Source organism: Phodopus roborovskii, unplaced genomic scaffold (assembly GCF_943737965.1).
Source record: "Phodopus roborovskii unplaced genomic scaffold, PHOROB, whole genome shotgun sequence".
NCBI classification, from domain to species: Eukaryota; Metazoa; Chordata; class Mammalia; order Rodentia; family Cricetidae; genus Phodopus; species Phodopus roborovskii.
This window is the reverse complement of record NW_026125391.1, coordinates 23,858,881-23,930,969: the sequence shown is the minus strand read 5'-3', so window position 1 is coordinate 23,930,969 and position 72,089 is coordinate 23,858,881. Positions and strand designations below refer to the sequence as shown.

At 42.4% G+C, this 72,089-nt stretch overlaps 2 pseudogenes; one reads left to right on the top strand and one right to left on the bottom strand.

The window, feature by feature from the left end:
- Positions 1-14,104: 14,104 nt before the first annotated feature.
- Positions 14,105-14,204, bottom strand: LOC127214980 (uncharacterized; annotated as a pseudogene).
- A 45,440-nt stretch (positions 14,205-59,644) lies between these two features.
- LOC127214934 (sodium/calcium exchanger 1-like) lies at positions 59,645-70,952 on the top strand (annotated as a pseudogene).
- Positions 70,953-72,089: the final 1,137 nt, after the last annotated feature.

Sequence of the window (72,089 nt, the reverse complement as noted above, 5' to 3'; positions counted from 1 at the left end):
CTATAACTTCATTGAGGGCATGATGAGTTACAGGGTGCTATCTTTAGGCCACCAAGTCCCTTCATGAGATAGAAGGAGTCATCCAGTCTCCTGCTTTTAACCCATGGCCTCTGCTCCATGAGCATCTCCTAGAGGTTAGTCCAATACTAAGGTTTCTTCCCTGAGTTTCAGCACAGCCCTTAGAGATTCTGGGAAAGAAAAACTTGCACCTCTTTGATGAAGTCACCGTGGAAATGTTCCCTCTTCTCCATTCCCACTGGAAAGCTTGAGGTTGCTTGCTTTTCACCAGTGGTCTGTCCCAACACCCACTCTGGGATTCTATTCTAGTTCTCAATTCTTCTGAGGCTGTGCTCCTCCAGTTATCTTTTTTTCCTTACGCTCTCTGTACAGTGCAGAAGTAATCCCAAATTTGTTCTCTTTGTCTTATATTGGGCTTCACCTCATGTGACTAGCCTGTATTTTTCTCCTGTCTGCTATAATGACTTCAGGGTCAACTTGGCTAGGTAAAACACTGGCTCAAAAAAAATGATAACATTTTTAGAAAACAGCCCAAACCTACCATGATATGTTGAAGTCTAACTGCCCCCAAATTGAGTTCCATGACAGTAGTCCCTTCTGCTCATGAATCTTCAAGTTGGCCACAGTTGGGATAGGTGAGAGTTAAGGCTCCTGGGTTGAAGGGACCAGCAGAGGGATATAACTAGTATGTGACCACCACAATAAAAGCCCTGCCTTGTTATTCAAGATCCCGACATAGGTCAATAACTGTGCACCAAACACTTGGATGAATAAGTAAAGCCAAATGAGACAGTTTCCTTTTAAATAGCATCTCACTACGTACAACTGGCTATGTAGACCAGGCTGGCTTCAAACTGACAGAGGTCTACCTGCTTCTGGTTCCCAAGTGCTGGAAGTAAATGCTTGCATCGCTATGCCCAGCCTTAGGACAAGTTCTTGTGGACACCAAAAGTTTGGTGCATCTTCAGCCTTCCTGGCATGCTATTTGATTTTTACATCAGAAAGTACCTATTTCAGAACCTAACCCTGAGCCCACCCTGACCAAAAAAGCCCTGTGTTCTGTTGTTCACACATTAATAAAGATTAATAAAGGTAGTAATTTGTTAGTCTTTCCAATTTTATCACCTGTGTTTTACATAGCACAACAGAAATTAATTTCTCTGTAAAAAGAATTTAAATCATCATGGAAAAGACAGGGAACTTTTCTTTGTTTGTTTGTTTGTTTGTTTTTTGAGACAGGGTTTCTCTGTGTGGCCCTGGCTGTTTCTGAAACTCAATCTGTAGGCCAGGCTGGCCTCGAACTCACAGATATCTGCCTGTCTCTGCCATCCTCAGTGCTGGGATTAAAGGCTTCCGCCAGGTGACAGGAAGGTTTTTAAAACTAAGTAAAAACTTGTGTTGTCCTACAGCAGAGGTTCACAGCCTTCCTAAAGCTGTAACCCTTTAATACAGTTCTTCACATTGTGGCAGCCCCTAACCATAAAATTATTTTTGTTGCTACTTCATAACTGTAATTTTGCTACTGTTATGAATCGTAATGTAAATATCTGATATGAAGGATAGCCTTAGGTGACCCCTATGAAAGAGTTGTTTAACCCCCAGAGGGATTGAGACCCACAGGCTGAGAACCACTGTCCTACAAGTAGGTTTCATTCAAGAGCCAGATTCCATTCCTATTGGTTTAGAACACAGACATCAGATCAGAGGCTGATAGTCATGCTGCAAAATGTTTCACTCAGTTAGATACTGTATCTTAAAACCTCCGAGATGGATGGAAGCTTTCTCTGAATACACTGTGGATAGAGACAGCTGCCAGCCAACCATCTTCCCTTCCCACACCGGCATTTCCGTCCGCCACCCTCATCGTTGATCCTTCGGCCTGTGAATGAACACAAGGCTTCGTCCATTCGGATTCCAGAATACCCCTAGAAATAGGTCGTCTGAAATAAACATCAACTTTGCTTCAAAAGATTCTATGCCTATGTGGTCATGATCCAAAAAAAGAGGCCCTTGGGGAAACGGAACATGTAAACAGCAGAGTCCAAGCCTCCCTCTCAGCCTGCTCCTCCCTCCCCATGGCTGCGACATCCCTGACCTCTGTTAAGTCAGCAGCTCTCTGTTTTCTAAACTTGCCCAACCCCTCTCTCCCTTGACTTCTGGTATCTTCCACCTCTAACATATTTATTTGAGACAACATTACTTAAATCGTATATACATACAGCAGTCTTGTTCCATCTTCTGGCAAAACAGCACATTTAACTAGGTTGTGTCTCTCAGGCTGGTTACCAAAGGTGGGGAATGTGAGGGTGCAGAGGAAACTAATATTTATTGAGCAACTTCCACGCACTGTTGTCCTATTGTTTTACGTGCAGGATGTAGTTTAGTCCTCATAACAATTATCTGAGAGATCTGTTATTATCTCTCTTTGCAAATAGGAAAGCCAAGGCTCAGACAGTGTCATTTGTTGGCTCTGGGTTCTGGGCTGGCAGTCAGTCATTAGAGACAGAATTAGAACCTAAGCCAACCCAGTCTTCGAAACCCATGTCCCCAGCACCTGGCACATGTCTCCATGACTGAGGCTGTTTAAGGAGAGAATGAAAGCAATGTTTACTGAATTGTAAGGCGATCAAGGAAATATTTTCGTGAAATCAATCAATAGTCTCCTAAGAGCTAACACCCAGGAGGAACTATGGGGACATACAGAAGTAAACAATGGCTTCAACCACCCCTAAAGGATTTCAACTTGGGAGAGAAGTAAAGCTTCTTGTGTACTGAGACTTGTCCCCAACTGAACAAAAACTCCATAGCAGGTGCTGGAGAGATGACTTGGAGGTTTAGCTCGCTTGCTGCTCTTCTAAAGGATCCAAGTTCAGTTCCCAGCATCCACACCAGGTAGCTCACACCCTCCTATAATTCTAACTCCAGGAGGTCTGGTGTTCTCTTCTGGACACCATGAGCATGTGTGCTTACACACACACACACACACACACACACACACACACACACACTTACTTAAATTGGTCATGGTAGCACACACATTTAATCCCAGCATTGCACAAGGGAGACAAAGGCAGGCAGACCTCTGTGAGTTTCAGGTCAACCTACTCTACGTAGCAAATTTTAGGCACACCAGGGATACACAGCGAGACCATGTCTCAAAAATAAATCAATAAATAAAATCTTTTAAAAAATCAACTTCAGTTGCATTTCTGAGATTTTTGTTCCACTATGGACTGAACAAAAAGAAACTAAATTAAAGAAGGCTACCTTTATATTAAAAGAAACTAGTGGCAAAATCACAGCGGACTGTCTGTCGCTTTCTATCCACTAAGAACAAGTGTTGACAAGGTTGTAGAGAAAGTGGGACCATCACACATTACAGTACTCATGACCTGGAACTTTCATTACTTGACATATGTTTAGGAGAAATGAAGACATACTATCACCACCAAAACTTTAACATGGCATTGTCCACAGAGTCGTTGTTCATTAACAAGTCAGAAAATAGAAACAATCCAAATGTCATCAACTGATAAATGGATGAAGAAAAATGTCATTTTTCATACAATGGAGTACTAGCCATCCAACAAACACGCTAATTATATGTGTCACAGTATGGATGAACCACGAAACCATGCTTGGTGAACAAGCCAGATACAAAAATCCATGTAATGTGATTCCATTTAGCAGACAAATCTAGAGAGCAGATTAATGGTCATCTAGAGCTTGGAGTGGGGAGAGGGGAAGTAGTGAATATGGGGCTAATAGTGAATATGGGGCTTCTTTTTAAGCACAAAACTAGCCTCAAATTAGACTGTAGGGCAGCGCTGGAGAGATGCCTTGGTGCTTGAGAATACTGCTCTTGCAGATGCCTGGAGCTCTGTTCCCAGCACCCATATTGGGCAGCTCAAAACTGCCTGTAACTCTAGCTCCAGGCAATTCAAATGCCTCCTCCTGGCCACCTTGGACACCTGCACACAAATGGCATACACTTACACAGACAAACAGACATACATTCACACAAATAAAAAAATTTTAATAAAATAAATCTTTTTTTGAGACAATAAAAAATAAAATAAGATTATGGTGTTGAAAATTACCAAGAGCAGACTGTCTGGCAGGCCTTTTTACTATGCCTGGCAGCCTTAAGCAGGGAAACAAGGGCCAAGCAGACCCTCTGCTGTCAACCAGCTAGAATGCCTTGGCAGCAGCCTGGCTGTTTTAAATACTTTACAGTCACTCTGAGGATACTACAGCAATGCAGAGGACCACAACAGCTATGACTGAAGACATGCCCTAGTCGTGACCACTCTAGGCAGCCTTGGAAGTAGCACTCTATAGTAACTAAGTCTTGGTCAATGTAATCCCACTTACCTGCAGCTATTCTCAAGCACTCCAAACGGGGAGCACTTCCCGTGATCCTGCAGAAGGCTTGTGGTAGGTGCAAGCAGTCCTTCCTTCACTCACATGAGGGCTATACCTGTCAGCTGCAAACAGCTTTACCACCACTCCCTGCTGGCTATGGAAGAAGGCTTTTCAGAATCAGCCAGAAAACACCCTCCTGAGTGCACCTGATATTGCAATTTAGGCTCGTGAAAATGTTGTCTAGAATGGTCTTTTCTCATCTACTGTTTGTTTGTTTGTTTGTTTTTCTTTGAGACATTGCTTTTCTGTGTAGCTTTGGCTGTCCTGGAACTCACTCTGTAACCAGGCTGGCATCGAACTCACAGAGACCTTCCTCTGCCTCCTGAGTCCTGGATTAAAAGCATGCACCGCAACCACCCAGCTTGATCCACCTGGCCTTGATCTTTATAATTTTTTTTATTTGATGTGTACTGGTGTTTTTGCCTGCATGTATGATTGTATGAGGGTGTCGGATGAGCTGTCGTGTGGGTGCTGGGGGCTGAACCTGTATCCTCTGGAAGAACAGCCAGTGCTCCAACCACTCAGCCATCTCTCCGGCCCCTGATCTTTATTATTAATTGAGCTAGTTACATAAGGAAAAGATGGCAGAAGTAGCTATGCAGTGGTAGGAGTGAGAGGGAAGCAGAATTAATGGCAGGGGAAGCAGCAAGGAAACAGTTGGAGAATTCTAGAGCACAAGATGCTGTAGAGAGGAGGGCAGGGTCAGCGAAGGCTTTGAAGAGCTGCAGATGAGGAACTATGGACCCAAGTTCCTACAAGAACTCAAGAGAGTTGCCAAACATTAAGCAGCAGTGGTTCTCAACCTTCTTAATGCTGTGACCCTTTAATACAGTTCCTCATGCTGTGGTGAGCCCCAACCATAAAATTGTTTCCTCCATAGTTCACAGCTGTAACTTCACTACCATTATGAATTGTCATGTAAATATCTGATGTGCAGGGTATCTGATGTGACCCTGATGTGCTCCAACAGGGTCTTGACCCACAGGTTGAGAACTGCTGCTTTAAAGACTGAGGATCCAGACACCTTAAGGTCAAGGATTGCAGCAGTCACCACTATCAAGGGCCAAGGACCCTGACACGCTGAGCCAGAACTCTCCCTTTAGGAACAATGCTAGCAAGCATTGCCCTCTGTTGTTGTTGTTGCTGCTGCTGCTGGAAGCTGAAAGTTCTAATAGTTCCATGGTCATCAGTAGCTGAAGTTGAGAACAACAAAGCTCCAACTAGAACCCCAAGTCTCTAACTTCTAAGCCTAGGACAATAAGCTCCCAGCTGTCAAGGCTTTGGCTGTAGCCCAGTCCAGCTTCTAGGTTTTGAACATTGAAAGGCTCAGGATTGCCAGCAGTAAAGGGCTTTCTCTTATCTACTAGTACTTGCTACCTGGGCAGAGCAAAAGGCCCCCAGCTAGCTGATTGGGAACATAGCCTGCTGCACAATGCTAAGGAGGAGGTACACATTTGCATTTATTGCTCCCCTGTTTTGTCTCTTGGACACATAAGCAGGAGGCAGAGTGGAGGATGCTAAGGCTGGTTTTCAGGTGCATCTGCATTGGGGTCACGGGGACAGTTTGGGAGCGGGATGAGCTATTTTGCTTTAGCCAGGCTATTGCCAGATGATTTCTTTGTCTTCCTGTGTCTAAGAACACAGGACAAATTAATTGATCCTTTTCTCAGACAGCCCCACATCCTCTCTTTCTGTTCTGGAGTTCCGTTTGAACTCTAAATCTTTGTTCCATCTGGGTAGCAGGGATGATGTATGTAGAACAGGCTCAGAGAGGGTCTGGCCCTTTTGCCATAGCTCATTTTGTTTCATGTTCCCTTTCTTAATAGCTCTGAGATGAATTTCCCTTCAGCCTTGCTCTGGCCTTGTGAAAGCAAAGAGTTGAGTTATTAGTCACAAATATGAGCATTTATTTATCTGGCTTTATCAAGATAACAAATATATATAAAATGGCGGCACATCAAAAACATCCCAAATTATAAATGTGTGTATGTATGTATGTATGTATGTATATGTATATGCATTTTTAAAAGATTTACTTATTTATATATTTTATGTATATGAGTGCTCTATCTTCATATACCATGATTCCTTTATCATAAAAATATTGAGATGGTAAATTAATTTGCTAAATAACATCTTCAGCTGGAGTCATTTAGAGGACTTGGGGGCACTGATGGAAGCCATGGATTTTAAGAAAATCTCACCATGATACTAGGGGAAAAAAAAAACCAACCCACTACATTAGCAACATCATCAGTAAAAAGCAAGGGTGATGAATTCACCATCGGTAAATTTAATAGCGGCCACAGCACCATTTGCTAGAAATTCACTTGCAATCTGAATTATTTTAAATAAGGCATCACATGTAGGGTGAGAAAGAAAAAGTCCCCTGCTCAGTTCCCATTAATTTCCCAGCCAGTAACTTTGAAATATCGTAAAATGCTCAGGTCAGCACCGCAAACCCACTTAACCAGGGATAAAATGGGCCATTCCTCTTTGGTGTCCAGCTGAAGCCCCCACTTAGGAGCTATCTCCCTGTTCTTTAAGAGTCTTTTAACTGTGGCATTTCTTGATTTTAACTGGGCTGAAGCAGCTCCCCAGGACCCAGGGAAAAGTGAGTGGATTGGGTTTTCTCTGCATTAGGAGGGAATTATCTAGGCCCCCAAGTGGCAACCTGCCCAGATTAGAGTTAAAGCTGGTGTGACACCAGCTGAGATGAAGACAGAGGCATATATGCTGGCTTTTGTATCACTGGAAACTTAGAAATGCTGAGGAGGTAAAGGAAAGAAATGTGTCTGTAGTTTTTGTAGCCCATTAAAGGGCTTCAGCTTTTCTATCTTGTCCTGCTCCCCCACACACGAGTAACGGCCAAGGATTCCAGAGGCCATTTGGCTGCTTCTTAACATCCAGGAAGGGCTTCCGCTCCAGCTCTTGGCATTTGATGTCAGCATCAAAGACAGCCATCCATCCAGTTACTGAAACATATACCAGCTGAAAGAGGGTGACATTTATAGTAAAATCCCCCTCCACCTGGTGTGATTGCCTGTGGCCCTGGACACTCATACACACCACGTATCATTATTATCGCATGAATGACGCAAATGCATTACAGCAGCCAATGTAAATAAGATTTAAAAGTCACCACACAGCCAGGTAATGTGACACAACATATCTGTAATCCCAACAGTTGGGCGGTTAAGGCAGGATGGTGAGTTAGAAGCTAGCTGGGCCACATGGGGCGCTTCAAGCTAGTGTGAACTATATAGTGAGAACTTGTCACAAAGAAAATAAAATTGAAGGACTAGGGTGGAGCTATGTGTCAGACCATTTGCCTAGCATGCACCAGCCTGGAACTTGATCCCTGGAATAAGAAGGAATGAGAAGGGGGTGCGGGGTAAAGGAAGAAGGTTTTTTGAAAAACAGTTCTGAAATATTTCTTTTACTTTATATAGTAAGAGCCCCAAAATAAATAAATAAAGGGTTCCCTCTACTTCTCCAAGACCTGTCTGACCGGATGGTTGAATTGCTAATAAAGAGAGGTTACATTTTTAACTCCACTTAATTCACTTCAATTATTGGTCCTATGCTGTTTAAATGGCAGAGTTGTGTTTGCTGCTGTCGTTTTGTTTTTGAATCTGTAAACTGGTCCTAGTGGCACAGGCCTGGAATCCTGGCACTTGGGAGACTATGTCTCAAAACCAATAAGCAAATGAAATGAGTAAGTAAGTAAGAGTAGGAGTTCCTAACCAGTAAGTCCACTAGCACAGCCCCCTGTGCTAGACATGCCGTGTGTGTGTGTGTGTGTGTGTGTGTGTGTGTGTGTGTGTGTGGAGAGAGAGAGAGAGAGAGAGAGAGAGAGAGAGAGAGAGAGAGAGAAGAGGGGGGTTGATATGTTCTTTTTGATTCACAACAGCCTGAAGTGAGGATTATTATCCAGATCTTCCTCTACCTCGAGAACTAGCATCAGCCTAAAAAGCGTTCAGCTGATAGAATGTTTGACATTTGAACCCCAACCTGTTCATCTCTGAAGCCATGCTCTTAGCCAAAGCATAGAATCACTAATTCTATGGAATCCAACTGATTCTATTGGAAAGCTAAAAGACAACTTTAGAAACCTTTCCCCATCAGGACCAGACCAAAAGGTCTGTCTGAAAGAGCAAACTCTGCTCTCTGGGCTTCCGGTTCCAGCTCCAACTGACCGGTTTCTCAGTCAGCACAGTCTTCTTCAGAAAGATAACAAACCATAACACAGATGACAGGCTTGCCTTTCAACAAGCTAACTCCCAAAGTTCTCCTTTGGGTGGACATAGTCCGTTGGGAAGGTTCTGACACTCCCAGCAGCCTGGACATCACTGCTCTGTTCACACTTGACTTGCAGAAGGCACCCTTGTGTTTATTGTTTTGCCCATTACTTAACACGCTTACTTTTGTTGTGTCATTTCAGGAATGAACCAACAGTTTCTTTCTTTTCTTTTCTTTTTGAAACAGGGTGTCACTGTACATCCCTGGCTGACCTGGAACTTACTATATAGACCAGACCAACCTCAAACTCAACAGAAATTGGCCTGCCTCTGCCTCCCAAGTGCTAGGATTAAAGGAATACACTATCATGCCCAGTCCAAGAAATTTTGTCTAGGTATGGACACGCTGTCTAGACAAGAAACAAACCCCTCTACAGTGCATAACTTGTTCTCTGTAAAAGTCATTTAAGTAAATACCATGGGTGCATGAGGATATTGCAAATGTACAAAGACTACATGATGAGATCTAAGCCTTTCCCACCCGGCTCGCCCTGCTCTGTCCCTCCCCTCACCTCTGCAGAGGCAGCTACTGTCTTAACTCTGGAGCTAATCCATGAAAAGCGTTGAGTTTATCCATTTAACAGCACCATCCCAGGCATTCTTTTTCAAAAGAACAACAACAAAAACCACTTCATTATTTTATTTTATGCATATGGATGTTTTGCCTGGATGCATTTCTGAATATCACTTGCATGTCTGATGCCTTCAGAGGTCAGGAGAGGGTGATGGGTCTTGTTTTGAACAGTTTTATGTCAACTTGTCACAACCGAAAGTCATCAGAAAGGAAAGAATCTCAATTGAGAAAATGCTTCCATAAGATTAAGGTGTAGGCAAGCCTGTAAGGCATTCTTTTAAGTGGGAGAGGACCCAGCCCGTTATGGGTGGGGCCATCCTTGGGCAGGGGATCCTGGGTTCTATAAGAAAGCAGGCTGAGCAAGCCATGAGAAGCAAGCCAGTAAACAGCACCCTGATGGCCTCTGCATCAGCTCCTGCCTCCAGGATACTGCCCTGCTTGAGTTCCTGTCCTGACTTCCTTCAATAATGAACAGTGATGTGGAAGTGTAAGCCAAACGAACCCTCCCCTCCCCAAGTTGCTTTGGTAGTGGTGTTTGCTCACAGCAATAGAAACCCAAACTAAGATAGATCCCCTGAAGCTGGAATTACAGATAGTTGTCATCTGCCTAATATCAGTGTTGGAACAGAATGCACTCCTAACTGCTGAGCCATCTCTCCAGTCCCTAGGTTGTTTCTTATACTTTGCTGTTGTAATAATGCTACAGTGCCTGCCTTTTAACCTGTAACAATTTACAATGCCAGGTCTGTAATCTTAATGTCTACTAGTGAAGTTGCTGTTTCAAATTTAATACGTCCTTCCTAGAAGGTATGTGTGCTTGCTTCCAGTGTCCTCCCTGTACAGTGTGTGCCAGACTTTTGGATCTGTGTCAGTCAGTTTGATTTCTGTAGTAGTACTTTCTCATCAACACCACCAGTCTGTGAATAATGACCTGGAGATTCCTTACTAATTATGGAACCCTGGTCATTAGCTTAGACTTGTCCCATTAGCTCTTATACCTTAATCTGCTTTTTATTAATCTATATTCTGCCATGTGGCTCGGTTACCTCTACTCTGTACAGTACAACCATCCTCTTCAGTGTCTCCCTGGCATCTCCTTGGCATCTAGATTCCTTTTCCTCTGCCTTTCTCTCCCTGGAAGTCCTGCCTATCCTCTCCTGCCTAGCTATTGACCCTTCAGCTCTTTATTAAACCAATCACAGCAACACATCTTCACACAGTGTACAAATATCCCACAACAGATCTCTTTATTATAAAGGTAACTGCTGGGGCTGGAAAGATAGCTCAGCGGTTAAGAGCACTGACTTTTCTTCCAGCACCCACATTATAGCTCACAACTGTCTGAAACTCCAAGATCTGACACCATCACAGAGACATGCATGCAGGCAAAACAACAATGCACATAAAATAAAAATAAATAAATTTAAAAGAGTAAATAAAGGTAACTGCAACTTTTCATGTTTATAAGGCATATTTTCTTTTCTGTAACCTACCTATTTGCTACTTTTTCTTTCTTTTTTTTTTTTTACTACTTTTTCTTTTTAATATATTAACAATGCTTTCTAATGTGGGAGAGATAGACCCTGTAGAATAGGTATTGCTTTTCTCAACTTATTGTTTGTCTTTTAACTTTGTTGTTTCTTAGCAGGAAAAATGTTTTCTTTTTATACATTAAAATGTATTAGTCCTCTCTTTTATGACCTCTTGGGTTAGTATCAACCTTACAAAGCCCTTTCCCACATGGATGTTATATAAAACTCTCCTATGTTTTTGTCTAGCATTTTATGACTTTGTGTTTTGTGTTTAAATCTTTGATCCATCTGGAATACATTATATCCAAGGAGCAAGTTAGCAATTCAGTTTTTAGTTTTCTAGATGGCTGCCAAGTTGACCAAAAACCATTTTGCATTTTATGATTTTAAGATAATTTCTTGGAACACAGTTAGAGAATCTGGACATTGGTATTACGTAGCCTCTAATCCTTTAGAAAACTCCTCCTCATAGTGTATTAAAAACACCATCATTACCAGGTGAGAAGGGACTGGAGAGGTGACTGAGCAGAGAAGAGCACTTACTGCTCATGCAAAGAACCCAGGACTTGGTTCCCAGCACCCACAACTATGACTCCAGTTATGGGGGTTCCGACTCCCATGTTGATGTGCAGAAACAAAGAAGACAAACATGCATACACATGCACACACGTGCACACGTGAACACACATGTGCACAAACACAATGCACACTCACACATGAGCACACATGAACACATGTGCACACACTCACACATGTGTACACACACATGCACACAAACACTGGTTAAATTTTGGTTTTGCTTTGTTCTATGTGTTGCTTTAGAAAAGTTTCCCTCAGCACTACAATATGATCTGAGACTTGACACATAACTTGGTAGAATTTTTGTCACATTTTGAGTAATATTAACAGGTTTCTTTCATACATGAGCTGTAAAAATTTCAGGTCACTTCCTATTTTCTGAGTGATCAATTTTCAGTTCTCTTTAAGTTGATAATGCCTGCTAGCCAGCTGTCACCATTGCTCTCTGTGTAAACGTCACACAAGAACCGAGTAATTATCTCTTGTCTGTGCTTGGCATTTCATCGCTAGGCAATATAATTCACATTACGTTTATGTTCTCTTCTGATCTTCATTGATTTGATTCTCAAACAACCCAAGAGAGTACACATTTCTCCAGCTCAAACTGTGTCTCTTCTTAGTAATTTATTGCTTTGGGGGTGATCTAAACTTTTGGAGGTACAAATATTCTTTTTTATGTCATCGATTATCTACCTTGCTTTTATTTCATGTTTCATAATTTTTTAAATATCTATTTTAATTTTAGTTATGTGTGTGTCTGTCTGTGTGTGTAGGTGCCCACAGGGGTCAGTAGTAGAGGGCACTAGATCCCCTTGAGCTGGAGTTACAGTTGTGAGCTTTCAGATATGGGCAATGAGACCTGAACCCTGATCTCCCGTAAGAGCAGCCAGCTCTCTTAACCAATGAGCCCTCTGTCCAGCCCCAGATTTCATTTTTTTTATAAGAAACTTCTGATCAAAGAAATAACTAATACTGAAATTATAAACTATGTACGCAGTCTTTAAAAGGATTGTAAAAACCAGTGGGCCAGAACTTAAGGTATGGTCTGAGGGAAATTCACATCCCCAGTACCAAAAAGAAGTGAGTTACATTTTGTAGAAAGTAGGAAAAAAATGCAGAGAGGGATCAAATGAAAATAATAAATTAGTAAGTCAGTTGTTGAAATAATTTTTAAGTACACAGAAATATGAATGAAACCTTTAAATATGGTGTTTGGAATGAATCAATAAAAGGAGTAAACCTCCTTCAAATCTAGTTAAGGAAAACAATACAGAAAAGAAAAACAAAGAAGTAGGAATAAAAGATAAAAAGAAAGCAATATGGGTGAATAGTAAGTTAAACTCTGGGCTATTTCAGAATAAAGAGAAAATTAAGGTTTATATATTAAATTTCAGACAAAAAGCTAATACATTTCTAAATGTTATATAAAAACATCAGAGAAAGCTCTGTGGGGCTGCTCTGAACCCTGCTTCCTGCCAGAGGCTCATGAAAACTAACTCCACATCTAAAAGTGAACAATAGGAAACAGCAGAGATCAACAGCCACACAAAGTTATCACACAACAAAAGCTAATAATCTGCAGCTTGGCGATTTCATAAATTCAAGGGTCCAGGGACATTTCTTCTTGGTGTGCTTTATTTGCACTCGGGAAAGATAGTGAAGGAGGGCCTGGAGTGATGGCTCAGTGGTTAAGAGCACTGGCTGCTCTTACAGAGAAGACTGGCCCAATTCTCAGCAGCCACATGGTTCACAACCATCTGTAACCATACTTCCAGGGAACCCCACCCCCTCCTCTAACTTCTGTGGACATCAGGCATGCACATGGTGCATCGACATATGTGCAGGCAAAACACTGATACACATAAAATAAATAACTTCTAAAAATTATTTAGATAGTGAAGTGATCCTTAAGAAAAAAATCTTTTTTGATACAGGGTTTCTCTGTGTAGCCCCAGCTGTCCTGCAACTCACTCTGTAGACCAGGCTGGCCTTGAACTCACAGAGATCCACCTGCCTCTGCCTTTTGAGTGCTGGGATTAACAGAATGGGTCACCACTTTCTGGCCAAAAAACATCCTTTTTATTGTTTCATTTTTGCTTTACACTGCTTTTTGTTTTGAGACAGCGTTTTGCATGGCTTTGAACTAACCATGTAGCTGAAGATGACCTTGAACTCCTGGTCCTCTTGGCTTCACCTCCAGCAAGGGCTGGGATTATTAAGGCCATGTGCTGCCATACTCAGTTTATACAATGCTCTGGCATGAGAGATAGGAACTCTAACAAAAGAACTACAACCCCTGCTGTACCTCAAATTCTTTAAGCAGTCACATTATATCTATTGTACTGTATCCAATCCAAAATTCAAACCAAGTGATATTCAAAAATATTCATTGACTCTAAAAGAATGTGACCATTTCATGTTAACTCGATAGTGTATCTTATGAGAAATATTGGTGTCTTTTAAAACAAAAAGTAACTGAGTGAGAATAATGCTGTTGTCTTATATTTTGGGGTCCCCTTTAGTGCCAAACTTAGAAGAAAAGACCTGGGTGTCCATTTGTGCTACTGCATTCCATTCCTTACATGCTATATTAGTCAAATGATATTAAGAGATCTGGCTTTGCATGGGTGTATAATGGTAATTGGCAAGGAAAATGTGCATTTAAAACTAAGACAAAAAAAATGAAATGCTTCACAAATTTGCATGCCATTTTTGTGCAGAGGCCATGCTGATCTTCTCTGTCATGTTCCAAAGGGAAGAAAGTGCCTTGATACATTTTTCAAATAATCTAGAACACTCTTCAATAGTTCCAAACTTGGACGAGTTATGATAGTGGTTTGAAAGTCAGCTGCCAAGTAGAATATGAAAGCCAGCCAATAAATAAATGCTTCACATTCTTCCATGAGAACGGATTGGTTTCATCTTTGAATGGCTCTTTTACCTGGGCACAACTTTATAGCAATGTGTTGATCGTGTGTGGATAACTTTGGTTCTGAATCATACAGGGCCTCTAAAAAAAAAATCCCATAAATAAATGTCACAACCACTTTTACTAGAAAAATCTTAATGTTTTAGAGGCTGCCAAGCTAGTAAAGGCACAAATAATCTTTCTAAAATTCTAGTATTCATTTGAAAGCTCAAACTTGATTATAGGCAATAAATATTATGGGCTGGGTATATTTGGATCATTGGACAAGTTTTCCTCCACTAACTGGAACAAGGTGGGCATGATACAGTTACTAAAATGTCTTCTCACTGAACATCGCTATTTTACTGAATAGTTGTATATACTATATCTTGGATAAAGCAAATGAATAACCACTTGGCATTCTAATTCCATCATCCCCTATAACCTTGAGAACCAGGACTCTCCATGTAGAAATAATAAGAGACAGCTCCAAAGTGAAAGAGGCTAAGTAAAAAGCTAAGGACTCAGCACTGTAAATTCATGAGGAATTTTACCTTGGTTGCCAGGCAGTGGTGGTGCATTCTTTCATCCCAGCACTCAGGAGGCAGAAGCATGTGGATCTCTGTGAGTTTAAGGCCAGCCTGGTCTTCAGAGTATCGTAGCTAGACCCTTACTAATTTTTTAAATTAAATGTTTTCATTTATTTTACATCCTAACTGAAGCTTCTCCTCCCCCCTAGTGAAAAGATTTTAAAGGCACACAAAACATTTTAAATGGAACAAGATGATATGATTACATCTAGTAAATGGTTACCACCCCCCACCACCACCACCCACCCACCCACCGCTGTGATAACACTATGAAGAAATACCAACAAGTGAGTAAAGTCAGGACTGAATGGTTCTCCAGGGATAGCAGATGGGACAGTGACCCAAGCAAGGGTATTTCTCTTATATTAACTCGTATTACTTCATAAAGTTATTTTATTCCAACTTCTGTGATTATTTCTATTTTACAACAAAAATATTGAGGAGGAAGGAGAGTAGGGGAGTTTGGGAAAGGAAAGAAAGGAAGAGAAGGAGTTGGGAAGAAAGAAATAATGCAATCAGTGGCAAAGCAGTTCAAAACATCCATCCTAGATGGGGGTGGGGGGGTGAGGGGTGAGGAGATGTTGGATTACCTCACTGAGTCCACTCTCATCCTTGCCTGTATCTTGGACCTTCTTCCAAAGACCTGCTCAAATTCATTCTTCCAAAGACAACAGGGTTAAAGGGAGAGGTGATGGCCAAAATTAATGTTTATGTTCCCACCAGTGAGTCCTGGGTGTCTAAAGTGACAGTTGGTTGCAGGTCTGGGTGGTAGCACACTTTCCCAGCACTTGGGAAGCAGAGGTAGGTAGGTCTCTGGGAGTCAGAGGTCTACATAGAGCTTTCAGGACAGCCAGGGATATACAGTGAGACCTTATCTCAAATAAAAGATATATTAATTGCCAAAGTTGATTGAAGAAGCAATACAAAATTAAAATAAACCTATTATAATTTATATGTTTTAAAAATAATTAAAGACCTATATTTTTGATGCCTGTGGGTTTGGTTGTAATTAAGATATGTCTAATCTTTAAATAACAGATGAGGCCAGTGTTTTTTAAATTCTCTCAAGTCATTTCAAATATGCAAAATTCATTATTTTATGAGGCTAACAGAACTTTAGTACTTAGACTATTAGAAACAGAATTCCCAAATGACCATAACAGATGATTACCACTTCTGAGGAAGATATTTTAGAGCTAAATAGGATATGAAAATAAAAAAAAGGATATGAAAATTTTAAGTTCATGGGTTTACTGGACAAATTTAAAGCTGGAGTAAGTATAGAAATCTCTCAAATTACAGATGTTCTTAGTAAGCAAAAGAAAAACATCAGCATCCATTTCTAATACAAACTCAAAGGGAAGTGTCTAAATTTGATAAACTCTATTTATCAAACCCAATAGCAACAATTATTCCAAAAAAAAGATCATTCAAAAGCTGGGCCATGATAGCACACATCTGTAGTCCCAGCACTCAAGAGGATCATGAATTCAAGGCTAGCTTGGGCTACGTAGAGAATCACACACACACTAAAAACATTCATCAAAAAATGAATTTCTGCTGGGCAGTGCTGGAGTACGCCTTCAATCCCAGCACTCGGGAGGCAGAGGCAGGTGGACCTCTGTGAGTCTGAGGCCAGCCAATCTACAGAGCAAGTTTCAGGACAGCCTGTCTCAAAAAAAAAAAAAAAAAAAAAAAAAAAAGATGAATTTCTAATCCACTAATTTATAAGCAAAATCAATAAATGTGCCACTGCAACCTGTGCATAGCCAATATTTTCAAGATCCTAATGAGGAAAAATTAAATAATATGATCAATGCAAATGTTTTCCCTTCTTCTCCCCTCACTATGTAGCTGAGGCTGGCCTAGAACTTGCTCTCTGTCTTGCCTCTACATGTCCAGTGCTGGAATTACAGTAGGCATGCACTACCACAGCTAGCTGAAGATTTTAGAATCAAAAACTCTAAAAATTAGGGGGTAGGAGTGGAGGAGAAAGCTGGCCTCTCCAGCTTGTATATTTTTATTTATGTGTACTGAAAAGTACTTTCAAAACTAAACAAAATTTCCAATTAGAGTATTTCATATAAACACCCAATTTTCTGGTTCATTTTTAAAGACTAGAAAATACAGTTACCTGGAATTACATATGGCATAGGATGGGAGTGACGATCTAAGGAGACGTGTCTCAGAATGTGTCTCCTTTTCAGGAACACACGACTGCAACTGGGCTGTTATTACAACTACCATAAAGTTATGCAAACAAAGGGAATCCTGGAAGTCCAGAAATGGTCAGACACATGCCTGAACAGAACAGAGGACCAGAAATACAAGCCAGAGTATGTGAGAACTTCATGGACCACAAAGGTGGAATTCCAGTTTAGCAGAGAAAGATAATTTATTTACCAAAGTGGCATAGTGAGCCAGCCATCTGGGAGAAATGCACATCACATACCAAAATAAATTCCAGATGGATTCCGCATTATACATAACAAACACAAAATGAAACTCTTAGAAAATTTAAGAGAGTAACCAACCTTGGGGTGAGAGAGGCATTTTTAAATATGACAGAAAACTCAGACATAATAAATGAAAAGGCAGACGTATTTGACAACATACAATTTAATATTTTTATACAGCAGAAACACCAGCATGAATTTGGGGAGAAAAAAAAACAATTTTCATGAAAAAAATATTTGCAGCACACCCACGCAGTTAAGAAATCCTTGTTTTAAAATGCTTTATTCGATAGTTGCCTCTGGATGCAATGCTGAATGAATAGAATAAGGAATATCCTTGCCTTCACAACCTCACATTCCAGTGACAGATAATACATTTGAGTGGTAACATGGAGTTCTTGCAAGTGAGAGAGAGCAAAGAGCAAATGGAAACGTAAGGAAATACAAATGTGGATTGCAGATAATTCTAGCATCAAGGAAGAATGCCTTCAGCATTCTTAGAAAGGAGATGGCGCACGCCTCCTTCCAACTCTACATGCAGTGACTTCATGCTGGTAGCTTGAATTTAGTGACGATGGGAATATTTATACCACGGAAACTAGCAAATGTTACATATCCCATTTTCACTTATTGTATTGTTGGCTGCCTGAACTTAATAAAGAGAAAAAGTGTTAAAAAATATACATTAAACTGAAAGCTGTGGCACGTCTGTAGTCACTGTGAATGGAAAACAAAAAACAAAAACATTAAAATGATACCTACCATTATTTGAAAATTCCCCAATTTGGGAAAGACATTGCTTCCATCACTGATGAGTGAGCTCCATGTCATCAGGTAACTCTAAAGCTGAAGATAGTTGCAGTTAGTGAATATAATTTGTATAAGCACAAGAAAAAGCTTCCTAACACATCAAGTCCCAAGCTTGATAGCATTTATGGGGGTAGAGGGAGTTAGTGAATTGGAATGAAATCCCACTTGCAAAATCACAGTTGAATTATAACCATAGACATATTCTTATAATTTCAGCAAAAATCAAAGCATTTGGTAATAGTCATGGGTTCTGTGAAACTTGAAAGTGTCCTGGATAGGTTCAGAATGATGGCTCAGAGGTTAAAAGTACTGACTACTCTTTCCAGAGGTCCTGGGTTCAATTCCCAGCACCCAAATGAGTAACAATGGATTGTAACTCAAGTTCCAGGAGGCCAAATGCCCTGTTCTGGATCCTGCAGGCACCAGACGTGCACATGCTACAAAGACGTACATGCAGGCAAAACATAGACATAAAATTTTTAAAAATAATTTTTTAAAAATTTTAAATAATTTTTTAAAAGGAAAGAGAAACATTCCTGGATATTTTTATTTGTAAGTTGCAAAACATTACTATCTGCAAATTTTGCAAAAAAATACATTTATTATATTAATATTTACTTCTTTATTAAATATTTATTATTATCTATGTGTGTGAACTTACATATATACAATGAATATGCATTTGAAAACTATCTACACACATGCTGTGTGTGAGTGTGTGTATGTGAGTGTTTATGTATTTGTGAGTGTGTGTGAGTGTGTGTATGTTCGTGTGTATTGTGTGTGAGAATGTGTGTGTGTATGTGTGTGTGAGGGTATGTGTGAGTGTGTGTATGTGAGTGTGTGTGAGAGTGTATGAGTGTGTATGTGTGTGAGTATGTGAGTGTGTGTGTGACAGTGTGTGTATGAGTATGTGCATGTGAGTGTGTGTATGTACGAGTGTGTGTGAGTGTGTGTGTGTGAGTGCAGCCGAACACACCAATAATTCCATTGCTTAGGAAGCAGACACTGTAGGATCACCTACTGTTCAATGCCAGCCTGGACAGAGTACAAAATGGCTCAGACAGTGAAGGCACTGGTAGCACATCCTGGATCCCTCAGTGGAAGGACAGAACCTCCCAAAAGGTGTCTTCTGACCTGCATAGGGGTGCCATGGCATGTGTGCCACCAGACACAGACTCACAAATGCTTGCACACATGTGTAAATGAATGGATAAGTACAGAAGTAGGAAACTGAGTGTGAGAGTTTACATTAACTATTCAGCATTACTAGTCTACATAGACTAAGAGGAGAGCTGAATTTTGGACCCATGTTATCTAGTTTCAAAGACTTTTATTCTCCTCACCCTCCAGTATCTTTAGATATACAATATTCTGAGTTTAAAGTAATGGTGAAATTTATTCAAGTTCCCAGCTGACATGTATTTATTTATAAGATGATTAATGGCCCAAAGAGTTCCTACCACAGAGCAGTCGGCAGCTGGCAAAGACCAGGAAGTCAGTATGAATAATATATTCCCCTACAAAACTCACATCTCAGCAGAGAGGTAAAACTGTGGGTTTTATTCAGAGGGTCAGGGGATTGCTGTGTCGTTTTCCCCAGACACAGCCTCCATGATGTTTTTGTTATCACAGATATAAACGTGCTATAGACATGTCATAGGAAGCAGATGGATATCAAAAAGGGTAAAGGTGCCTGGAAAAACTCCTTACCATGAGAGATAGTAACCTCCTTACCCATATGAAGTTGGCAAGTGTGTGACCCTTGCCCCCCAACTTGTGTCTTGTTACATTTGCTAACATAATGTCTTTTTGTGGGAAGGAGGGAAGAGGGAGGGAGGGTGGGAGGGAGGGAGGGAGGGAAGGAGGGAGAAAGGAAAGGAGGGAGGGAGGGAGGTTGTGTAGCCCTGGCTGTCCTGGAACTCACTATGCAGAGCAGGCTGACCTAGAACTCACAGATCTGCCTGCTTTATCCCCCACCGTCCTCCCCCCCCCCACACACACCAAGTGCTGGGATCAAATGTATATGCCACCAATACCTGGCTCATATTTCCTAACATAATGTCTTTATGTACTGAACAAAGAGCAAATATTAATCAGTTGAATGAAGTGTCATGAATGACCTATGATTTAATACGGTTAGTATTTACTTATATAATGTGTGTGTCTCTCTTTGCATATTTCTGGAAAGGAGGAACCATACTTTTCAACTGGACCCAGGAAACTAACCATTTAACCAATGGATAACTATTAAATCCTTACCATATGTGAAACACTGTAAAGAAAAACATTAGCTATAGCTTCACTTTAGATCATGAACCTGGCAGTGGGGAACAATTCCTTCCTTCCTCTGGAGTTTCCCACCGAGCACTGTTTGGATTCAGAAGGCAAAGTTTGTTACCAAAACACGAATTGGACGGATGCTTACAGCTCGTCGTCATTGAACTCAGAGCTCTAAATGTGTCTCACCGTCCTGTGAGATGGGCACCTTAACGATGCCGGCTTTGTAAACAAGGAAGCCACAGTTTAAGAGGTTAAGTACTGAGACATCACAGAGCTATGAAGTGTCAGGATGCTGGATTCCTAAGTCTTAATCATGGTTTTCCTCTGGCTACTTCCTGTATAGCTCTCTGGGGCAGCCTAATGAAGGATGTGTTACTACAAAACTAACCTCACTCTGGGCAAGGGGTCTTCTCTGGACTGAGAGGTGACCAAAAGGCCATGTTTTTTAGACTGTAACAAAATCAGTGATGAATGGCATTTCTATAAGGGTTTTCAGTTTAGTTTGGCGGATTGGATTATAGGTCCTTTTATCTGTCTCCAGCTGATAGAAAGACTAAGAATTGCCTTGTTTGCTCAAGCTGTAGGTTGTACAATTCTGAAAGGACTTAAACAGTAGAACTTTTACATTTTCCCCGCCTTGTCTGCCGTAAGACAGATGATGGAACTCATGCCTTTACGTTCCCTTCATCCAAATTCCTCCTCGGACGTGACTAAAAACACATGAAAGAGAATTGGAAGAAGAAACCTTTTATGGATCAGAGAATCTGATGACTTTCTGAGAAAAAAAGAGAAAGTTTATTTGTAGGTAAATCATACAGATTAGAGGGACCTGTAGCAAGACAGGTCAGAAAGAAATCAGGAGCCAAAGGAAAGAGGGAACGGAGAGAGAAAACAGAGAGAAAGGGCAGGAAGTAAGAGGGAGAGAGATAGAGAACAGAGAATGAAAGAGAAAAAAGAGGGAGAGAAGGAGAAAAGGAAGGAGGAGGGAGGGAGGGGGAGAGGAGGAAGGAGGGATGGGAGGGAGGGAGTGGGGGAAGGGAAGGAGGAGGGAGGGATGGGAGGGAGGGAGGAGGAGGGAGGGAGTGGGGGGAGAGGAGGAAGGAGGGAAGGCTGGGAGGGAGGGAGGAAGGGGGAGGGAGGGAGTGGGGGAGAGGAGGAAGGAGGGAAGGATGGGAGGGAGGGAGGGAGTGGGGGGAGGGAAGGAGGAGGGAGGGAGGGAGGGGGAGAGGAGGAAGGAGGGATGGGAGGGAGGGAGTGGGGGAAGGGAAGGAGGAGGGAGGGAGGGATGGGAGGGAGGGAGGAGGAGGGAGGGAGTGGGGGAGAGGAGGAAGGAGGGAAGGATGGGAGGGAGGGAGGAAGGGGGAGGGAGGGAGTGGGGGGAGAGGAGGAAGGAGGGAAGGATGGGAGGGAGGGAGGAAGGGGGAGGGAAGGAGGAGGGAGGGAGGGAGGGGGAGGGAAGGAGTGGGGAGAGAGGAGGAAGGAGGGAAGGATGGGAGGGAGGGAGGGAGTGGGGGGAGGGAAGGAGGAGGGAGGAAGAGAAAAGAAATACAAGGGACAGAGGTGAGAAGACTTCATTATGAATTTAGCCTCTGACTCAAACCAAAATGAAACGTGTTTTCTAGAGTGTCATGAGATAGAAAGAAACGCATCTGTTTGACAGTGGAGAAGTTTGGTAACCAAGAAACACAGGGCTGAACACTATGGCACAAACCTGTAATCCCAGCATATAGGAAGCTAAAGCAGGAGGAGCCCGGGGGTCAAGGTCAGCTTGAGCTACATAGAGAACTCTAGCCTGGGCTGCACAAGGTCCTGACTCAAGAGAGGGAGTAAAAACTAGCATATTCCAAGTGATCACAGTGACCAAAGAGAAGAACTGAAAATGTATAAGCTTTTGTAAAAGTCTATTCTAATGAAAGAGTCCACATACATACCAGCAAGTATTGCAGTTCCTTGCTCCATAGCAAAAATGAAGAAAAAAGAAAATATCCAAATATTTGTTGTTAATAAGAAAATAATCATATTTGGTCATTGTATTAGTCAGGGTTCCCTAAAGGTACAGAACTGATGGGACAAATATTCATTATATATACATATATACACATATATATCAAATATATACATATATTACATATACATTTATTAGAATGGCTTACAGGTTGTGGTCAAGCTAGTCCAACAATGGCTGTCTACCAACAGAAGAATCCAATAGTTGTTCAGTCCATGAGGCTGGATGTCTTGGTTGCGTCTTCAGGATATGCTGGAACCCCAAAGAAGTTAACTCTGCTGCCAGTGAAGGAATGGACTTGCCAGTGAGAGCAAAGACAAGCAGGCAGAGAGACAGACAGACATTGTCCTTCTTCCATGTCCTTTATACAGGCTGCTAGCAGCAGGTGTGGTCCAGATTAAAAGTGAATCTTCCCAACTCAAAGATCTGGGTTACAGTATATCTTCTCACCTTAAAAGATCCAGATTTTGGGTCTCCCCACTTCAAATGGTTCAATTAAGAACGTATCCCTCAGCCAGGCAGTGGTGGCACATGCCTTTAATCCCAGCACTTAGGAGACAGAGACAGGTGAATCTCTGAGTTTGAGGCCAGCCTAGTCTACAAAGGGAGTTCCAGGACAGTCGGGGCTACTCAGAAAAAACCCTGCCTGGAAAAACAAAACAAAACAAAACAACAACAAAAACAACAGGGGGGAGGGAGGGAGGGGAGGGAGGGAGAGAATAAGGGAGGGAGCTGATCCCTCACAGGTGTAGCCAGCCACTTGAGTTTTAGTTAATTTCAGATGTAGCCAAGTTGACAACCAAGAAGAGCATCACAGGGGCTAGAGAAGTGGCTCAGAGGTTAAGAGCATTAACTGCTTTTCCAGAAGTCCTGAGTTCAGTTCCCAGCAACTACATGGTAGCTCACAACCATCTATAAATGAGATCTGGTGCCTTCGTCAGGCCTGTAGGTAGAACACTGTATGCATAATAAGTAAATCTTTAAAAAAAAAACAAAAAAAAAAAGAAGAAGAAGAAGCGTGTCACAGTCATATTAGATGGCAGTTTAAAATAGTCAAATGGACTCTACATTCACTGGAATGGAAAATATCTGACACTTTTCCTTAAGTCACAAGGATAATTAATGTGCTGTGCCGTTCAGGCAAAATAAGAAGCACAAAGCGAACCTGTGAGGATCACAAAGCATCAAGTGTTGCTAATGATGATGGTCTCTGAGTGAAGGAGTGCACTGAGATGGTCAGGACGGACTCTAGCTTTCTACATGGTTTGAAGTAGTCACAATAAAATAGGCATGGCTTGTTCAACCTAAAACTGATCATTCCTGTAACACAAAAAATAAAAGACCCAGACACTGATATCAGGGATCAACCACCAAACTGAATACCGCCTTTGTGTGAGCTATTTCTTTTAGGACTGGATCAATTTCAGGTACTCAGTGCAGCCTTGAAATAACAGAGATCCATCTACCTCTTCATCCTGATTCCTGGGATTAAAGGTGTGTAGCACCATTGCTAAGCTTCTATAGCTAATTAGTATGGCTGCCTTTGCTATTTTGATCTTCAATGGTTTTAATAAATCACAAACAATATATCACCACACATTCTTAAATGGCTACCACTGGGGCAAAGCAACTGAGGTATGGGGCTGCAAGGATGGCTTAGCAGTAAAGAGCACATACAGATTTTGCAAAGGACAAGGGTTCTGTTCCAAACACCCACACGGGATGGCTCCCGAGTGCCTGGACTTTCAGCTCCAGGTGAGCCAGCTCCCTCTTCTGGTCTCCCTGGGCAATTGCATGTGTCTCGCTATTCATGCACATGCACACACACACACACACACACACACACACACACACACACACACACACACACCACAATATTTTAAATTTTAATCTTAAAAAAAATAAAGCTAGTAAGAACTACAGCATTTTCATTTAATACCACTCCATAAGCTCTGATGCAGGTTTTTTAAATGATGAATTTTACCTTAAAATAAGCATTTTAAACAACAACAAATATCAATGTAAATACTCCTCTAGTTGCAAAAAAAAAAAAAAAAATCACAAAACAATGTCGCTGCCAGCAGTTCTGAGGCCCAAAGGTCGCCCCCACCCCCAGCCCAGGAAATGATTGTTATTTATGAGTGCGCCCGTGCTCCCTGACTTACATGCGTACAGAGATTTCCCATTTCTGCTGGGGAAATGGATGTTCACATTCATGAGAGACAAATACAAATCAAGATTCGATGAGACAGGCAGTTGTGGGCCTGGGGATTAAAAAAGCAAAAATAAAACAAAACAACAAGCCAGTGACATACTCCAGTAAATCACTTCTTTCCTGTCTTTTTTTTTTTTTTTTTTTAAGAATCCAACAACCTCATCTATGTTGCAGACATTTTTATGGACTCACTACAGAGTTCTAAAAAGCATGAGCAAAATATTTGGCCAAACCGGCCTATGGGCCAGAAGCTACATTGTAATCATGGTGTGTTTCTGTCCAGGGCTCAGAATTACACCTCAACAATAGCTTTCCACCCTTATTTTTCTCTTTCGTTTCTCTCTCTCTTCTCTTTGAACAGTCTCTCAGAAAACTTCAGAAATTTGACAGACACATAGATTATTTTTAAATTTATTTTAAGCCCTTAGAGATGACTCATTGAATTACTGAGCCGGACTACCTGAGTTCAATCCAGATGGTGGAAGGAAAGAACGAACTCCTAAAAGTTGTCCTCTGACTCAAAAAGTGTGCTGTGCTGTGTGTGTCTATGTCTATGTAATTGTGTGTGCCTGTGTCTGTGTGTGCCCAAGTATGCCCGTGTATGCCCCTGTGCAAGTGTGGGTGCCCAGGGAGGCCAGAAAAGGGCGTCACATCTTGGAGCTGGAGTTATGGGTGTTTGTGAGGCAGCTAACATGGAAACTGGGAAGTGAGCTCCAGTCCTCTGCAAGAGCAGCAAGTGCTGTTAACCACTGACCCAAACTTCATTTCTTAGACCAAGTGAGACCCTTCCAAACTTAAGAGAGTGAGAAAATCTTTCTTTAGGGTTTTACACAGATCTGACCTTCTGACCTTAATGCAAGGCGCTGGTCCCATTGTCTGACAGGAGTTCTGTAGGCAGATGCCTTGCCATCTTTTACAGGAGCTTCTCTAAACTGCTTGGTAAACAGTCAGGGACTTTAATGGGGCAGTCCCTCAGTGAATCTCTCTGAAATGGCCAACACTTCTTCAGCATGTCTGCAGGGAATCCATGAGTTCTTCCCTGACCTATCGAAGCAAACCGTGCCACCATCTTTGATGTGAGGCTCTGAACCCCCAACTTCATTTCTACCTAGGGCAGTGTATTGAGGACAACAAAAATAGGTGTGTGTCTTTACCTCTGCTCAAGCTTGTCTTCTACCTAATATGTGTATTGTCAGTTCTGAACCTCTAGATTCTCAGAGAGAACAGTCCAGTATTCCTGCCCAGAACCAAGAGAGCCAAGAAAGACAATAAAGAGGTCTGGGGACGTCGCTCAGCCAGTAGAACGCTTGCCTAGCATGCACAAAACTCACCATGCATCACAGTACACACCAGCAATGCCAGGGACAAGGGGGGCAGAGGCAGGAAGGTCAGAAGCTCAAGCCCATCCTGAGCCACAAAGTGAATTCGAGGTCAGCCCAAGACCAATGGCTCCACAGACACGAGCTGCACAGGATCACTCCCATCAGTCTTTGTATCCATGCCCCTCACACCTGACCAAAACTGTGAAAGGTTTGAAGCTCTTGGCTTAATATGCTACATCAAGCCTCCATTTTCTCCGTTCATTTCCCTTACCTGCCACCTTCCCTGTTGACCAGGTAGCACTGCTCTAACATGGTACAGGGGATTTCTCCAAGCTTCTCTTCCCCTCCCAGGCTGAAGTGGTCCATAATCTCTTGCATTCTGTTTGCTCTAGGAAACCTTGTAATATTTCTTCTCAGAATAGAATCTCCCTCTGCTCCCAAATAACTCACACATAGTTCCTTCAAGGCTGAAAATAACCCAGAGCTAAGAAGGAAAATTATAAATATGTAAAATTTCTCCTACCTGATTTTCGAAAGCTTATCAGGAAACCTACCCCCATCAATCAGTTTTGTGCAGTATTCTCAGTTTTCAAAACTCAGTGATTCCTCATGTCTTCCCACAGAGTGCACTGGCTTTTTCACCAGCTGTCCCATACAGCACGGCACGTGAGCATCTTATATCTAAACCTGCACACACAACAGATGATTTCCAAGTCACAGGAATGCAGTCTGCTCACCAGGGGAGGCTCCTGAAGGCCAGGGATGCAGCTTCATTTCCTGTACATGCCTGGGGCACCCTTCCCTCTGATGCTATCTGCTGTCCCAAGCTTGCAGTCATCACTCTGAAAGCGCTTAGCTGGGGATGGGCTTCAGGGAAGGGTTTGAGAGCTCTCAAACCTTGAAACTTATTTCTTTAAACACACACACACACACACACACACACACTTTTATTACATATACTTCTTCTCAACAAAAAACAATCAAACTATGTATATATATATACCCACACATATGTATATATACATATGTATATGTATATATTTTATTTTATTTTATTTATTATATTTATTATTTATTATATTAAATATAATTTATATATGATTATTGGGTTTAGGGTGTATCTCAGTTGGCAGAGCTCTTGTTTAGCATGAGTTCATCTTGGGTCAATCCCTAGTACCACACTAAGTGGGACTAGTGGTACATACCTATAATCCCAGCACTCAGGAGGTGGAGGCAGGGGAATCAGAATTTCAACATAACTATATGAGATTTTGGTTCAAAAAAGGGGCGGTGGCTAGAGAGACCCCTTAGTGAGCAAAGCACTTGCTTGGAAAGCATACGGACCTGAGTTCTAACGCCAAGAACCTCAGAAAAGATGGGCAGAGTAACCCCAATCTGTCATCGCAGTGCTGCTGTGGCCATGAGGGAGGCAGAGATGGGAGGGTACGCAAGTGCTCTCTGGCCAGCTAGCGTGGCACACACAAGGCAGAAGGCAAGCACCAACACCCAAGGTTGTCCTCTAATCACCGCACTCACCATAGCAACATACTCTTCATGGAAGTGAACACACACAAGTTCAAGTTCATCCTTGGGTCCCTAACTTAGTCAAAAACCAACACTGGTCTACACGAAAGTCTGTCTCAAAGGGAAAAGGAAATCGTTATTGCCCTTTTCCCTCAGCCTTGTATTGTAATAGAGGCATTTTGGTGATGGGAGCGTATTGACAGTAATGACAGTAATACTTAGTGAGTGGGCACGGACTTCAGCACACATATTCATTCCCAGCAGACACAACTGGAAATTAGTCTCCTTGGAGAACATTTGAGGGTGCAGTACTTGACCCTCCTCTCTGCAGTGTGATGCAGCCTTTAGTCCATCTTGTGCTTCCCACTTCCATGAAGAGTAGACTTGTCATGGTTTGGGCGATTCCTAAGGCGGACACCAGGTCTGTAGAGATGACACAGTGGGTAAGGGGTTTGTGGCACAAAAGCCTAATATGTATACCTGTAATCCCAGAGTTCATATGGTGACATTGGAGATGGAGACAGGAGAATTCTTGGGAGCTCACAGGTCAGCTAGCCTGGTGTAGCTATAGTGAATGAGACTGTGGCAAAGGCGGTGAGAGGCCAAGAATGGCACCCGGTGTTGTCTTCTGACCTCCATGCTCACACTTACATCACACACACACACACACACACACAAAAGTTTTCTGACCTTCACACTCACTCACAATACCTTACACACACACACACACACACACACACATGGGGGGGATTTTAAAAATCAGATAATTGAGGACTAAAATAGAACTGAGGCAAAGCTTCCTAAATGTCTTCTTGGATAAGACTGAGTGTTAGTATCCAGGCATCTCTAGGGTCTGTCCTTGGGGTTCTGACAGGATACACCCTCAGCTGCAGTCACTAAGAGCACCACCTGTGCACATTCACTATGTTCCCTTTTAAAAGGACCCTCCCTTCCTCTCCCTTTCCCTCTCCCTCTCCTTCTGTTTCTGTCCCTGTCCCTCCCTCTCTCTGTCCCTCCCTCGCTCCCTCCCCCCTTCTTTCTGCCCCTCTTTCCTCTCTCCTGATGCTCCCATCCCCAGATGTCTCCTCCCTCCCCTTTCCATTTTTATGATCCTTTTCCCCTAATAACAAACCCCTCTGTGGCTGGGCTGTGGTGGTACACACCTTTAATCTAAGCTCTTGGGAGACAAAGGCAGGCAGATTTTTGTGAGTTCAAGGCCAGCCTTGAACTACAAAGCTACACAGAGAAAAATCTGTCTCAAAAATCCAAAACAAACAGAAAAACAAAAAAATAAAAATAAACAACAACAACAACAAAAACTTTGCTTGAACCCTGTCATATGGTGTCTTTCTTTCGAGGGAGTGCTGCTTTTCTTAAATTACAACACTGAGGACTTGGCTTGTAAAATCCTGAGGATAGGGGCTGGTGCACTGCCCATCACCCTGATGTCTCTAGTACTCAGTCACAGAAAAGAAGGAAACATTAATGGAGTTCAGGGAAGGAGCTGGCAGTTGATCAGATATTGATTTAAGGCAGCAGAGGAGGTGTGTACACCCTGTCAGGAGATGGAGGACTGGTTGTGACCAGAACTAGAGATCTTCCAGCCAGGTTCTCAGATGCATGGCCTTCTACTCCTCCGGACCAGGGTCCTCTCTTTATAGCATGGCTGCTTTCATTCAAAGCCCACTGTCAATGAATGAGGCAGGCACAGGCAAGGTGAATGGAAGGCAACCACAGATTTAATGAAAGTCGAAGCTCTGTGTCCTATCTCGTGTGCCCACTGCTGGTCCTGAAGAACTTTCCTACTTTGGAGATACAAGGCTTTTCTGACCTTATCAGCAGTTAATGTGGCACATAAACTCAACTCAGGGAAGTTTTCTCCTTAATGAATCTCTCCTCTCTCTTTCTCTCTCTTTCACCCTCTCCCTCTCTCCCCTTCTCTCTCCCTCCTCTCTGTTTCTCACACACACACATTATTGTTTGTGAAACCACTTTGTTGGTTTTTCTTTTTATTATTTTTGTGTGTGTGTGTGTGTATTTTTCGAGACAAGGTTTCTCTGTATTGCTTTGGAGCCTGTCCTGGAACTCTCTCTGTACACCAGGGCTCCCTCAAACTCTCAGAAATCTGCCTGCCTCTGCCTCTGCCAGTGCGGGGATTAAATGTGTATGTCCCCCACGCCTGGCCACTAAACTGGTCTAACAGCCCATTTTGTTAGTTTTTTAAAACAGACTCTTTCTATGTGTTTTCTATGAACTCACCATCCTCCTGCCTTTGTGTCCTGGTACTGGGATTTCGAGTGCACACCACCATGCCTTCCTCCCTCTTGACTGCAAGGGTTGGGTAAGTTACACCAAGTATTGCAGTTAGAAGTATACTTTGAGAGGAGCCTCACCTCACAGAGCCACAGAGAAGGAGGGGAGAAAGAACTGTAGGAGTAAAAGGGATCAGGGACACCAGAAGACCAGAAGAGCACAGCCCACAGAACCAACTAAGCAGGGCTCATTGGGGCTCACAGAGACTGAAGTGACAGTCACAGAGCCTGAACAAGCCCTCTGCATATATGTTACAGTTGTTGGCTTGGTGTTTTTGTAGGACTCCTAACAGTGGGAGTTGGGATTGTCTCTGACTCTTTCCCCTGCCCTTAGGAGCCTTTTCCTCCTACTGTGTTGCCTCTTTTCAGCCTTGATATGAGGGTTCATGCCTAGTCTTGTAACTTGTTATGTCATGTTTGACTGATGTCCCTGTTGAGGCCCACTCTTTTCTGAAGGAAGATAGAGGAGGCATAAATCTGCTGAAGAGGTAGGGGGAACTGCCTTTGGAATTTATTGTATGAGAGAAGAATTTTAAAGGATCAAAATAAAAATTGAAGGAAGCTAGATCACAAGTCTATACCTGTGGTGATAAATTATTTATGATTTGATGAAGATTGCCTGGAGTGTCAGAAAGCAAAGCTAGCCACACTAGTTAGCTGTAGCTGCCAGGCGGTGGTGGCGCACAGGAGGATGTATCTCTCTTAGTTCAAGGCCACCATGACCTACACAAGAGTGAAAAGTAACAGAGCTCACACCTTTGATCCCAGAACTTGGGATCACACACCTTTAAACCAGGCACTAGGAGGTGGAGACAGGAGTGATATGACTGGATGGAGAAAGGAGGGAAAGGAGGAAAAGACAGGAACTCAAAGTTTTTTGCCTCTGAGGATTTGTGGAGCTAGGATTGCCATTTCAGCTGGGTATTTTATTTTTTGTGTTCATATATCCTTGATGGATATTGAGATCCTAGCTCCCTCCTCTTACTCTGGGCTCTGTCATGAGATGGGTGTTGTGTCCAACTCATGAGGATCCCCAAAGACCACTAGAGAGAGACAGACCCACTGATGCAAATCCAACCATGATAGGGCCCTCATCTAGCTGGCTGATGCAGCAGCAGCCAGAGGAAGCGAGTTCCCTGTCTACTGTCAGTTTTTTAATGGCAAAAATCACAGGTATGGGTTGCTTTCTGGTTGGTTAACATCTGGGAAACAATCAAGGGAATTTCTCAAAGTCATATTTTGGCATGAAATACCTGTGTACCAATTATCCTCATTGGTCAGTGCTGAGAGGGAACATTCTGTGGTTTCTATGGCTTTGTCTTGTTACTTGCAGGTGGCCTGTTGTTCATAGATACCAATAGTTTTTAGAACTGTGTCCTGACGACTACAAGGGATGTTTTGGTCTCCCCTGAAGTCTTCTTTTATGGCCAAACAGTTCCCAGAAACCAAGTATCTAGGAGGCTAGGGCAGGTGTCTGGAGTTTCTTTGTGTTCAGTTTTGGCCCTAGTCTCCCGGAGGCCAGGGGATCTGAAGTTTCTTTATGTCATATGCTGAGTCAGAGGCCTTACGTGTCTTTTCTATAGCTTGTCATGGCTGCTAGAGCAGAAGGGTGAATGAGGGTCTGGTCCCTTTATTAGTTTACCCCTTTCAGTGAGCAGCTTCAATCCACGACCTGTTGCCCATTGTGATGTGCTGACTTCCCTCAGACTCAGACCCAAGGGAGCCAACTAACCAGGAACAAAAGTTAACCTTTCCTCTCTACATGTTGTTAACTCTGGTATTTTGTTACACTATTAGGAACACCGAATAACACATAAGGCTTTACCTCTAGATTGGAAAAATACAACAAATACCTTTCTTGATTCCTAGAATTTACATACCGCACCTTACATACTCTAACATGGAAGAAGGTGAACAGTTCAGTTTTTTGTTTGTTTGTTGGCTTTTTGAGATAGGGATTCTTTGTGGCTTTGGAAGCTGTCCTGGAACTAACTCTTGTAGACCAGTCTGGTCTCAAACTCTCAGAGATCCATCTGCCTCTGCCTCCCAAGTACTGGGATTAAAGATGTGTGCCACCACTGCCTGGCAACAGCTTAGTTTTATAATTATTAAATAGTAAGGAGTTTAATCTGGATTTTTCAATGAAAAAAATTTTTTTTCAATGGAAAAAAATCAACAAGGGGCTAGAGAGATGGCTCAGCTGTGAAGAGCACTAGCTGCTCTTCCAGGGTTCATGAGTTCATTTCCCAGCACCCACGTGGTGGCTCACAACCATCTATAGCGGGATCTGATGCCTTCATCTGGCATAAAGGCATACATGCAGATAGAACACTCACATGCATAAAATAAATATGCCTTTTTAAAGAAGTCAACAAAAGATAAACCCTGAGAGGCAGTACCCTTGTTACGGCCAAGTCCCTTGCATGATACTGAATAGATCTGTTTTCTACAAAAACAAAACAAAAACCTCTGAGATTTTGCTGCCCAGAGGATAAACTCTGCTAACATTCTTTTGTTTAACTTTCCAGAATTCATTTGCACAGTTTCTGTGGTGTCCCTTTGTCTGGATGTACTTGCATATAAATGATGTCACTCTCACTTTAAAGAGCTCCCCACTCTAAGCTGGGCATTGGTGGTGCACCGCCTTTAATCCCTGCACTCTGTGGGTTCGAGAACAGCCTGATCTACAGGGCGAGTTCCAGGACAGGCTCCAAAGCAATACAGGGAAACCCTGTCTCAAAAAACAAACAAACAAACAACAACAAAAAAAAGAGTTCCCCAATCTAAAATACTGGCATAAAGGCATGGTGACACACACATGCAATCCCACTACTTGGAAGATACAGGTGAGTGAATCAAAACTTCAAGGTCATCTTTGGCTATGTGTTAAGTTAAAGGCCAGCCTGGGATACTTAAGACTGTAGATGAAATTTCTCTGTGTCTCAGCAGCTGCTCCCAAATAATCACAAAGAGGCTTAATATTAATTATAAATACTCAGCCAGTAGCTCAGGTTTATTACTAACTAGCTCTTACAACTCAAATCAGCCCATTTCTATTAATCTACATTCTGACACTTAGCGTTCCGTTCCCTCTCTTTCATCTTTCACTTCCTGTTTCCTCTCCATGTCTTGCTGCCACCTCCTCTGACTCCACCTTTTTTCTTCCCAGCATTCTCTCTGCCCTGAAAATCCTGCCTAGCTATTGTACACTGTAAATATGTACAAAGATTGCTCCACAGCATAAGACTCTGTTAGTTTTTATTTGCTTTTAATACTGTGATAACATTCTTGTGTATACACCTTTATTCAGTGGTTCAACAGAATTCAAGTGGAATGTCCAGTCGAAATAAATGCTCACTTGAAGTTTGACAAAACTAGTTTTCTGCCCTCCAAAAAGCCCACTGTCATTCCTACTTACTGTATGACAGGGATGGCAGCACCACACTGCAGTATTAGGATTCCTCTCAGTCTGGGAAAATCTGTCCTTTCTGACATTTACAAGGCCTCCTGCAATGCTGACCTTGCATTTCTGCACCTGACATATGGCTGGTCTCAGTTCACCCTGAGGCCCCCCCCCCCCCCCCCCCCCCCGCCGCTTCCTTCCTTCACCTGCTTCTGAGGGAAGAGGAATCTACCAGTGCAGTGGGGCCTGTATCTCCTGGCTGCAAACCACAGCTGGGAATATGCAGAGAGCCACATTTCTTTCCTCACCCTGCTGCTCTCATGAGCTGGCTTCTCACTGTAACGCCACTCATCTAGGTCTGGGAGGAACTCCTTCAAATTCTCTGCCTGTCACAGACAACTCAAAGCTGGACGCTGTTCATGTTGAGGCTCTGTAAAACAAAGCCATCTTGTGCCCCATTCCTGCAATTAGCGCTGCTTTTATTGTCGTTGTTTGCTTGCTTGTTTGAATAATGTAGGCTGTATTAAGTAGCTCTAGGTGACTGGAGACTCTTCGGACACCTCTCCATTAGGATTTTGAGTAGTCAGAGCAATTAATTACCTCACCATAGGCTACCCTGCTTTTCTTTCCTGAAAATTCCAGTTGGGTTCTTTCCATCCTTGGCTGCTGGAGGATCGTCAACATCATGAGTGACAGTAACTTTCTGAGCCAGGAAGTTCATGACTAACTGTCAAGTTCAGAGGAAACAAATGGTCACTGATGGCCTTTGCCCTAGGAAGACAACAGTACAAAAGGCTGAAGTTGGAAAAAGCAGCAAAAAAGCGTATGAAACCACAGCAGATGCCATTGTTGTATTTGGATTCAGAACCCATTTGATGCTGATGATTTATGAACCCTTAGATCATGGAAAGAAAAATGAGCCCAAGCACACATATGCAAGGCACAGCCTGTATGAGAAGAAAAAGGCCTGAAGAAGTCAGCGAAAGGAATGCAGGGACACAATGACAGGGAGCTGCAATGGTGACCCTTCGTGCTGGCAGTGTGCTGGAGGTGCATAACAGCACAAAGAATAGATGTCACTCATATTCTGTGGTGGGGCAAATTTCTAAGGCAGGGACTAATAAACTGTAAAGACATTTTTTAGCAGGGTGATGGTGGCGCATGCCTTCAAGCCCAGCACTTGAGAGGCAGAGGCAGGCAGAAGAGGGTGTGCAATCCCTTGGGTCTGCACTTATAGTTATGGTAACCTGCAATGTGGGCACTTAAAATCAAACCAGGGTCTCCTGGAGGAGTAGCTCGTGCTCTAATTGCCGAGCCATCTCTCCAACTCTGGTATGACTGTTTTCAAAATGGGAAATAAAACTGTTAAAAGTATGGAGACATAGCCAGGCATTGGTGGCGCATGCCTTTAGTCCAGCACTTAGGAGGCAGAGGCAGGCAGATCTCTGTGAGTTTGAGGCCAGCCTGGTTTACAGAGCAAGTTCCAGGACAGGCTCCAAAGCCACAAAGAAGCCCTATCTTCAAAAAAAAAAACAAAACAAAACAAAAAACAAAAAACAAAAACAAACAAACAAAAAGCAAAGTATGGAGATATATAGATCAGTAGTAAAATGCTTGCCTAACATGAATGAGTCCCTTGTTTGAATCCTAGAAACACCACACACACACACACACACACACACACACACACACACACACACACACACGGGGGGGGGGGGAGACATATTTGAACTCACAGAAACTACTAGTGGGCTATAAAAACATTGCAATCATGTTGAAAAACAGTGAGCAGTTCCTCAAAAATATTAAATTTATTGTTACCAGCTGTTGTATGGCAGTTTCCTCTGAACTGAAACATTTCCTCCAGAAAGTAGAGGGAGGCGCCTGAACCTCTAAAGGTAAATGAAAGGTCATATGTGTGGAAGAACAGAAACTTGCCATATTCCTGAGGAGCCCTCCCCAGCAGTATAAAACCATATAACACAAGGTGAGGGGTGTAACTGGTTGTTTTTATTCTTTGCTCTTTGGTTCTTAGATCTTTGAGAGCCTGACACAGAGCTCACACATAAGTCACAACTAGGCTTATCAGTACTTATACATACCCAGCCTTAGCACTGCTTGCTTCTAGCCAGCTTTTCTTAAAGTATTCCATTTATCCTTTGCCTCTGGACTTTTGCCTCTCTCTATTTCTGCATACCTTTCTTTGCTTCTTGCTCCATGTCTTGCTCTGTAGCAGGGTGGCGGGCCCCTGATGCCCTCCTCATTTTCTGGCTCCTTCATCCTCTTTGCTTTTTTCTCCTCCTATTTATCCTCTCTGCCTGCCAGCCCTGCCTATCCTTTCTCTGCCCAGCTATTGGTGGTTCAGCTCTTTATTAGGCCAATCAGTTGTTTTGGACAGGCAAAATAACACAGCTTCACAGAGTCTAACAAATGCAACATAAAAGAATGCAACACATCTTTGCATCATTAAAACAAATGTTCCATGGTGTGAATGTAACACATCTTTAAATAATGTTCCACAACAGAGACTGCCCAGCCCGATTGCAGAGAAATAAATGTCTACTGAGGGAGACTGCTTAGACCGATTACAGAAAGAAGAGATATCTGCAGCAGGCTGCTAGGATCTAGGACTGCACTTCAAATATTTTGTGTGTGTGTGTGTGTGTGTATTTTTAAAGAACAGCTGTAGCTGGCTTTGAACTCACGGAGTTGTACTATCTCTGCCTCTTGAGTACCAGAATTAAAGGCATGCAGCACCATGCCCATGGATTGTTTTTGTTTGTTTGTTTGTTTGTTTACTTTTTTTGAGACAAGGTCTATAGCACAAGCTGTTCTCAAACTCCATAGATAGCTAAGTATGACCTTCAACTCCTGGCCCTCCAGCCTCTACTTCCAAAGTGCTGGGATTGCAAGCATGTTCCACTGTGCCTCAGTTCAGTTACATATCCTTTTTATAGTAACAGAACAAAAGAATGTCATAAACAAATGTATTTGCCAAATACACCAATGTGTGCATCAGGTGTGTGCATTAAAGCAGAGTTTAGATAGAATTCTGTATTCAGGGGCTATTGGATGACATTTTCAGCCTGGTCTAACAGTAAGTTTCAGGACAGCTGGGGATACACAGAGAAACCCTGTCTCAAAAAGACAAAACAAACAAACAAACACATAAAATAAAATAAAACTTTTCTATGCTTCTAGAAAAAATATTTGAGAGAAAGAATGATAAGAAATTTTCTGGTATTCAAAGAATTATTTCATGCCATCAGCTACTTCTCCTGCCTGTTGGTGAGACGCATGACAAAAATACATGGTCCCAAATAACACAGGGACTCCAAAATAAATTACAAAGAAAAGTGGTTGATATCCACAAAAAAACACTAACACCGGAGCTAGGGAGATGGCTTAGTAAAAGCACTTGTCACACAAGTGTGAGGGCCTGAGTTCGAATCTCCAGATCCCATGTGAAAGGTTAACACACAGCCAGATTATCTGCAATACCAGTGCTCCTACAGGGAGATGGGAGGTAGAGAGAAAGGAATTCCCAAAGTTCCTGGGCCAGCTAGCCTGGCATGTGCAGTGATGAACAAGAGACTTGGCTTCAAACAAGGCAAAGGCCCAGAACTGACACCGGAGGTTCTTTTCTGTCCTCTGTGTGTGCACATGCACACATAAACATGCACACACATGTCTACATACATTATACACACCACACACACAGACACACACACTTTTAAAAAAACAGTTTAGATGTTGGCAAAGTAATAGAGCATGACTATTCCTCAACATTCTTGTGGGCAGAAAAGGTGATGGAAGAAGAGAAATTGTACGTGAGCCATAAAATGCCTGCTGAAATCAGGAAGAGAAAAACAGACAGATGCCTGCACAGAGAAAAACATGACTGGAAGGATGGGACCAGTCCAAAGACCTGGGCAAAGTTCTTGTAGAAGATGGGAATACACAAGCTTGGCAGGATGGCTGAATTAAGAGTACTGGCTGCTCTTCAGATGACTTGGGGTTCATTTCAGAACCCACAGAGTGGCTAGCAACTTTCAATGCCAACTCCAGGGGATATGACAACTTCTTCTGACCTCTGTGGACACTATGTGTACATGATGCAGAGCATACACACAGTCAAAACACCATACAGAGAAGATAAAAATAAGTTGTTTTTTAAATTGTAAAACAATGAAATAAGAAATAAAAAGGGAAATGGGAATGTAGAAAATGCTTCTGGTGATGGATGTGCCTCCCCGCTGAGTTAGGTCCCTAGCCCTAGAGAATTCCTCCAAGAAATCCAAAGTTATATGTCCATGCTCTTCTTTCTTCCTGCCAACTGCTAATTATAACGTACATGCTTCATCTTTTAGCTTATAAGAGAAACCAGATGTGAAAGTATTTAAACAGTTTATTGATAACTTGGACATATCCCAGAAAGGTGAGCGTCTCAAGAAAAGTAAATTAGAAAGAGCAAACTTTTTAAGAAAACAGTTCCCATCAAATCAGTGGATGTCGTCTATCTTCAACCATGGACCACATACTTCAAGAGCCAATTGATAAACGAGGTAGAATCAGAGATAGAAAGAGAAAGAGAATATTTAATACTTTGGCATCATACAACTGTTAACTGCTGAGGTCTATATTTTCCTTATTCTTATTAAAGCTAAATTTTCTTCTATGCCATTAAAGTTGTTTGCAACAAATATGTATTATTTTATGGTTAACAACATAATAGCTAAGTATTTGAATTAGCAAATATAACTGTTTAAATGGAAGGAAGGGTCATGAAGTCTAGTAATCTCGGAGTAAGGAGACTGAGGTAGAAGGAACAGGCCAAAGGGTGGAGACTAAAGACATCATCAAAAAGACATTTGAACAATTTACCTCTGTATTTTTGTTGTTGTTTTTAATTTAGTTCTGGAAGAATCACACCACAGAATTACTAATAATGACTGTGTTTTTCATTATCATATATGATTAAAGGTGAATCAAGTATTAATGAAATGTAGAACAAATAAGTAAGAATGCCGTGTTGGGCTAACACTGCCACTTATTTTGGAGGCAATGAAAATTTCATCAAGAGATTTTTAAGCAAATAGTGTATTTGTATTTGATAGTAATTTTTAGCAATGGTTCCTGAATGTGAGTGTGGATGGAAATCACACACCTGGCTTTAAAGATTACTAGATGATATCGAGGCTGTTGTGGCAAATGCCTTTAATTCCCCAGCACTTGGAAGCAGAGACAGGTGGAGCTCTCTGATTTTGAGGCCAGCCTGGTCCACTGAGTAAGTTCCAGAGTAGAGAGATGGCTCAGAGGTTAAGAGCACCGGCTGCTCTTCCAGAGGTCCTGAGTTCAATTCTGAGCAACCACCTGTAACAAGATCTGATGCCATTTTCTGGCCTTCAGGTATACATGAAGGCAGAACATTGTATACATAATAAATAGATAAATGTAAATAAAGATAGGTAGATGAAGATAGATGGTTGATAAATGGATAGAAGACAGACATCTAGGTAGATTGATAGATAGATACATAAATAGATATGAATCTACCTGTCTTCATCTTAGGCTTAAAAGCTAGTTTATTGTAAAGACTAGGTTTATTCCTGTTTATGATTAAATCTGTTTCTCAAGAATTGGGCTATGCCCCATCTGTAAGCTGAACTACAAATGGTTCTTTATTGCCCGTTCCAGGAATAGCAATCATGTTTTTCTTTCAAAAAGTTGTGTATAACCATCTGGCAACCCTACCTTTGTTTCAAAAGATTATATGACCGTCTATGACTGCCTTGTAATGACTACCTGTTGTTATGGCTGCCTTGTTTTTTGTTTGTTTGCCAAGAGAACAAGACTTTATTGATCTTTAGTGTGCCAAACCAAAATTGCCAACTGACATTAGGAAAAAAGCAGCTTGTTATTAGGATTAAAAGTTGACACCGTGGCAGTTGGGGAGATGGTTCAGCCCCCACATCCAGATCAGATTCTTAAGCCTACCTTGCAACCATGTCTTTGTTTCAAGAGTTTGTTAGGACTAACTTGTTTCTCCTGTTCCTATTTTGCCTGTCAAATCCCCCATTTGGAAACCCCCTACCCCTGAACATACAAAAGTCTTGTCTTCCTCACATCCAAGGCTGACCTCTCTACCCCCTTCCTTACTGTGCATCTGACTTGCTTCGATTCTTCCCAGAGTTCCTATCTCTGCCCAGAAGTCCCGCCTATCCTCTCCTGCCTTGCTATTGCCCATTTAAGTCTTTATTAAACCAATAAGAAGGTGCCTTTCATACAGTGTGATCAATAACCCTCAACACAGCAATCCAGATCTTTTCCAGCTTTTACCATTTACTTATTTATTTTAAGACAGGTTCTCATGCACCCCAGGCTGGTTGCAGACTTCCCATGATCTTAAGCTTCTGGTTCTCCTGTTTCCCTCTACTATGCTAGGGTTATAGGCACACAGCACCATGCCAGCTTGTGAGCTCATGAGATGAAATCTAGGGCTTTGTGAACACTAAGCAAGCATTCTATCTACTGCATTTTGTCTGTATCACTTCCTATCTTATATTTCGCTCATTCCTAATAAGAAAGGTAGCAATCCTTAGAAGTCTACATCTGTCTGTCTATATGTATGTTGAGGTTTGAATGTTAAATATTCCCCATAGGCAGTTGGTACCCAGCTGGTTGTGTCATTTGGGAAGGTTGTAAACCTTTGAGAGAACCTTCCTTTCCCGCTCTACTTCCAACTTAGTCTCTGATTCCTGTTGAGGAGGCAATGTGACCTGTCAGCATACCTTCTCCCTTAGGTTGTTTCTTTGGTGATATTTTGTCATAGCAATGAGTAAAGTAATCTATCTATCTAGTGTTAATCCCAAAGATGGGAGGAGAAAGACCACTCACCCAAATCATCATGGCCAAATTAATTAAAGCAAACTTTTTTATTTTTGTTCCTGTACACTCGATGCCTCCCCTTAAGGTGGGGTAGAGAGGTCAGCCTTGGATGTGAGGATGATAGGCTTTTGTAGCTCAGGGGTAGGGGGTTTCCAAATTGGGGGGGGTGGTAGGCAAAATAGGTGAGGTTAGAGGAGCAGGACAAACAAATTAGTCTTACATGGATGCTTTGTTTATATCCAGTGGTTTACTAAATACAAGTGTGAAGGTCAGAGGTCAGCTTGTAGGATTCAGTTTTGTCTTTCTATCATGAGTGAGTCCCAGGGACCAAACTCAGGCCATCAGGTTTGGTGGCAAGTGCCTATACCCACTAAGCCAACTGACATGTCTTGCCTATTTCTTTGATTTGTTTTAGATAGGGTCTCACTATGTAGCTCTGCCTGTCTTTTGGAATTCACTCTGTAGACCAGGCTGACCTCAAACTCACAGAGATCCCCCTGCCTTTACATCCTTAGGACTGATGGTGTGTGACACCACTCTTAGCTGCCTCTTTATTCTTGGCAATGTTCTCATTTTATCTTTTGTGGTTTATCCTCCTGATGTCACATGTAAAATTCCATCCCCAAGTCTAGGGTCATGGGGCCTTACACCTGGGTTTTCTTCTAAGGGTTTTGTGGTTTTGGCTTTTATATGGTTTGGGTTTTTTTTTTTTCAGTCCATTGTTATGTAAGTGTGAAGTAAGGCCCAACTTCATCTTTTTCATATGTTTATTGTGTTGTCCCAGCCCTGTTTGCCATAAAGATGACTCTTTTTCCATTGAAAGGTTTGTCTTTGTGATAAGTTAATTTCACTGTAGATTTATTGACTTATTTCTGGATCACCAATTATATTTTACTGGTCCATATATATTCTTTTATGCAAAGTACTATACTGTTTTGATTACTGTAGTTTTGTAGTAATACTTTTTTTTTTTTTTTTACAGGGTTTCTCTGTATTGTTTTGGAGCCTTTCCTGGAACTAGCTCTTGTAGACCAGGCTGGCCTCCACAGAGATCCACCTGCCTCTGCCTCCTAAGTGCTGGGATTAAAGGCGTGCTCCACCACTACCTGGCAAGTGATACAATTTTAATAAGTTTAAGTACTTACATATGGCTAGGGACTACCATATCAGACAGCACAAAATTAGATAAATGTGAGTTATCTTAGTGTAGTGGTCTGAATGAGAATGGGCACATTAGGCTCACACATTTGAATATTCAGTCTCCAGTTAGTGAAACTGGAAAAAGATTAGGATTTGTGACTTTGTTGGAGGTGACTATCCCTGGAGGTGGGCTTTGAGGTTTCAAAAACCCAGACCAGGCCCCATCTCCGTCTCTGTCTCTCTCTCTCTGCCTGCTGCCCATGAGTCAGAATGTAAAGCTCTCAGCTATTGCTCCAGTACCTTGCCTGTTTACTTCCTGTCATGATGACCATGGGCCAACCCTCTGAAACTGTAAGCAAGCCCCCAATTAAATGCTTTCTCTTATAAGTTGCCCTGGTTGTGGTGTCTCCTCACAGCAACAGAACAGTAACTATGACACTCATTGGCTATGCAAATATCGCCACAATCCAGCTGTACAACATTTCCATTGTGAGATTTTTTTTTAATTTATTTATTAAGTATACAGAGTTCTGCCTACATGCATGTCTGCAGGCCAGAAGAGAGCACCAGATCTCATTACAAATGGTTGTGAGCCACCATGTGGTTGCTGGGAATTGATCTCAGGACCTTTAGAAGAGCAGGCAGTGCTCTTAACCACCGAGCCATCTCTCCAGCCTGGGATTTCTTTTTCTTTTTTTTTTTTTTCTTTTTTTTTTTAACCTTAAACTTCTTTTCATTCTTCTTTCCACCCTCATGGCTTTTAATTTTGTTGAAATTAAAATTAAAACCCTAAAATTCTTATTGGAATTCCCAACATTTTTCACAAAGTGGCTGGCTTCTTTTTCTTTTGATGGTTAATTGCTACCCAAACAAAGAGAACATGAGAATTTTGCTTGAGGACGGAGGTCAGATGGTAAGAGTAAATTTGGAAGTATAGGACATCCCAGAAAACTTGATGGAGTAGCCATCAGAAACACAAAATCACAGTCATACACAATTTTCCAGGATCAGCCTGAGAAAGGTGACAATTTGGCACACTTTGGTAAGTGTGCAGCCTTCTAGGGACAAAGTAGTTAACATTGTGAAGGGACCAGCCCCCTGCTTTAGAAGCCATGACAGGCTGCAGGAAAGACATGTACACCTCTGATTCAGCACATGTCTGACCTTGCTGGGCCTGCTCTAGTCACTAGGAAGTCAGATACCTTCTTCATGACAAGGAACCAATCAGAAGTTAGCTGGAGGGACTCAGGGATGTGCTGGAAGCATGACTGGGATCCATGTAACATCCCATGGCTCCACACAGGTTTCACTGCAGGATGATGAGACAACCTGTTTTCCTGGAATGGACATGGTCGAGGAAAGGACAGTCATGTCTGACTACTGTGGCTGATACGCTGACACCCATGTCTAAAACCAGGGCCAGCCGTGGGCTCTTGGTCCTAACATCTCACATCTCTATCTCCTAGGTTTTTTTTTTTTTTTTTTTCAGGTCTCCATCCATTCTTCTCCAGTCAGCTGGAGGGCACTGCCCTTCTTCCTCATACAATGCTGCTACTGAGTTCTCTGAAGCCCTTATTCTAGGACACAGTTTCCTTTTTGAGACACACTCTCTACTTAGCCCTAACTCTCCTGGAAAAGACCAGGGTGGCCTCAAACTCATAGAGACCCACGTGGCTGTGCTGAGATGAAAGGGGTATGACACCACTGCCACCTGTTTGCTGTTGGTAGTAAGATTAAAAAAAAAAATCGATTTTTGGTAGGGCAGTGGTGGCACACTCCTTTTGTCCCAGTACTCAGAAGGCAGAGGCAGGCGGATGTCTGTGAGTTCGAGCACAGCCTGGTCTATAGAGTGAGTTATAGGACAGCCCAAGCTACACAGAGAAACTCTAAAAAAAAAAAAAAAATTTAAACATGTCTGAGGGTTCTGCTTTCATGTATGTGTGTGCACCACTTATATACCTGGTGCTAGAAAAATCCAAAAGAGACGGTTAGATGCCCTGGAACTTGATTGTGAGGTAACATGTGGTTCTTTACAAGAACTGCAAATACTCCTAACCACTGAGCCATCTCTCCACCCTCTGGAATCACTACCCACCCCTACGACCCTCCCAGGGGATGCATAACTGAATTTGGGGTAGTGAAAAAGCTGACAACACTAAAGGGTTTTTGAATGCACAAAGGCCAAAAATTAGTTTAAAATAAACCCACTGGGCTTCTGTCAGTGTTCCAGGGGATTCTGGTGCCATGTTGTGGGCCTTGGCTGCAGCCAGGGCACTGACAACACATCATGTGCACGCTGCAGTGTGCCTGACACACGATGCTAATGACACTGTCTGAAACACATTAGCTCAGATCCACAACTATTTTATGTTACAAACCGCAGAGTTTTTACTGTACATATACACACTGTCTTCAGCTCTTAAATTCACTTATTTCATTATCGAAAATAAAAACTAGGGCCAGGCATTGGTGGCACACGCCTTTAATCCCAGCACTCGGGAGGCAGCTGCAGGCAGATCTTTGTGAGTTCAAGACCAGCCTGGTCTAGGACAGCCTCCAAAGCTACACAGAGAAACCCTGTCTCAAAAAAAGGAAAAAACTAAAAAATGATAAATATTTTCCTACCATCACTCCTCGTTATGAAGTCAATTAGTCTTTGGATTATATTGTTTGATTTTTATTTTTTTTTAATCGATGTTTAAGAGATACATCAGTGGGTAAAGGCACTTGCTACCAAATCAGAGGAGGGAAGGCGAGAACCAGTTCCCACAGCATATTGTGAAACATGCATCCCCAGGAACACATGTTTTATGGGTATGAATGTTTTACCTGTATGGATATGTGCATTACATATCCTCATGGGCCAGAAGAGGGCATTGTATCTCCTGGGATTGGAGCTACATATAGTTGTGAGCCACCCTTGGGTTCTGAAAATTTAATCTAGGTCCTCTGGAAGAGCAGCCATTGCTCTTTACCTTAAAGCCATCTCTGCAGGTAAAAAATTTTACATGAAATTGATGTTAAAGCTAGGAATGGTGACATACACATTTAACCCCAGCACCTGGGAGCACCTGGGAGGCAAAAGCAGGCAGATCTCTGTGAGTTCCAGGCCTGCCTGCTCTACCAAGCCAAACCCTGTCTCAATAAATCAAACCAAACCAACCAACCAAACAGACAAACAAAAGTACTGTTCACATATATGGCTTGACTTTCAAAAACAGTGTTAAACAACTTCTGCCTTGAGGTAGGGCAGAATTTCTGAAACCGTTCTAGACCATGTTGTTTCTGTCTATTTGTTTGTTTTTTTTTTTTTTTTTTTTTTTCCTTTTTGACAAAGGAGTTCATGTAGCGCCAGATGGCCTCAAATACCCTGTGTAGCCCAGAATGGCTTCTTTCTCCGGAGGGCCAGGATTACAGGAAGGAACCACCACACCCAGTTTGCAAATTTTACATTGTGGAACAAATATCATGGTGTGATCTTTCAGACTCTGTCATTGATGTGTAAAGTAATTGAGGACATCTTTTTTCCTTTCTTTTGATGACACCAGGCCCTTTACCACAATTTTCTCAATCTCCTGAAGGCCAGTGCTGCAGTGTCTTGTGTGTGTAAGAGTTATAGGATGCAGAAATACACCCAATAAGCCGGCAAGAAACTGAGTTCAATCTCTGAAAGCCACTGTAGAAGGTAAGAACCCAGAAAGTCATTTTCTGACCTTTATACATGTGTGTGGCACATCCAGGCCCACAGACACAGTTCCATTCCCTGATGACTAAATATTCACATATATGAGCCTATGGGGGACATGTCATTCAAATTACTGCAAATACTCATGATTTAATGTTAGAAGAAAAAATGAAAAATAGGAAAGTATTTATGTGATGCACGCCTATATATACTAACATAATACACTATACATACACATACACACACACATTTATAGTACAAGTGTGCATGCATGTAAAACACAGATGAAAACACACACAAGAACTATCTTGGAAGTTGAAGTCACAAAAGAGCAGAGTTTATTTGGCTGATGGCTTGGAGTTTGCGGTTCATGGTCAGTTGTCCATTGTTGCTTTGAGCCTGTGGTACGATAATACATCAACCATGTCAAGGAGCTTGTCTTAAAGAAAAGATGCTGTCTTCGTGACCAGGATTCAACAAGGAAAAAGAGGGTGGAGACACACTATCCTCTTTGAGGGAATAAGCCCAATCCCTAGACCTGCCCATTAAGCACATCTGAAGGGTTTCACCACCTGTTATGAGAACCACGCTGAAGACCACATCTCTCACACAGTCCACATCTGAGCTATTGCATTCATCAGTGGCATGCATATACAGCAAAATTTGTCACTACTTCTCCATCATAGATGTTTCTCAGCTACAAGTTATTGTCACTAACCCTTACATGAGTGTGTGTGTGTGTGTGTAATGTTTTTTTGAGACAGGGTTTCTCTGTATTGTTTTGGAGCCTGTCCTGGAATTAGCTCTGTAGACCAGGCTGACCTTGAACTGACAGAGATCCGCCCGCTTCTGCCTCCTGAGTGCTCGGACTTGTGTGCCACTAATGCCTGGAATGAATACATTTTTAATGTAAATCTACATGAGCATCTGCAATTCTTCCTTTTTTCTTCCTTTTTTCCCCCCCCAACCAGAACTCACTGTGCAACCCTAGCTGTCCTGGAACTCACTATTGTAGACCAGGAGGCTGTCCTAAAACTTACAGAAATTCGCCTGCCTCTGCATCTTGGGTGCTGGCAGTAAAAGTGCGTACAAATTACCCAGCTGGAGTTTAGAAATCTTCTAGGTCCATTTTTTCATTTTGCTAAAATGGTTTTCAGAACAGGTGATTTACAGGAAAGATTGTTTACAACTCTTAAAAGATGTCTTATAAATGTGATGAAATGGAACATACCTACTCCTTTTCTTTTATTTCAGCTAGGAATAGAACCCAGTACTCTGGCCATGCTAGGGGGCTCTATCAGTGAGCCACACTCCCTGCTGGGAATGTGTTCTTTGTTACCTCTTCACGGTAATGTCACTCATGCAGTTATGTGTCCAGTAGTGTGATTGTGGTTTTCTATCAATACTTTTCCTATAACATGTCTTTTAGAAAATTAATGTCTACTTTTTTTTAAGAGTTTCCTAGAGATGCAATTATTGGAACATACATTTGGATTTAATAGACATTGCCAATTGTCCAGAGTGCCTTTAACAATGTACACATTAGCAAAGTATAAAGATTACAGTTGCTTTGTGTCCTTGTCAATGCTTGGTGTTGTCAGACATTAAAATTTTATCTATTCTGATGAATGTGTATTTTTTGTGCTTACACACACTCTTTATTTAGTCCTCTCATTGTGGTTTTGATATGAATTTCCCCATCTGTTCAAATCTGCTTATTTTCCTACCCACCAAGTTGAATATGTATGCAAATATCATTGCCCAGTTTCTGAGTTCCTCTTTTCATTCTCTTAATAGTATCTTTGGATTAACAGAAGTTTCAAGAACTTCGATACAGTCATAAATTGTTGGTGCTCTTTATAAACCTGCTCAAGTCATCTTTGCCCACTCCAAGAGCATGGAGATAGATACTCTTCTGTGATGTTTTTCTCTAATAGTTTGTAGTTTGCTTTTTTACAATTAGACCTATGTGCTTTAGTCAAGAATTGATTTTTATGAATGGTGTCAGGTAGGGAGGGTCCCAGATACCTCATATATTAAACAGATAATTAATTTGCCCAACACCAGGTAATGGTAAGACGCCTTCTACCCACTACACTGACTGTAAGTCAGACAATGAGGTATATTCAGTGTTGTTCCAGATCTCTCCATCCCGTTCCACTGGTGCATTCTTGTTATATGAGTGTCTTCACTAGATCATACAGTGTAAGTCCTTCATCACACTCTTTCAGTGTTTCCATTGTGTCTAGCCTGCTCATTTTCTGAGACTAGGTGTCATCATGTAGCCCGGGCTGGCCTTAAACTCATGATGCTCCTGCTTCGCCTGCCTGTGTGCTAGAATTACTGGAACACACTGCCACACCTGTCTTGTGCACGTGCACAGTGAAACGGCAGCTTCTTTTCTTCTCACTGCTATGTACAAATTCCTCCTTTGCGAGCATCTTAATCTTCACCTTTTATTCATGTTGTAAGTATTTTCCCATGTGTCAGCCAAGTTGGATTTATTTGCAGTTCTTCCTGCTATAGAGAAGTATTACATTTTTATGAAATGAAGTATATTCATATTTTAGCTTAGTAACCTTACTCCCACTATTTTTATACTTGGGAAATCTTTCCCTAATCCTCGTGAAGTTAAATATAATGTGAATATTTACAATGTAGATAATATGTGGTCACACAAATGTAAATATTATTTCCTGTAAAAGTAATGGAAAATCTTCACTCTCTAGAGTAAAAGAATTGAAATTCAAGCTCAAAGGGGAGGGGAGAATAAGTCCAAATTTTAAATTGTGAGTTCTGGCAAAGTGTTTGCTTTCGTCCTTAAATCCCACCCTCAACAGGTCAGTTATCTCTGATAGAAAAGAATGTTCCCCACCAGACAGTAGTGGCACATGCCTTTGCTCCTAGCACTCAGGAGTCAGATACAGGAAGATCTCTGAATTTGAGGCTAGCCTGGTCTATAGAGAGAGTTCCAGGACAACCGGGACCATATCTTGAGAAAAAAAAAAAAAAAAACACCAGAATGTTCCCACCTGTATCTATTTACATAGTCCTGATATGACCATGGGCCATCATGGAGCAGAGATGGTTGTGGTAATCTACAGAGGACCTGAGACTCACAGTCATGCCAAGAAGATAAGCAGAACATCATAGAGACAGTTAAGTCCATGGTAATGAAGACAGAGCTAGTGACATTTCCTGGTAGAAGTAGGGTGGGTGGGTCACCACACCCTCACTTGAAATTCCATCCCTTACTCCCATCTGTCCCCCACCCCACTATGTGGTCTTGTGGGGGAGGGTTGTAGAATGTGTCCTGGAAAGCCCATTAAGGGTGAAACTCCAGTGACACAGCTTTATGAGTCATCATACCTACTGGGGTGGAACTTCTCACTGAGCAAAGCCCTTTTGAGTCACCCATGCTCTGGTGAGTAACCCTTCACCAGGTTCCTGTATGTAACTCCAGTATGCTCATTGGTTCGCCAGCCTGGGGTTGGATGCAACAGTTTCTTTTCAAATGTCATTGTTGTATCTGGGATGAACAGGTGTTTCTTTACATCTCTCCAGAAAAAGTCATGCATTATCACTTCTCATGATCTGTCTGGACAGGGGACAGTCCCAGCCAACATAGTGGCTGGTGTTAGGTTTCCAAGGAATCCGGGGTCTCTGGTTTCAGTGATTAGAGCTGAGGCTGCCAGCCAGAGGACCCACCTGCTACACAAGTTACCAGCGCTCAGACACTCAAGTACCTTTAGACAGAGCAGCCTTTGGCCACTGTGTCTAACACGACTGCCCGGGAACTCCTAGCCAAATTATGAGTTTTTACTGTTCCTGCCCAACATAGTAGTGGCCTCAGTTTACTAGGTCTGGTTACTGCTCTTCTAGAATGTTCTTCTGGATGTACAGTGACCCATAGCTTGGTTATTTGAGGTGTTGTTGTTTTTACAAAACTTATTCTTAAGGTAGGATGGAAGCCCTGACGGGGGCTGGAAATGTGGTTTTCATTCTGGCTTGCTTTCAGTCCTGTGCTTGGGATTCTTCTCCCCATCCCCCTGCTTTGCCGGAGAAATGGAGGGAAAGCATAAACCCCCTCTTGGCACAACGTCTGTTGTGCTTAGTTCATGGCCAAAGACAGTTTTATGGGAAAGTCCACTGTGTGCCAACAAGGCATTTTCTTTTTCTCCATCCATAGTTTTAAAAACAAAAACATGAACTAAAATAAAATCTCCCATCTCCCCAGCAGAAGAAGAAGGGGTGGGGAGAAGAGAAGGGAAGACATAGCAACTTTCTCTAACGCGACATTTTTCCGATTTCAGTCTTTCCAAGAAAACAACGAAAGGGATCGATCACAGCTATGAGACACTTAAGCCTTGACTTTCCAGCCATTTGATGTCCCGTACTGCTGTCTTTGGTGGGCAGCCAAGAGGACTGACATCAGAAAGGCTGACAGATGAGCAGCTCCTTTGGCTCTCCCATATGGCTCTCTAAATCCCCAGTTTAAAAAAGAAGAAAAAAAGAAAAAAGCTAGAATAAGCCAATTTAGATGGAAGCAGACTTTTCCCCCTCTTTTTAAAATAAAAAAATTAAGTTAAATCAGAAGCTGGAGAGCTGACTCAATGGTTAGCCATGCTCACTGCTCTTGCAGAGGACCCGGGTTCACTTCCCAGCACCCAGCTCTACAGATGGTGGCTCACAACCACCTGTTGACCACATTTCTCTCCGACCTCCAACACCCTCTGCTGACCTCTGAAGACATCAGGCATGCATGCGGTGCAGGTGCATGCTTGCGGGCAAAGCCCTCATACACAGAAAACAATAAGTCTAAAAATTCTTTGAAGTTGTTGAAATTATGCTAAATAATTCCAGGTATGTGTTAGTTACTATTAACATTGCTTCGAAGAGACACCGTGACCAAGGAAATTCTTACAAAAGAAAACAATTCATTGGGGGCCTGCTTACAGTTTCAGAGGGAGGGTGGGTCCACGATCATCACGGTGGGAAGCAGTCAGGCATGGCACTGGAGTGATAGCTGAGAGCTTTATATCCTAATCTGCAGGCAGAGAGAGAAAGACAGATACAGAGAGAGAGAGAGAGAGAGAGACAGACAGACAGACAGACAGACAGACAGACAGACAGACAGACAGACAGACAGAGACTGGGTCTGGCATGGTCTTTTGAAGTCCACCCTCACTTCCTCCAAGGCCACACCCCCGATTCTCTTCCATAGTATCACCTAGTATCACTCCCTGATAACTAAGCATTCAAATATATGCACCTATGGGGGCCATTTGCATTCAAACCATCACAAGGTATGCCGGCTCATACCTCTAATCTCAAAACTATCCGGGTGATGGTGTCTGAACAGTGGTGTGGCACACCTTTAGACCTAGTGCTTAGGAGGCAGAGGCAGGTGGATCTGTGTGAGTTCAAGGCCAGCCTGATCTACACAGGGAGTTCCAGAGCAGCCAAGACTGCCAAATAGAGAAACCTTGTCTTGGGGTGGGGGGGTGGAAGAAAAGAAAAACAAAATTAAAAAAGAAGTCTATATGAACTCACTGCTTGCTATATGGGCTGTGTGTTCATTCAGAGTTGATTGATTTAAACATGTATTAACTCCATTCTGATGGGGAATGTTCTTCTGTGTATGTTTGTCTTATTGGTTGATGAATAAAACACTGATTGGCCAGGCAGGAAGTGACATAGCATGGCAGATTCTGCCACTAGCTAACCATAGAGGTCTCGAGGTCTGTATGGACAGGCAGGATGTGGCGTTATAGCTGGGCAGAATCAGAATATATGTAAGGACAAACAGGAAATCATTCTCTTCTCTGCAGAGATGTAGCAGGCAAAGGAGTTGCAGGGCAGGCATTCCCAGTAAGTCAAGACCACGTGGAAACACTTAGATTATAGAAATGGGTTAATATTTAAGACAGAGATAGCCAATAAGAAACACTAGTAGCAGGTCAACAATTTTATAATTAATACAGTGTCTCTGCCTGTTATTTGGGGCTGATTTGACTGTGAGGAAAATACTGGCAGGAAAATACTCATAACACCATTCTTTCACATACACACAGGAGGGAAAATGAGGATGAGAGAAACAAATTCCTTTTAAAAAATCTGAAACTCCTAAATCACTCACTCTTCTTAAACAAACAATGCCAAAACAAAGGTCCGAATAATTGTTTGATGCCAAAAATAATGTCTCATCCTGAATCCACACACTCTGGCAGGGAAAATGAATTCTCCTCTGCTTTCCCTATGAATTCTCCTCTGCTTTCCCTAGAAACACTGCTCTGTCCCATGTCCCGACCCAGAATAACAAGTAAAGGCCAACCTGAGATGGGAGAAACACAGCAGGCTCTGGAATGATTGTATGTGTGCATGTGAACACAGGAATGTATATAAGTGTGCACGTGAACTGAAGTTCCCAGAAGAGAAGCCACACCTGTGTTAAGACTACATGGCTGACTGAAGATCAGAACTTCTGTTACTGAGGAAAGCTATCCAAATATCTTAAGTTATCTTCAGCCTTCATAATAGGCATGCATTGCCCACCTTTATGATTGCCCTAAGGTCGTGTGACTATCAGGTCAAACCTCTGTTGGAAACAAACAGATCCCTTTGCTTCCACCAACCCAAAGGCTAAGAGGGATGGCATCTGAGGTCTATAACAGACACTTCCTGCCTTTCTGTAACCATCCTGCCTGCTGTTTCCAACCATGGAAAAGCCCTTCATTCAGCATGGCCTTTATTATGTTATTATAAAACTTCCATCCAACTGTTATCACATTGTCACGTGTTATTTGGACTACTCCGAGCCTTTGTCACTCCAGAATAAAGGATCCCTTATTCCATTTGAAGCAAGAGGTCTGTTTTGAGCCTGGAAGTAGTGGTGCACTTCTTTAATACCAGCACTTAGGAGGCAGAGGCAGGCGGATCTCTGTGAGTTCAAGGCCAGCCTGGTCTACAGAGTGACTTCCAGAATAACCAGGCCTACACATAGAAACCCTGTCTCGAATAACCAAAAACCAAAACAAAACAAAAGAATTCTGTTTTGGCACCAAAGAATGTGAAATATTACATGACCCCAGACAACTTTTTATTCTAGAAATTTGGGGATTCTGACTTTTAACACCATCACCTGGTGACAGGGAAGGACATTCCTTTACCTCCAATACTTGGATTGACATGGTTGAGTGCCATTAAGACTTGACCTACATGCTATGGTGTACCCCTTTAATCCCAGCACTTGGGAGACAGAGACAAGTGGAGCTATACGGGTTCAAGGCCAGTCTGGTCTACATAATGAGCTGTCAGAGCTAAGTAAGAGTGAGAACTTGCCTTTAAAAAAAAAAAAAGATGGAATGATGCCTGGGTTTAACATACAGGCCATCATTGCAGTCTTTCTTTACACAAATAATGATAAATCTTATAATAATAACTATAACATGTAAAGAGTACTCACCTTAATAACTACAGTGGTTCCCATTAAGTAATTACACACACTTAAGGATCATATTGAACATAATTAACAATTGATAGGAACAATTAAACAGAACACAGAACACAGACAGATATATAACTAGTTGAAAGTAGAAACCCTGGACTGGAGAGAAAGCTCTGCAATAAAGAGCCCTGAGCTCTGGCACAGACTGGAATTTGCTCGAAGCACCCATAACATCTCTAGCTCTGGGGTGGGGGGAGGTAATCCTCTGGCCTCCACAGGCACCTGCCCTGCTGTGCACATACCCACCACTAACACCCCACACACAAACACACACCATTTTTTAAAATACGTATTTTAAAAGAAATAAAATCCTGATGTCACCTTTATATTATAGTTTGGGGAATTGGACTTAGTATAAAGGAGGAAATTGTCCCAGATTACACAAATAAGACACACAGCAGAGCACATGTCCTTGGACATTTGATGTATGCTTGATAGGCCAGGAAGACTTCAATCTAGTCACATGCCTCAGCTCCCAGCAGCTGTCTGGACACAGGCACACCTGAGCAAGAGCAACCTGTTCATATCACTTCTAAAAATATCAAAAAGACCAGGAGTCACTGCCATTTAGTCTTCAGAATGATGGTACTCACCATGGAAAACTATTTACATGGGTGGCACACTCAGGCTAGTATTCTGCACACTGAGACAGGAGGAGGACAAGTTTAAGGCTTCCCTAGGCTGCATCATGTAAGACACTGTTTCAGGAGAGGTGGGGAGAGGGAGAGGGAGACAAAGAGAGGGAGAGGGGGAGAGGAAGACGAAGAGAGGGAGAGGGAGGGGGAGAAAGAGCTTTAGTCACATGTGAATTTCTTTGGCTTCCATCTGACTTGATACTTCTCCTTCTCTGTCCCCACAGCTTATTCCCACACGTCTCCCTCTACTCCTCCACTCAGGTCTCTGCTCAAACTGTTCTTCAAGGTCTTCCTGGCCACCATCCGTTAACAAAATAGCAACATCCACTCCTACCATCAATAAATGGCAACATCCACCCCGCATTTCCTCTTTCTCTTATCTTGCTTTATTATTTTTTTCTTTATATTGATAACACCATTGGCAATACTAGGCATTGAGTGTGTTTGTTGTTTTTGTCCCTAATTAGAACATGAATGCCACAGAATTCAAGGGTGTTGTCTTATTAGCTACTGTATCCTTGGTGTGGGACTGACTTTTTAGATTTCTTTATTTTTTTATTTTATGTGTCTGGGTGAAGGTGACCAAGGAGGTCAGAAGAGGGACTCTATTAGCTGGAGCTGGAGTTACAGACAGTTGTGAGTTGCCCCGTGTGGTTGCTGGGAATTGAATTCCAACTCTCTGGAAGAGTAGCAAGCATTCTTAACCACTGAGTCTTCTCTCCAGCCACACAGAGCTGTGTGAATGAATGGATGAATGAATGAATGAATGAGAAATGAATGCCATCTGGTGTATAAAGGTCACAAGGTACAATAATAAAAGCACTAGATTAGGATCAGAGGTAGATTGGGAGCCCAGCTCTGCCACTTACTATTGTGTGCTCTTGGACAAACTAACCAGAAAAGCCCAAGAGGCTGCAGAGAAGCACTGAGACAGTGAGTGGAGCTTCACATTAAGGGTAAGAAAGACGAGCCCTTGAATATGGACAGGCAGATGGTGTGGTCCTGTGGGCTGCTGTGCGGTCTTTGACCTGGGTTTGTTCTGGGTGAGAGGAGGCAGGAGAGGAGTTCACATGGTAACCACGCAGCCTGCTTTGAGTATTATTAAGTATTATCAAGACTGGATAAAGGCTGAGAGAGATCAACAGGCTGTTCCCTCGGTCCACACAGGAGGTGATGGCAGCTCTGCCCACTGAGACAATGCCAGCTGGGCCTGGTGAGCAGTACTGACTGTAGTCAAACACTCAGATTCTGGAGAGGCTGAAGGCAGAGCCAGTGGAGTTTATGGAAGGTTTGGGTTTGCAATGGAGAGAAATAGTCAATGACTCATTCCACCAGGGATTAAGAGGGAACTGGGGGAGGAGGAGGCAGGGTGGGGATCAGGTGTTGCAATTAAGCCTGAGAGCTTATTAGAGGCTGTCCAAGTAGATGCTGTCAACAGATAGCTTAGAAATGGCTACTCATGAGAATCACCTAAAGACGGTTTTCTATTTGTCTCTGTTTTGTGTTTCTCATGGAACTCTGTGGAATACAGGGCCTTCCACTTGCTAGGTACTTCACCGCTGAACTTTATGCCCAGCTCTCCAAAGAAACTCAAAAAGCACCTGAGCTCAGATGCAAGAAAATCTGACTTGGAAGCCAACCAACCTGGTCTACATAGTGAGTTACAGGCTAGCTAGAGTTACACAGTGAGACCCTGACAATAGATAGATAGATAGATAGATAGATACATACATACATACATACATACATACATACATACATACATAAATACATACATACATAAATACATACATGCATACATGGATAGATAGATAAGGAAGTAGCAGAACAACCTGTACATGCTGTGATAATCCTGTTGTGACCCCCAACTCCAGGGTGGCAGAGGCAGGAAGGGTGCATATGTTTGAGGCCAGCCTGGGCTACATAATGAGACCGTGTCTCAAAAAACAAAGTAAAAGTCAGTAGTATCTTAGGGACACAAGGGCACACATCTAAAAAAAAAAAAACAAACCTAACTAAAAAACTAGACACTAATTACATCGATGGAATCAGAATTTGAGGGGAAGGGACTTGGAACCATTATTTCTAGGAAAATACTGAATATTTAGAGGTGGTGAGACTGACAGAAACCATAAAGGAAATATGTTGTGGGATATTTGATTACACTGTGAAGATGTGCCTTTGCCAAGCGCCTTCTGATCGGTTTAATAAAGAGCTAATAACGAGGCAGGAAGAGGTTATGTAAGACTTCTGGGAACAGACAGGACTCCAAAAGGAGAAAGTAGAGACAAGCCAGATGTGGAACAAGATGAACACACAGAATGGGATACAGGTAAAAGCCACATGGTAGAACATAGATTAATTTTTAAAAATTGGGTTAAGTTATAAAAGTTGAATACAAGCTTAAGCTATAGGCCAAGCTTTCCTCATTAATAAGAAATCTCCATGTCATTATTTGGGAGCTGGCTGGTAGGACAGAAAAGGGCTCATTTCAGAAATAGAAAGGGGCGGAGACATGTCTCAGCAGTTTAAGAGTACTACCTGTTTTTCTAAAGGACCCAGCTTTAGTTCACAGCACCCACATTAAGTGGCTGTAAGAATAGCTCCAGGGTATCTTCTGTTCCCCACAAGCACCCACGCATACACACACACAGATGGCCACACATACATATAAATACAAATAAATCTCAATGTGGACACTGTCCCACCCGTAACCAAGATGCTATCTGCAGTTGGTACCTGATGGCAAAGTCAGCTTTCTCCAATAAGAAATATTAACCATATTTAATTAATTAATAATTAACCACTGAGTGTATTAACCACACTTCAGGGCAGGTCCCATGCTCAGTAGTTAACACAAAATGAATTCAATGACACATTTCTATCATTTTGTTTTGTTTTGGCTTTTTGTTTGTTTGTTTGTTTTATTTAATGAGTTTTTTATTGTTTCTTTTGATTTCTATTTTGTGTCTTTGTAGTTTTTACTTTTGTTCTATTTGTTTTTCTTTTCTTTTGGGGGTGGGTTGGAGACAGGGTTTGTCTGTGAAACAGTCCTGGCTGTCCTGGAACTCATTCTGTAGACCAGTCTGGCCTTGAACTCACAGAAATCCACCTGCCCCTGGTAGGGAAATGGGGAGGATCTAGGAAGAGTTGGGGGAGGAGAAAATATAATCAAAATGTATAGTATGAAAAAATATTTTTGAGAAAAAAAATCTTAACAAGAAAATAAATTAAGAGGAAAACAGGAAATGGGAAAGTTGCCAAAGCAAAACAACAAAAAAAGTTTTTTCAAGAAACTGATAACCATTTTGGTGGTGCACATCTGTAATCTTAGCATTCTGGAGGCAGAGGCAAGAGAATCCAGAGGTAAAAACCAGCCTGGGCTACACAGGAAAGCCCTGCTTATAAAAAAAGAAGAAACAAGACAAAGAGGAGGAAGAGGAAGAAAGAAGAAGAAAAAGAAACAGCAGCAGTTTATAGCAAACTGTCACATCCTGCTGACAGATAAGTCGGGCCACTGACCACCAAAGGCTGGTGATACACCCGAGTAGTTGAGAGCTTACCTGACCTGTGCAGAGAGCCTTAGTTTAAAGCATTGAAAAAATATCAAATTTAACAAAATATAGATTACAGCTTTCCCTGGCGGTCATTCTAAGAATAAAGTCAAGAGAGATTTTTAAAAATTGATGTGCACTACTTTATTTATTGGTACTAAAAATAATGACTGACAAATTAAAGAGAGCCCCCTCCCCCTTTTGACATAAAAGCCCATTAGGTCCCTTTGCTGCTGTGCCTGTAAGGATGGAAAAATTTAGCCTAATTCTCCCTAGACTCTGCCCCCTAGCAGTGAGTAGGCAAAAGGTCATTCTTGACTGTTTAGGACAGGGTGGTTTACCGACAGCACCTGTGAGTGAATGAGAACAGGAAATGAGCCGTGCACACTACCCAGAAGCCCTAGTGACAGCAGACTTCCTGGGCTAAGTGCAGGCTTGGATAGTACAAATTGATTGGTCCACACTGGATGCTATGAGATGATTGGTTTGTGATGTGCGGGCTTTGTTGTAACCCTATAAAAGCTGTCTGAACCCTGTACCCAGGGTTCCCAGTCCTCTACCCCACGTGGAGTATGGCTGTGGACTCCAGTGCACTGGAATATAAAAGACCTCATGCTTTTGCATCAAGACCACTTCTTGTGAGTGATTTGAGGGGGTCGCCTTTCCTGAGTCAGGGTGTGAGGGTCCAAGCCCTCGGCGGGTCTTTCATGCCCTAAGCTGGTATCATCAACACTCAACATTCAGGACAAGGTCCTTGATGTTCAGCCCCAGCCTGAGTCTCTTACAGGTCATAAATAGCGTATATTTCTCTGAGGTAAAATGAAGGAATCTTCTGACTTGATTTTTAGCTACTCCTGGAGGAGGAAGACAATGAAAGGGCACTTCAAGAAAACAGATCCCCTTTATTAAAAAAAAAAAAAAAAAAAAATGAGAAAATGTCTATGTTTCCCTATAACAGTACAGACAAACAAATGCTTAATTTATATGGTCCTGAAAATGAACAGGCTTGAGTGCATGGAGAGTTCAAAACCTCTAACTGTCCATAGAGAACAATCTGCTGCTCAAGTAGCTGACTTCTTGATGGCTCCTCCTAGCTGTTACCCCTTCTTTCTGACCTTGAGTCTACCCTCAAATTATTTGTGAATCTGGCTGGAGGCATTTACTATTTATCCTGGCTTTTCCATAGTCTGGGCTAAAGGGCCAGTGCTTCCCCTTCTCTCTGAGCTCTCAGGGGTGGGGAGGATGGAACTCTGCTAATCTTAGTGTTGGACCTCAGTGTGTGAGGTCAAACCTCTCACCCTTCCAGTTACCCTTACGTTTCTTCCTCTTAGGATGACAGAGACCATGTTCTCCTCCTACACAGTCTCTCAGAGCAAGAGACCTTAGCTCTAAAACTCTTCTATATAATAAACAGGATGTTTCCAGCTGGACATTAGTGGTGCACAGATGGATCTCTGTGAGTTTGAGTCTAGCCTGGTCTACAGAGCTGTTACACAGAGAAACCTTGTGTCAAAAAATCCAACAAACAAACAAAAAAGAATTGGGGAAAAGGAAATGAAGGAAAGGGGTGGAGTCCATCCCTCCAGGGTCAAGTGGGACTGTAGTGGGTAGGGGGTGTCATCCACAAAGGTTTTATCTGGTATGAGAGATTTAAAAAAGGTTTACATAGAAGTTTTACAAGGTGGAGATTTGTGGAATAGTGGCCCTTGACTGGCTGACTACCTATGATGGCATAAGGAAAGTGAAACATTTTTCACACCTAGAACCCACAGAGTGAAAAGAGAGAACCAACTCCCCAAAACTGTTCTCCTATGCAGGCCCTGGCACATGCACAGTCACAAGTGCACAGAGTTACAGCTAATGAGCTTCTCTTGGAGCTTCTGAAAAAGTTTTAGAACTAGATACTAATGATGGATCACAGCTTTGTGACTTTACCAGAAACCACTGAAATTGATACTTATATGGGGTAAATTATATCATATAAGAATTACAACTCAGAGAAGAGAATTAAATGCTACTCAATAGTTATTCATCATAATTGTAGCTGAATTACTGGTTTAGCAACTAATTGGGGGTATTATCCTGAGATATTTTTTATGTATTTTTTTGTGTACTCCCTGCCCCTACTAAACTCCCTACCCTTACCCCTTTACTACAGTCAAAGGATATTGTATTAGCTTTCTTATATATGAAAACAACACATATGCAACTTGTTTTGATTAAGAAAATATAAAAGGATATGAATAAAATAACTTGCAAAGCCCACCCAGAGAGAACCATTGTTAATGTTTTTGGTGTGTATTATTCCAGATTGTTTTTCCCTGCATATATAAGGAGGATACTTTTGAACTATATTACTGTGACTCTTTTTCTCTTGCACATTCTTTGTGTGTATGCTACCACCCCTCATTCTGTATAAAGCATTCTTTTCCCTTAGATAACTAGTATAGTATTATTAGGGCAGGAATGAAAAGAGTGGGAAATAGCCTATATTCAGCCTTTTTACTTCAAAGCCAAGAATTTTGAGCAAATACTGAAAATTTTGAAGCCAGGTATGGTATTACCTGTAATCTTAATACTTGGAAGGTGGAGGCAGGAAGGTCAGGGGTTCAGTTCATCCTTCAAGTTCATCAGGGACATAATGAATTAAGACCATTTCTCAAAAACACAAAAGGAAAAAAATCGAAGCCAAGCCATACCCATAATTCCAACATTCTGAAGGCTAAGGCAAGAGTAGAAGTCTCTAAATTCAAGGGCAACCTTGGCTGGCTACATCACATGATCCTGTCTCAAAGTGTGTGTGTGTGTGTGTTGACAGAAAGAGAGAGAACATGAAAAACAGTTTTGAGAACCAAACTCTGAGAATACAGTATATAATTTAATGACTGCATTTCCCATTAATATTAGAAGAGATAAATTGTCCAATCAAACATATCATAGAGTTTTCCACTAGAAGCCAGGAAGAGATAAATCTCAAGATGCCAGAAATGACTGAGAGGAAAAAGAAGAAAACAGAAAAAGGCAAAGTGGACAGACACAAGTATTATGAGTGTAACGATAAAGTATGAGTGTAACGATAAAGTGTAAGGAAACTTGGCGGATTCCATGATGGGTGAGGGTGACAGAGGCAGAAGACAAACATGCCAGGCAGACAGAGCTTAGTGAGTTTTACTAGAAGGTGGGGGAGGGGTTGGAGAAAAGAGGTAAAGAGACACAGAGAAAAAAGGACAAAGAGGGAGACAGGAAAAGTCCTGTTTGCCCCAGGGGAACAGCAGGAAAGCAAGAAAGAGAAAAGATCGTAAGTGGGCAGGGTCTGTCTTTTAAGGGTCCTTTCCACCTGCAAGCAGACTACTCAGCCATGGTACTCTGGGCTGACCAAGGTACTGCCTGAGTGCATTCTGCCAGGTAACAGAGGCAGACCAGCATAATGCCTGAATCCTTACAATGTCTACCCTTTGTAGATTGAGTTCCTGGCCAGGGGACCATGTTGGACAGATCCAAAGGTTAACTAAAATGGAAAGAAAGTTTTGCCCTGCTCCCCAAATATAACTTGAAGGAAACTTTACCTTAGCACAAGGATAGAGGTGAGCCATAGTGATCAACAGTGGGATGTGACTAGCAAGCACCCGCTGTTCTCTAGCTGCAGGGTAGCTGAGCATCAGTTTGGAGCACGTAGTGCACACATACCAGAGCAGCTGCCAGCCATGAACTCCAGCCTCCAGTCAACACCGTGCCATGCAGCCTGGAGAACACTGGCTGCATAACCACCAACTCAAGGAGAAACAGACCTTTTAGGGAACTGAACTTGAAAATGACCGAACATTTATTCAATGGAGACCATTTTTAAGCAAACTAGGCTGTTGAACCCACAGATTATTTGATCTGCAGTAGATAACCTCAATGGGAAAGGTAAGTGATCACATCAGTATGGTGATATCTTGCTTGTACAAATAAAGCCTGTCTGGGGGTCAGAAAATGGAGCTTGCCATTAGCTAACCATAGAGATCTGAAGGTCTGTACAGACAGACAGGAAGTGAGGTAGCTGGGCAGAAACAGGATATAAGCAGGGAGAAACAGGAAAGTGGAAATTACACTTTTGTCTGCTGAGACACTAAGGAGGTAAGGTGTGCTTGCTGTGGCTTGTTCCTTGTCTCTGATCTCTCAGCATTACCCTCTACTGACTCCAGCTTTTTATTATCTAGACCAGTTAACAACTCCATTTATATATCAATCAGCAAATGTAAAGAAGCCACTGGCTTTCTTTCCTGAATAGTGAATTGTCTGTCTCCACCACAGAACTTACAGATATTTTTAGCAAAGTGAAATGAATAGCAAGCTATGTTTTGAGCACAAACACTTTGTCTGTTTGTTTGTTTGTTTGTTTTTTCGAGACAGGGTTTCTCTGTACCTTTAGAGCCAGTGGAACTCGCTCTGTAGACCAGGCTGGCCTCCAATTCACAGAGATCTACCTGTCTCTGCCTCCAACGCCCCGTGAGCACATACACTTTTTAAAAATCACATGTACTTATTTATTTATTTATGTGCCAATATGTTCCAAGGCATTTATGTGGAGATCACATAAAAACTTGTGGAAATGAATTCCTTTTTTCTGTGTGGGTGCTAGGGACCAAACTCAAGTCGTTAGGAGGCTTGGTGGCCAGCACCTTCACCCACCAAGCCACCTCAGCAGCTCTTGAGCACATACACCTTTATAGTCTGGTATTCTTTGCTTGCAATGTTGTTTAACGTTTTTTATTTATAATTAGAGAACAAAGACTATGTTTTACACGTGGTCAAATACCTATGTGTTTGTTTTGAGGCAGGGTCTCATGGGACTAGGCTAGCCTTGACCTCATGTGGCCAGACTGTCCTTGAGCTCCTGGTCCTCTGGCCTCCACTACCCCAGTGCTAGGATTACAGGTGTGTGCCACTATGCCCACACATATTTTTTATGTCCCTTTATCTACTTCTCTGAACCACCCTCACTGCAGCTCAAAGCAGATACTCTATCACTTCCTCTAAAATTTCTGGTCTATATCCCTGTGTATAAACATTTAAAACAAAAAGCCAAGTAACCCAACCCCCACCGCCAACACACACACACACACACACACACACACACACACACACACAAGCAAAAACAAAGAACTGTGCAGCAAGCAAAAGACAGTTGGTTGGAAGAGTCCAGTAGCAGTAGTAGAAGCACTAAATAGCCACCAGAGTTGTCTGTACTTATTTTAGGCAAATCACCTTTTTTCTTTCTGTTTTGTGAGCTCCATCCCTGAACTATAGATAACACCTTACATATTTAAGTGACCCTCAAATAAGAAAATGTACATGATACCACTTTTAAAGGAATGCAAAATGATCAAATACATTTTTTTTTTCCAAGACAGGGTTTCTCTGTGTATCCCTGGCTGCCCTGGAACTGGATCTGTAGATATGGCTGATCTCGGACTCAGAGATCCACCTGTCTCTGCCTCCCAAGTGCTGGAATTAAAGGTGTGGGTTACCACTGCCTGGCTGATCAAATACATTTTTTTAGTACCAGCCCTATTTATTCGTTGTTGCAGGCACACTTGTGTGAGCCACAGGATACATGTGGAGAGAACTCAGTTCTTTCCTTCCACTGTGTGAGTCCCTGTGATCAAACTCAGGTTGCCAGGCATTAGCAGCAAGCCCCTTCATCTACTGAGCCATCTTGCCAGCCCACCCACCTAATTTTACCAGTGACTCCTGACTAGACCACCAAAGAGTCAGAAATGAGACTTTCTTTGCTGGCTCTACTTCTTCAATACTCTTGAAATTTGTGGCCTTAGAATAACTCTGCCAACTCCTCTCTCTAGCTGCTCCAAACAACCACTGTGGGCTCTAACTGTAGCCACCAGTCTGTAGGAGAGGATTACTGGGGTAATACTGGCCTGTTAAGAACAACTGAATGGTTTTTGTATAGCTGACATGTGGTCATTGACTGGCATGGGTGGGAAAAGGTAATTTAGAAAAAGAAATACAGTCAGGGAGGGCATTTTTCATTCTAACAGTGATAAAGATCGGTGCTCTTCCACTTACCCAATTAACTGGTTTTACAGGTCCTGACTTGAAACAAACAAATAAAAGTTGAGGTTATCTGGTCCTGAAGAGATGGCCCAGAGGTTAAGAGCACTGACTGCTCTTCCAGAGGAACTGGGATCAATTCCCAGCACCCACATGCAGCTGACAGCTGTCGGTAACTTCCAAGATCTGACACCCTCACACAGACATACATGCAGGCAAAAACCAATGTAATGAAAATAAAAATAGATAATTTTTTTAAAAGTTGAGATTTTCTTCACATATCAATAGTCTTAATGTATGGGATAAGCAATCAGAAAGCCAGACTATCTCCCAGGCAAAGGCATGCAGCCTTGATTTCTGGACAGGTGGTATCTGGTAGCCTATTCTGTGGCTCATGGGATTCGCCATCTCTCATCAAGTGTTGTGGTCCTGAATAATTCCTTTTCTGTGTTTCTGATCAAATTCAAAGTCACATATTCACAATCTGAGAAACATCTTCTTGGGGAAAAAAAAAGTACTTCATTTAATCCCAGTCCTCAGGCGGCAAAGGCAGGTGGATCTCTGTGAGTTCTAGGCCAGCCCAGTCTCCATAGAAAGTTCTAAGCCAGCCAGGGCAATTTAGTGAGAGTCTAGCCACAACTTTTTGTTTTAACATTGCTGGGTAAAAAAAAAAATACTTTTGACTGCTGAAGCAATTATTCACTTAGAAATATTAAATAAGTATTTTTCATAGACCAGGACCTGTGTTAGGGAAAAAATGAATCCAGCCCAGATTGGTCTGAGAGGTATAGGCAAGCTAAGTCAAGCGAAACCTCCCCTACTCTATGCAGTATTGGCGGTTCACCGGCCTAGCAGCAGCCAGCAGAATTTTCATTAGGTAGGCCTGTGTAGATAAGTTAGGTCATAGTGTGCTCTTGGAAGTGCTGTTGGGGCCCTGGCCCCCTTCCTTTTGTTTGTCCCTGAACCACAAGAGACTAGGAACAGGCATCTTCCGCACACATGCTTGTGCCATGATGTATTATTCTACTTCAACAAGGCCCAGAGCAACTAGACCAACCAACCATGGATTTAAACAAAATAAACCTCTGCCCTCAGAATTGATTTGTCTCGGGTATTTGTTCCAGTAGCAAAAGCCGACTAACACATCTGGCCTACATCGTTCTCCGCACTTATTCTATTATTTAGTTATTTACTTATCTATTTACTTAGCAGTGCCAGAGGATTGGAAACATATCCTTGCACATACCAGGCAAGCACTCCAGTGTGGATCTGTGTCCCCATTCTCTAATTATCACTATTTTAAAATAAAATTTCTTTTATTTCATTGCAGATGTCATGTGCTTATTTAGGAAATACAAAAGGAGGAGAGATGGCTCAGTGGGTAAAAGCTCCAGAGCACTTACAGAGCATCAGAATTTCCAGCAACCACATAGGGTAACACACAACTGCCTACCACTCCATCTCCAAGGGATCAACACCCTCCTCTGTCGGTTTGGCGGGGAGGGTCTCTTCATTTTTTGTGTGTGTGCACACACATGCAGACACACATGAACAGATTAAGTAAAAAATAAAATGTAGACTTTAAAATAAGATCCAAGGATATTTTAAAGTCCTTTTAAGACGGTGTTTTTGGTGCCATTTGCTTTGGTCTGTCTGGTTTTTGTTTTTTGGGTTTTTTGTTTGTTTGTTTTTTTGTTTTTTTTTTTTTTTTTTTTTCTTTCTTTCTTTTGGTTTTAGAGACAAGGTGTCTCTGTATAGCCCTGGCTGTCCTGGAACTCACCGAGATCCGCCTGCCTCTGCCTCCGCCTCCCTGAGCTCTGGCTGGGGTTAAAGGAGTGAGCCACCACTGCCAGATTCTCTTTTGTTTATTTTCAGACAGGGTCTCACCATGTAGCACTGTCTGGCCTGGAATTCAGTAATTAGACCAGACTGACCTCAAATTCACTGAGCTCTGCTTTAAAGTCCTTTGATGGTCTAAGAAAAATTTAAAGTTCACTTTTGTCTTTGTGTAACTATTTTACACTTGTAAATAGATAAAATTTGCCACCACAAAATTTCAGCTCTCAGGCTGCCATAAAACTAACCTGGAAGGAAGCACTAGAATACATTAATATTACACACCAGACACTTCCCATCCTCCGTCCACAGTCCATCAGCAATGATTGGGACACATGTGACCATGCTTTGGGACTGTTGGATACTTAGAAAAGAAAACAAAACAGTGTTCCATTTTCAAAGAACAGCTGGCTGCGATTCCTGTGTCAGTCTTGCTTTACAACCCTTTCTCATTCTTAGTTGTAATTAATTTACTGGAAAGATTTTATGGGAGTTAATTGACAATGCAAACACTGTTCTCTGATTTAAAAAAAAAAAAGTCTGCCTTGTCATTCCTCCTATTGCTATTTTTTTTTTATTATAACTTTTTCAAAGAAGCCATTGGACACTGACCAAATTACATTGTGTGGCGACTATAAAACTCAGCAATATAAACCTTCTCCAGGATGGTCTTACAGCCTACAAATGAATTCTGAAGAGTATTTGACAAAGTCAAAACGCCATTCCAGCAGCACGGAGCTGGAGCCATGAGGAGTAATTGGTGTGGCTGCTGTGTCGTGCAGCCTCTTTCTGTTAGGCTTTTCATAATATTATTGTGATGGGGGAAGGGATCCCGGTTAATGATTTCTGTGCCCATTGTTTTATCCTCCAGAAAGTCCTTTCAAGATTGTTCATTGGAATCTGGCTTTACACATGCAGTCCAAGCTTGTCAGCCTGAGTCAGTGTCCATTGTAGGCTCCCAGTAATTCTTTGTGAAGGGTGATATGTATAGCAGAAGGAGCTCCAAATGGTCATACTGATCATCTCAGCTCTCAGGAGGCTGAAGGCAGAGGCCAGCCTGGGCTACACAATAAGATCTTGTTGGCAGGGGAGGGGAGTCCTGGGTATTAATTCTAATTTTGACCCTGTCCATTTGTAGCATTTGTCTCTTGACAGTCCACTTAAAAGAACTATCAATTGCTAATCTGTATAACTTTCCTAAATACCTCAGTTACTGAGGGGAAGGGACAATACAAGTTTTAAAGTCCTAAGCAACTATTACCCATCTTTTATTGTGGTAGAAATTGAATATAAAAATCTGTTTCCACATCTTTAGGAACAGTAATAGTGAGTGCTACCAACAATATAATGCAACCATCTCCAAGACTCCATCTTCCCAGACTGGAAATCTTCACCACTAAACAATTCCACCTGACTCCCTCGGCCCCATGGCATCTCCACCCCACTGTCTCTTTCAATGACTTGACAACTCTCTACATATTGATCCCAGTTCCCTCTCTCTTCCATCTTCCCATGCCCCCCACACACCCACCTCTGCGCCATTCCCTACCCACTGCCCAGGGAGAGTAAGGTCTTCTAGGAGGGATCATCAAAATCTATCAAGTTATTGGGGGTGGGGCCTAGGCCCTCCCTCCTGTCTCTAGGCTAAGGGAGTATCCCTCCATGGAGAATGTGCTCTCAAAGTCTTTTTTGGGCACCAGGGATACATCCTGGTTCCACTGTCAGTGTTCCCATAGACTGCCCAGTCCTCCTAACTGAGACCCACATTCAGGGGGTCTGAGTCAGGCCTATGTTTGTTTCCCAGCTATCAGTCTGGGGACCACGAGCTCCCCCTTGTTCAGGTCAGCTGTCTTTGTGGGTTTCTGCACCCTGGTCTTGACTCATTTGCTCATCAATTTTCCCTCTGTAACTGGATTCCAGGAGTTTGGCTCAGTGTTTAGCTGTGGGTGTCTGCTCTCTTTCCATCAGCTACTGGATGAAGGCTCTAGGATGGCATATGAGGTAGTCATCAATTTCACTATAAGGAGAAGGTATTTAAGGTAGCCTCTCCACTATTGCTCAGATTGTTAGCTAGGGTTATCCTTGTAGGTCTCTGGATATTTCCCTAGTGCCAGATTTTTCTTCAAACCTATAATGGCTCCCTCTGTTATGGTATTTCTTTTCTTGCTCTCCTTTATTCTTCCCCTGACTCAATCTTCTTGCTCCCTCATGTCCTCGTCTCCCCTCCCCTTCTCTTTCTCCTAGTTCCCTCTCCACTCACTGCCCCCCAACCCCCACCCCCAATATGCTCTGGAGATCTTGTCCCTTTTCCCTCCTGTGAGGGACTTTGTATGTCTCTCTTAGGGTCTTCCTTGTTTCCTAGTTTCTCTGGCAGTGTGAATTGTAGGCTTTGCTCTATTTCTAAAATCCATATATGAGTGAGTACTTACCATGTTCTTTTTGTGACTGGGTTACCTCCCTCAGGATGGTTTCTTCAAGTTCCATCCTTTTGCCTGGGAATTTCAAGATTCCATTGTTTGTTTTCCCCACTGAGTAGTACTCCCTTGTGTAAATGAGCCACATTGTCTTTTTTTCTCCTTTTTTAAATTTAAATTTGAAACAATGTTGTTTTACATGTCAATCTCAGTTCCCTCACCCTCCCATCCTCCCCTATCACCACCAGCCCATCCCCTTTTTGCTCCCCAGGGAGGGTGAGGCCTTCTGTGGGGAGTCTTCAAAGTCTGTCATATCATTTGCGGCAGGGCCTAGGCCCTCCTGCATGTGTCTAGACTGAGACAGTATCCCTTTATGTACCATGTTTTCTTTATCCATTCTTCAGTTGAGGGGCATCTAGGTTGTTTCCAGGTTCTAGCTATTACAAATAAAGCTGCTATGAACATAGATGAAAGAAGATACCAGAAAATGGGATAGGTAGGATCAACATAGTAAAATTGGCAATCTTATCCAAAGAAATCTACAGATTCAGTACAATCCCCATCAAAATTCCAGCACAATTCTTCACAGACCTTGAAAGGACAATACTCAACTTTATATGGAAAAACAAAATACCCAGGATAGCCAAAACAACCCTGTACAATAAAGGAACTTCTAGAGGCATCACCATTCCTGACTTCAAACTCTACTACAGAGCTATAGTCCAGAAACAGCTTGGTATTGGCACAAAAAATAGACAAGTTGACCAATGGAATAGAATTGAAAATCCTGATATTAACCCACATACCTATGAACACCTGATAAAAATTATACAATGGAAAAAGGCAATCATCTTCAACAAATGGTGCTGGCATAACCGGATGCTGATGTGTAGAAGACTGCAGATAGATCCATATCTATAACCATGCACAAAACTTAAGTCCAAATGGATCAAAGACCTCAACATACATTCAGCCACACTGAACCTCTTAGAAGAGAAAGTGGGAGGTGCCCTTGAACTAACTGGTACAGGAAACCACTTCCTGAACATAAAACAAGTAGCACAGACACTGAGATCAGCAATTAGTAAATGGGGCCTCCTGAAACTGAAAGCTTCTGTAAGGCAAAGGACACGGTCAACAAGACAAAATGGCAGCCCACAGAGTGGAGAAAGATCTTCCCCACCCCACATCTAGGTGTTTCTTATATGTCAAATCATACAGTATTTGCCTTTTTGTCTGACTATTTCACATAGTGTAACAACTTCACAGTCCATCCTTGTTGAAGGATGTGCTACATTTTCCTCATTTTCATGTTTAATTTTGAGGGACACCAGGGTCTTGTTATGTTGTCCAAGATGTCCTCAAATGCCAGGATTTAAACAATGCTCCTCCCTCGTCCTCTAGAATATCTAGGCAGCAGGTAGATGTAAAACCTCTCTGCTCCAATGCTATGTCTGTCTGCACATAAAGAAATGTTTCCCTTTGTAAGAGTTGCTGTAGTCATGGTGTCTCTTGATGGCAATAGAAACTCTAATAAAAATGGAAGTTTGGTCGGTGGTGGTGGCACATGCTTTTAATCCCAGCACTTCGGAGGCAGTGCAGGCGAATCTCTGTGAGTTCCAAGCCAGCCTGGTCTGCAGAGTGAGTTCCAGGACAACCAGAACTGCTTCACAGAAAACAAAATGCAGAAGTTGGTACCAGGGACTGGGGCATTGCTGTGATAGGCCTGACCATGTTTTTGTTTGGAATAATATGGATTTTGGGATTTTGGATTAGAAAAGCAGTGGATGCTTTAAGTGCTTCGTAATGGGCCATGCTAACACAAGCATGGAAGACAGTGGTGCTGAGTGTGCTTTGAACTGTGGTGCCTGGATCAAGAGGTCTCAGAGGAGGAGAAGAATGTTAGAATGTGGTCTAGAGACTGGTCTTGTCATATTTTGGTGAAGAAAGTGGTTGTTTTTTGCCTTTGTCTAATGAGTCTACCTGAGGCTAAAGGGAAGAGTTTTGGATTCATTCGGTTGGCAGAAGAAATCTCAAAACAGCCTAGTACAGACTCTGTTGTGCAGTTATTAGTCTTAACTCTGATGAAGATTTATAATGAAAAGGAGCAAGCTGAGCAAATAAAAATACTACATGTACTGATTGAGAAAAGGAGCATCAGGAAGTGGACAAGAGCAAAATCCTGTGTTCAAGGAGATAAACAGATTAAGAAACAATAAAGGGAGTGGTGACCTCAGGGCAAGGTCCCACCCAGCTAAGTTTCCTAAGTGTGAAAAGGGACTAAGGAAAGCTTGGAGACAGGTGTGGTTGTGCTGGCCTTCAATTCCAGCAGAGCTTGAGGCCAGCTTGATCTACAGAGCAAGTTCAAGGACAGCCATTGAAAACAGAAAGCTGATGAAGATGTTATTGGACTAGAGGGCCATGTTCCAGCCCAAGCAGGCAGCAGAACTTGGCAGCTTCAGCACTGTGATTGTGGTTTTAGAGTCATGGGGTGTTGACTTCAGAACAGAAGATGACACAGCCAATGCAGGGTCTGATTATGAATTCACTGAAGGGACTGTGGTCTTCAAACCTGGGGAGATCCAGAAGGAAATCAGAGTCGGCATTATTGATGATGATATCTTTGAAGAAGATGAAAACTTCCTTGTGCATCTAAGCAATGTCAGGATCTCCTCTGAAGCTTCAGAAGATGGCATACTGGAAGCCAATCATATTTCTACACTTGCTTGTCTTGGGTCACCCTGCACGGCCACATTTTTGATGATGACCATGCAGGCATCTTTACGTTTGAGGAACCAGTGACTCATGTGAGCGAGAGCATTGGCATCATGGAGGTGAAGGTTTTGAGAACATCTGGAGCTCGAGGAAATGTTATCGTTCCCTATAAAACCATTGAAGGAACGGCGTGAGGTGGAGGAGAGGACTTCGAGGACACATGTGGAAAGCTTGAATTCCAGAACGATGAAATTGTGAAGATCATTACCATTAGAATATTTGATCGTGAGGAATATGAGAAAGATTGCAGTTTCTCCCTTGTGCTTGAGGAACCAAAATGGATAAGAAGAGGAATGAAAGGTGGTTTCACATTAACAGATGAGTATGATGACAAGCAGCCACTGACTAGCAAAGAGGAGGAAGAGAGGCACATTGCAGAAATGGGGCGCCCCATCCTGGGAGAGCACACCAAGCTGGAGGTGATCATTGAAGAGTCTTATGAATTCAAGAGCACTGTGGACAAACTCATTAAGAAGACAAACCTGGCCCTTGTGGTGGGAACAAACAGCTGGAGAGAACAGTTCATTGAAGCCATCACTGTCAGCGCTGGGGAAGATGATGATGATGATGAATGTGGGGAGGAAAAGCTGCCCTTCTGTTTTGATTACGTGATGCACTTTCTCACAGTATTCTGGAAGGTTCTGTTTGCATTCGTCCCCCCTACAGAATATTGGAATGGCTGGGCCTGTTTCATTGTCTCCATCCTTATGATTGGCCTCCTGACAGCCTTCATTGGAGATCTGGCTTCCCACTTTGGCTGCACCATTGGCCTGAAAGATTCCATGACTGCGGTTGTGTTTGTCGCTCTTGGAACCTCAGTGCCAGACACATTTGCCAGTAAAGTAGCAGCCACCCAGGACCAGTATGCAGATGCATCCATAGGCAACGTCACTGGAAGCAATGCTGTGAATGTCTTCCTGGGAATTGGTGTGGCCTGGTCCATTGCTGCCATCTACCATGCAGCCAACGGGGAACAGTTCAGAGTGTCCCCTGGCACACTAGCTTTCTCTGTCACTCTCTTCACCATTTTTGCATTCATCAACATGGGGGTGCTGTTGTACCGGCGGAGGCCAGAAATAGGAGGTGAGCTGGGTGGGCCCCGGACTGGACTGCCAAGCTCCTCACGTCTTGCCTGTTCGTGCTCCTGTGGCTCTTGTACATTTTCTTCTCCTCCCTGGAGGCCTACTGCCACATAAAAGGCTTCTAAAGAAACAATCAGATATAGTAAATTTATATATATACATATATATACATAAAGAGTTATGTATAAGGAACAGAGGAAACTGACATTTGTCATGTTCACTTAACCTGCTGATGGAATCCAGCTTCAAGAACATACTCTGTACTAGGGTGGAAGTCAGAAACCACCATCTCCCATTCCCGGGGCATCATCTTTTTTGAACAAGGCGTGGAGGCAGAGTCATCTTGCAGCTCAGCCTAGAGGGGCTATACTCTCTCCAAGTTCATGAATGGTTTAGGTTTTTGACCTGCTTTTCTTGTTTTGTTTTGCTTTGTTTTGTTTTGTTTTGTTTCCAGTGGGGTCAGGGAGGTGGCGGTTGGCTTTTGGTTTGGCTTCGCTTCATTTTGTTTGGAGAGCTAGGACCCTACTTCCCTTTATGGGAAGTGGTGATCCACCCAAAGATGGATGGATTTGGGATCACTCTGGAAATCATTACGATTCTCTCCTCACCTCCTCCAAACACTATAAACATTACTTTGGATTAAGGAAGGATTCGGGCATGGAAGGAGGAAGAAGTACGTCTTGACCATATTACCAAATTTTATGCTTATCTCCGAGATATGAACAGAGGTGAACCGCCTCAAGGAAGAGAAGCAAGAGAACTGCATTGGAGCCAGGAAAAGTGATGATTCTAGATGTAGTCTAAGGATATGGTGCCTGGCACTCTTGTTCAACAGGTACGGGGATAATGTGCCTAGAATCCCACTTCAGACACCTGATATCGCGGTAAATAAGGATCAGGATAAACAAATAGGCCGAATAGATGTTTATTCAGGGAGAAATAACTTACAACCTAGACAGATGAACACCAGGAAATTCAACCCAGTCCTCTCCTGTCCGAGTCATGCCAGAAAGAGAGTGCCTTTCCTGGCCCCCTCCGACCTCCTTCCACAGGTCACTTCCGCCCATGGCTCCACCCCCAATGGGTGTGGTCAGTGCCACAGAAGGACTATCTCACTACAATGGGGTGACTACGGAAAGCCAGAGGGCAGGCATGTGTCAGGGGTGTCCCTGAATGGAGGCCTAGAGAGGCCACTGTGTGAAGCTGTGAAGGTGAAGCCTGGGTTGCCTTGGAGACCCCAAGATGTTGGAGATGCCAGAGCC